The 72,089-nt window shown below is 36.8% G+C and overlaps 2 protein-coding genes and 1 long non-coding RNA gene across 5 annotated transcripts; 2 read left to right on the top strand and 1 right to left on the bottom strand.

The window, feature by feature from the left end:
- Positions 1 to 7,339: 7,339 nt before the first annotated feature.
- Positions 7,340 to 9,886, top strand: LOC119076100 (lactosylceramide 4-alpha-galactosyltransferase-like). 2 transcript variants are annotated; one of them, XM_037182756.1, is made up of 4 exons: positions 7,340 to 7,477; positions 8,590 to 8,867; positions 8,926 to 9,357; positions 9,423 to 9,886. In XM_037182756.1, exons 1-4 carry the CDS (start codon positions 7,454 to 7,456, stop codon positions 9,781 to 9,783), a joined length of 1,095 nt encoding a protein of 364 aa, XP_037038651.1. In that variant the 5' UTR covers positions 7,340 to 7,453; the 3' UTR covers positions 9,784 to 9,886. The 2 variants fall into 2 exon arrangements, with proteins under 2 accessions (XP_037038651.1, XP_037038652.1); XM_037182757.1 differs by having other exon boundaries at positions 7,362 to 7,477; positions 8,546 to 8,867; positions 9,423 to 9,880.
- Positions 9,887 to 34,132: 24,246 nt separating this feature from the next.
- On the top strand, positions 34,133 to 36,136 carry LOC119076083 (proto-oncogene serine/threonine-protein kinase mos). Of its 2 annotated transcripts, XM_037182735.1 has the most exons (6): positions 34,133 to 34,375; positions 34,448 to 34,563; positions 34,620 to 34,732; positions 34,798 to 34,984; positions 35,250 to 35,480; positions 35,532 to 36,124. In XM_037182735.1, exons 1-6 carry the CDS (start codon positions 34,234 to 34,236, stop codon positions 35,985 to 35,987), a joined length of 1,245 nt encoding a protein of 414 aa, XP_037038630.1. In that variant the 5' UTR covers positions 34,133 to 34,233; the 3' UTR covers positions 35,988 to 36,124. The 2 variants fall into 2 exon arrangements, with proteins under 2 accessions (XP_037038630.1, XP_037038629.1); XM_037182734.1 differs by having other exon boundaries at positions 35,250 to 36,136.
- Positions 36,137 to 36,417: 281 nt separating this feature from the next.
- Positions 36,418 to 54,208, bottom strand: LOC119076205. The gene is made up of 3 exons (XR_005087574.1): positions 54,198 to 54,208; positions 46,855 to 46,859; positions 36,418 to 36,591 (listed from the first exon to the last, which is right to left on the bottom strand). It is a non-coding gene; the product is annotated as an uncharacterized LOC119076205 (long non-coding RNA).
- Positions 54,209 to 72,089: the final 17,881 nt, after the last annotated feature.

Raw genomic sequence — 72,089 nt, 5'->3', positions numbered from 1 at the left:
CTTTTACAAAACGTAACGAAAAGGCTAATGAGGGGTCACCGACTAGTTTTCGAAGTAGCAAATTTTTGCGATTTTTTGGGATTTATGGTTTCGTCGAAGCCTAAAATGGCGGCCACTGTTCCCTAGGGAATCAAAAAATCTTCCATATCCGAGTAAATCCCAAAATAAATCCCTATAAATCTCAATAAATCCCAATAAATTTCAATAAAACTGATAAATCTTGAAGAGTGCGGGACCCCTCGCTAATGTAACGATTGCAGGGAATCCTCTTCACAAAATGTAGCGCAGACGCCAATTGATCTGTCGAGATTGTAGTTTCTCTTTTACAAAATGTAACGAAAAGGTGTACTTTCGTAGGATTTTCACCTTTTACAAAGTGTAACGAAAAGGCTAATGGAACGATTCCAGGGAATTTTTATCTTTCCCTTTTGCGAAATAACTAAACTTGAATGAAAGCTAGTACGGGTTATTTAATGCAGCTTTGATGCCTTCTCTCGTCGGTGTCACATAATGCTTCTCTAATCTCTATCTCTAATAAAGAGGCTAGTCAAACTGAAGTCGAACTGTAACTTTTTTCTATTTTTTTTCCTAAAAACATGATTTTTGTAGATTTTTTTGTAGTTGGGTGCAAATAGTCTTTATATGTCTATTTGCACCCGGGTGCAAATAGCATCTACCGGATAATATTCGTGTTTAGATGCTTGTTGCTTTCAAAGTGTTGATCAAAACAGTTTCGCTTGATTCCCTACCGTACATTATTAAACTCCGACTGTGGGTAACGTGGGTAAGTACATCGACATTCGACATGATACGGAATGTAGTGTCGTCATTGTTTTATCGATTTCAAATGATTTCTACTTCAGATCCTAGCTTACAATCCCAAGAACTGAAGATGAATTTTGAAGCTATCACCACCCTATTAACCGCTCTGGCTACTGTTCACCTTCGGCGTCGAGAGGTCACTCTAATACATCAACTGAATGAATATTACGACTTCGATCACAACATTATTCTATTGGATGCTTCGTTGTTCCAACATCGTCAACATGATATCCTTCCCATGCCATCTTTAAACAACATCAATTGCAGCCAGCGTTATACGCCTCAGACAGTTTTCAGTTTTGATACAATAGTATCGCTACCAACGTTGCGTGAAGTTGCAAGCAAAAATCTGTTTTTGATCATTCTCGTGGACAGTTCGAAGTTCGAAAGAAACTTTTCGCAGTTTTTGACGACAATTGAAATGTTTCGAGATTTCACAGCCAACGTAAAAATCGGCGTGTTTTTAGCAAACAACGCTCCATCGATGGACGTCGTAGAGAATTTTTTCCGATTGAGTTGGAGCCGGAAAATTTTGAACATTTTCTGTGCTTTTTACCTAAACGTTGAAGATGACCAGAGATCAGAGCCGCTGCTGAACGTTCTCAAGTACGATCCATTTGGTGGATTCAAGCTGATAAATGTGACGAGAATTGCGTCTGTTCGCAGTTATTTTCACGGCTCGAAGCCAAATTTTCGAAGAGATCCACTAAAAGTTGCCCATACGAAAGAAGTGCCGAATACTCTATTTCAAATACAGTTTTGGGACAATGTCGCTAGAATATTTAATGCTACACCATTATTGGTTACTGTGATTGCAACGAATTTACATACAATTAAAGACGAAATACTGTCACTCGAAACGAGTGTCGAAGGTAAAGTACAAATGTACCCACATCGAACGGTAACAGTATTGATGGCAGTTCCTCATGCCAAATCGTATTCGGATTTCACGTCATTGTTGGTAAATGTAACGTCGGACAGTTTCTTGGGTTATACTATTGCGACGATCTTAATGGCTTCACTTATACTGACCGTAACTGACTACCGACAGAAGAATAAACTGTTGCTTGTCGAGCGCGTTGCCGATGTAATAAACGTTTTGATGAATGACAACGCAGATATCAAGTATCGGCAACTACGTGGGGCCAGCATTTGCGTCATTGTACCATTAACATTTGCCGGTTTAATAGTGGCGAACGTTATCATTTCCATCTTTCAAAGCATTGTCACGCTACCACGCTTTGGAACCCAAATTGACACGATTGAGGATCTTTACTACTCAAAAATACCAATTTTCATCCATGACGTTGCTTATAAAAAAAAAGCAATTGAGTTGCTGGAAGAATTGACACACTTCGGAGGTTGGAGAAACCGAACGCGGCCGATAACTATCTGGCAACAGTTGAAGGAAGTACAGTCTTTCAACAACTCCATAGCATTTATGTTATACAACGAACACGCGGAAATGATACTTGAGGCGCAGAAACGATTAAATCTGAAAGCTTTTCACGTAATTTCCGGCATGCATCTAACCAAAGGCCATTTGTCGTATCGATTACCGAAAAACTTCGTTTACGTTGACTACTTAAACGATTTACTACTTCGTTGGCAGAGTTCCGGACTACATGATAAGTGGTTCCAAATCGGATGTGACATTCGTGTCGACTTTACCGTAAAAACTTATTCTAAAAACCAATCAAAAATTATGATCGATCCCGAATCGTCCACCTTTCCCACTTGGATTTGGTGTGGCTGGACTGCATCTACGGTCGTATTTATTGGTGAAATTGTTTGGAACAAATGCATTCATCGAAAGTGGTCCGAAAATTGAAAGGAAAATTTTGATGCAAATTTGATGTTGGCTCAAAGGTTCTATGATGGGGATGGGCGTAGAATGTGTTACCTAAAATGATAAGGCTTGATTTCCCCTTAAAAATTTCGTCGTAAGAGCTTTTTGAGGGATGTTCATTGGTTAAAAAAACAAGAGAGACGAATTTCAGTCAATAGACATGGACTTACGTCAGATTTCACATATATAGGACTTTTGGCTGTTAATGTGTGTGTTACAGATTTTGAATTACGCTAGAATTTCTAGAATCTCTAGAATTTCGTATTTCGATTAAGTCATTTTTTATGGATGTGAGATATCAAGTTACTTGGCTGAAATACTATTCTTCAATGATATTTGGAGTACCACGGGATCAGACTCAAACCATTAGATTACAGTTTGTTCACCTTTAGAAAACACAACTTTAGATTTATCAAAGTTTTAAAAGTCAGGATGTTGCCAGTCAATTAAGTGCTACCAAGTCTGTGATATTTAGGCGCTAAATTTGAATTCGCGAAGCGATTTTCAAATTTTGTATCACAATATCATAACCTGGTAACAGTTTTTTGACTTGGAACAACAATTACTTTTAAAAGTCATAAAAATGTCAAATATGTTCAGAACTTAAAGAATCCACTGTAATTAATTGAATAATAAAATGATATTGGGAAAAAATATCAGATTTAAAAAAATGAAAAATAAACAGATGTTTAAATTACGAATTACGTTCGTCAGTAATTATAGCCTCCAATCGAAAAGGTGAACATTAGTTAGTTACATAGTCTACAATTTTTGATGGTAAATGCTACTAGAAACATAATAGGAGCCGAGTATCATCATATTTCGTATTTAGGTGCTTGTTGACTTCAAGGCAGTTTCGCCTGGTTCGCAACTGTACACTATAAAACTTCGGCTGTAGGTAAGTTTCCGACCTGATTACAATTGACAAAAGCTTTGCGAGAGCTTTTCATAATTGTCTTTCCTAAACCGCTAGTAACGCCTAACTTTTATTTTAATTTTAACTTTGCCAAGCACGTTGTATCTTATGTTCATCGCTATATCGTGTTTCTTTTTTATGTATCGTCTTGTGTCGCCCATATCAAATGTTAAATATTGTTAACTTAAGCCTAATCGTAACTTCTTTGAATAATAAAATTGAATTGAATTGAATTGAAATACACGCATACCCTTCATCTACCGGAAGTGTGATCTTGATTTCATCGATTTGAAATGACTTCCTTTTTCAGTTCTTGCAGAACTCAAGATGCATTTTGAAGCAATCACCACCACCGTATTAACCGCTCTGGCTACTGTTCATCTTGAGCATCAAGAGGTCAATCTAATACATCAACTAAATGAATTTTACGACTTCGATCACAACATATTCCTATTGGATGCTTCGTTGTTCCAACATAGTCATCATGATATTCCTCCCATGTCACCATTCAACAACATCAGTTGCAGCCAGCGTTACATGCCACAGACTATTTTCAGTTTTGATACAATAGTATCGCTACCAACGTTGCATGAAGTTACAAGCAAAAATCCGTTTTTGATCATTCTCGTGGACGGTTACAAATTCGAAAGATATTTTTCGCAGTTTTTGACGACAATCGAAATGTTTCGAGATCTCAAAGCCAGAGTAAAAATCGGCGTATTTTTGGCAAACAACGTTGCATCTACTGACGTCATAGAGAAATTTTTCCGGTTAAGTTGGAGCCGTAAAATTTTGAATATTTTCTGCGCATTTTACGTGAGCCGTAATCATCGTCAGAGATTGGAGCCCCTTCTCAACGTTTTCAAGTTCGATCTGTTTGGTGGATTTAAGCTAACAAATATACCTAGGACTGCGTCTGCTCGCAGTTATTTTCATGACGCGAAGCCAAATTTTCAAAGAGATCCACTGAGATTTGCCTGGATGCATGAAGTGGGTTATAATTCAGGGCAAATACAGTTTTGGGACAGTGTCGCTAGGATGTTTAATGCTACACCAATATTTTATGCATCGAATTTACATGCAATTAAATACGAAATATCAACACTCGAACTGCCTGTGGAAGGTAAAGTACAAATGTATCCACATCGAACGATAAGGGCATTAATGGCAGTTCCTCATGCCAAACCGTATTCGGATTTCACTTCAATATTGGTAAATATAACGTCGGACAGTTTCTTGGGTTACACTTTTGCGACGATCTTAATGGCTTCACTTATACTGACCGTATCAGGCTATCTACAGAAGAATGAAATTTTGCTTGTCGAGCGCGTTGCCGATGTAATAAACGTTTTGATGAATGACAACGCGCGTATCAAGTATCAGCAACTACGTGGAGCAAGCATATGCGTCATTGTACCATTAACATTCGGTGGTTTAGTCGTGGCGAACGTTATCATTTCCATCTTCCAAAGCAATGTCACCCTACCACGCTTTGCACCCCAAATTGACACGATTGAGAATCTTTACAACTCAAAAATTCCAATTTTCGCTAACAAAGTTTTTTGGTTGGAAAAGGTAGTTGAAGTGCTAGAAGAATTGACACAATTCGGTGGCTGGAGTGACAGAATTAGTCCGATGAGTATGGTTCAATTCCAGAAAGAATTAATGTCATTGAACAACTCCATAGCGTTTACTGTGAACGGCGAACACGCGGAAATGATACTTGAGGCGCAGAAACGATTAAATTTGAAAGTTTATCATGTAATATCCGGGGTGCATCTAAGCAAACACATTCTGTCGTATCAATTACCGAAAAACTTCGTTTACGTTGACTATTTAAATGATGTTCTACTGCGTTGGCTGAGTGCAGGACTATATGAAAAGTGGATCCGAATCGTATATGAAATGAATGTGAACTATGCGGTCAAAATTCATTCTAAAAACCGATCAAAAGTTATGATCGATCCCGAATCGTCCAGCATACCCACTTGGATTTGGTATGGCTGGACTGCATCTGTGATCGTATTCATTGGTGAAATTGTTTGGAACAAATGTCAATTATCGAAAGTAATCCTCAAGTTTAAAATGAAATTTTGATGTTATTGTCGATGAAAGCCATTTTTTTCGTTGGTGAGTGCATCAGTGAATTAATAGTTCGTTTCAGAGTTGGAAGGTGGCGGGACATTTCCACATCGTCAATATCGTCAGTAACGATATTATCGTTTTTTGGACGATACTATCGTCTAAAAAACGATAATATCGTTTTTAGACGATACTATCGTCCAAAAAAACGATATTATCGCCCAAAAAATTTTGATCCAGGACGATAATATCGTCTAAATTGAAAAATTCTAAAATATTGTCTGGACGATAGTATCGTTTTCTGGATCGTTTTTAAACGATAATATTGTTTTTTTGGACGATAATATTGTTTTTTTGGACAATACTATCGTTTTTTTAGATGATACTATCGTCTAAAAAACGATATTATCGTTCAAAAAACGATAATATCGTTTTTTTGTCGATAATATCGTCCTGTATGAAAATATCCGCTGGACGATGTTATCGTTATTTTCTTTTTCTGAACAATTTTATCGTTATTTTGGACGATATTATCGTCCTGGGCGATAATTTTTGGGACGATAATATCGTTTTTAATTTATTTATTTTTTTAAATTTGAGACGATAATATCGTCCAGGACGATAATATCGTTTTTAATTTATTTAAAATAAAAATTCTGGACGATAATATCGTCCTGGGCGATATTATCGTTCTGGATGGTTCTGGATGGTCCAAAAAAACGATATTATCGTAACTGACGATATTAACCGTGTAGTTATGTCGCCTCATCGAGTTGGAATTTTATTGGAGGGATATAATCCACCTAAAAATCTCCAAACTAAGCTAGCTATTTTACTCATGAAGTGCCTCGGAAACGAAAATTACCGTAAATGTCATCCGGCATTATTTGCGTGTATTGCAAGAGTGTCTTTTTATCGGAGAATTTCTTTGTGACGATGAGAATGAGGTAATTTCAAACGTCGAATCAATAAAATGAAATCATCAAAAGACAACAACAATTTCCATATCTAAGCGATGATAAGCAAGACAAACATTATCAGTTGGTCGATAAGAAAAACGCAGACATTAGTGAACCCAAATCGATATCGGAAAAGGCAATATGCATAGACCCATCCTAATATTTGCTTTACAAAAAATGTTTATCAGGCCAATGAGATCTTGTCGAGACTTGCACGTATAATATAATGTTCGATAAGTTGAATGATGTTTTTTTGTGACAAAATCTAAATTTTGTGTTTTATTTTCAACGAAATAATTGCTGTGGGCAGTGGTTATGGAAATTGAGAGAGCTTGTGAACTTAAATGGTTTGGTCCAGATTGGTGTGTTATACGTTCTATGAAGCAACAACGAACAGATCAGATCAACTCAAACATAATCTGCATTCAGTTTACGATGGAAAAAGAGATAGAGAGAGAGAGAGAGACCAGATTTAATTGTTTGTTTTTTTGAACTCACCGGTTCGGTAACGGAGTGGATTAAGTGATCTCATTATTGCTTGATTGTTCCAGTGATCCATCCGTGAAATTTTCTGATTTATTATTCAATCAATTTCTACAAATCTATGGAACGTAACATCGGCCAACAAGCCATTCGAAAACGGACTAACAATATTTTCCCGTATACGAGCAGTTGTTAGTGCGATAAGGTGTAATCACGCTGGTTTGTAACTGATAAAATTGGAAATTTTCGAACAGAAAGTAGAGTGTGTTCGAACGTGAAGCAACGCTGTCGACGTTTTTCCCCTATGCAGTGCCATTTTACAATTGTTTGCTTCAGTTCAAAATGTACAAACGGATGTCGGTAAAAGTGTGTATCTAATTGTTTACTCTCTACCAGAAGACAAATTTGGTTAGTGTGATAAAATGTTGTGCTTAAGAGCAGTTCGGATAGATCTGAAGAAAGTTTTTTCTTTCATAATCCGTGATTGTCGAGAAGATGTTTGATTTTGTATACAGAGAAGTGTTTGTGTATCGGTCATATGCGGCAACAGATCTAAAAAAAACGACGCGGAAAATTTGATTTCCCACTGTTGCATTATTCCGACGAATTTTCGTTCAGTCCAATAAGCAAAATACTTTCAACGAAATCCTTTCAATGTTCTCGTAGTTCGAGTGCCCTTTTTTCCGCAAGTGCATGTTATAAGTGCTGTAAATGGTTATCGTTCGATAAAAAAAAATTTCGTCCAATTCACGCCGTAAGTGCACTGACAATTCAAAAAGGAAAGTGGGAAGGTTTTTTCAACGCAGCGTTAAATCGTCCCATTTGCATATAAAACGTTGATTTTTCGTTCATTTTTCGGTTACTCGTTCACTTAAAATTCATATTATAAAGTGCACTTAGGACGTGAATTTGGCGGTGGTGTCAAACGCTGCCTTTATGCATGCCGCATTCGCTCTTTGGATGGCCAGACCAGTTCTTTGTTCAAAATATTATTTCGATCGCGGTGCACCTGTGCACTTTTTGGGAAGATTACCCAATTTTTTCCCCACATTGAAGGCCTTGATGCACCAGGGCCCTAATGTTTCACACTTTAATGGAAGCTATAATCTTCTGTGACACTGCTGCATTTGCTGAAACTGTCAACTGCTCTATGTCTCGGTACTGAGTCTACTCTCAATGATGACGAGTGTACATAAAGATGTTGCTAATGTGTCTCACATCGTGATATCCCACACGAGCAATTTCCCATTGATCTATGGAATCAGTGTGACTCTATCTGTTCGTCTACCATCCGATCATGATGGTATCTTTGCACTTTGAACACCCCTGCATACTCATTGTTCACTTTGCTGTGTCGCGGAACGAACGGCCAGCGCTCTTTCCACATTTTCCACATTATTCGACTGATTCATTAATTTTGGAATCCGATTCCAGTTGCTTAACATACCAATCCATTCCAAAAACCAATTTCATCGCAGAGAATTTACCGGCCATGTCAAGAGTCCCGGCTTTGGATCCTGAAATCGACTTTCGTCGTTTCAATAGTCTTGCTTCTGGTCTATCTGTTCATCGCTAATTCAGCCCTCGACCGGACTGACCTGAAACCGTGCTATCGCCGTAAAGACAATAACAGCAACAATCTCGTAGAATATTTAGTTGATGTGATGGACAGCGATCGCATGCCGGTACCGGATAACACCATTTTCTTCTACATAACCACATGTTTCGAGTCTGGCCGGATTGAATTGAAACCAAGGTTCGAATCGCTATTCCCTTCAGCGAAAAATGGAAAATTTCATTTAAAATTTCAATAGAGAAGCTTGTGCCATCGAAAGTGCAGCCAAACACAATCCCAACCGGGACATTTTCGTATTATTCATCTCACCGGTTGGTTTTACGGACATTATACCGAGTTCCGTTGAATCCATTCTAAAATATCCGAATGTTCATCTGCGGAACAACGACATGTGGAAATATGCGGCTGGCACACCGTTAGATCAATGGCTCCGATCGGATGCAATGTTTTACTCAAACTATTTGTATGAACACATGTCCGATGTGCTGCGCTTTTTGACGCTGTACAAATTTGGTGGAATCTATGCAGATACGGATGTGGTGGTTAAGAAAAGCTTCGACGGTTTGGGGTTAAATTTTGCAGGAGATGATTGGGGTACTGTCGTTGGCTGCTCCGTATTGGGATTGAGCGTAACAGGACTCGGTCACAAAATTGCTGCTCATTGCTTGAAGTAAGTAATTCGCCTCCTAGGTTGATTTTCCACAGTGATCACTAATTAATCTCTTGATACGGCAGTGAGATCATCCATCATTACGATGGCAAAGAATTCATCGAGAATGGACCGTGGGTTTTCACTCGAACGCTGAATCATCTGTGCCAAACGAGTGATAGAAATTTGTGGTCGATCGACCAGTGTCACGGATTTCGGCTGTTACCGAAAAACACATTTTTCCCGATAGCCTGGATCAATTGGTTGTGGTATTTTAACGCAACATTTACCAAAAGCACACTACAGGCCAGCGAAGATTCAACGTTAATTCATGTTTGGAATGATCGCAGCAGAAATACGAGACTGGAACTGGGTAGCAATACGGCATATGAATTAACTGCTGAACAGAATTGTCCCATTGTTTACAGCACGAGCGACTATTTGTGATTCTAATAAAACATTCCACTAGTGTTATCTCGCTTTTGTTCCATTCGGGAAAGATGAGACAACAAAACATTCCATGAAAATCATAAAGTTCATAGATCGAGAGACATAAAAATTTGGTAAGAGGAGGCCACCTTCCACTACAACAATTCGTTCAACACGCAAAATATCTCGATGGTTCCACCAAACCGAGAGGGGAAACTGCTCCAGAAACTCATAAAGTACAGAGCCCAAAAAGTCGCTATCATTTTTCCAGCTTGACTTTCAGCTCCATTGCTCCATATAAAGTCACAAAGTCATGTAGAGCGTTTTTCAAAGTAATTTCCGATCCAAACAACATCCCCTCCACAATGAGTCATTAAAACGACCCTCACCTTGTTATGATGTTCAGAATCGCGTATCAGTGTGTGAAGGTTGACTCAACCTATCTTAAGAGGAATTTGGTACTCTTACTGCTATAGCTGTACTATAAATGTCTTCGATTGCCCGCAGGTAGTCAGAGTTTCCCATCTGTCTCTCTTTTCAACTAGCAGAGTCTTGAATGAACCTTCATCGTGTACTTCTTGCATTTCTGGCTGACTCATCGGCTTTTTCATTCACTAATATTCCACCATGTCGCGGTTTCTAAGCCAACATGACATTATTGTCACTTGACAGGAACCACAAAAATTGGAGAGTCAATCCTGACTCATACACTAGACGTGCGCTCATCAGGACCTTCCTGGCATATATTTTTTTTTTACTTATTAAAATAAGCAGCTCTACTAGCGTACACGGTGGGTTAGACATTTGCTGTTATATGTGACCTTCCCAAACTAACTGCTTAGTTTTGGATGTCCTCAGGTTGCAAAGATCTATTTTATCAGGCTCCAGCCTGATAGTGCTTTTGTCAACATAAATTAAAGATGCAAGTGACAGAAACAACACGGAGTGATATACGGCTACAAGTTTTCGAACGTTTTGTTTGAATCATTGTTCATCAAACACATGCATGTAAACAAAAAAAACAAAATGAGGTCTCTACAATGCGCGTACCGTTTGTATCGATATAGAAACCAATCGAGGGATGAACCACTCGGAAATAATCACCAAATAATCCAAATAATCAACTTGTCATTTAGCAAATACCATCCGAAATGTCCAGTTTCCATAATATGACGTACAAATGAATAGTGACAAGTTTTTAAGAGTCCAGTAGCCTCAAAAGTGACTCAAACGTCCTCAAAAAAAATCTCAAATAATCACTAGATAATCACCAAATAATCCTCGAAATAATCACGAAATATATTTATATTTTCTTTTTTGCTCCGAGTTTTTCCTCAAAGTCCAATTAAACGTATTACACTACTAGGGTAACCAGTGCTTACAGCGTGTAAAATACGTCAAAAAAGTGAAAAATCAAGTTTCCTGTCCTGAGTTTCGCCTCTTATCAACAAACTTTACACGAAAACAGGACTTTTAGCCTTTTTATCACTTGTAATATATATTTTGAAATATTATTTTGGGATTATTTGGTGATTATTTGGATACAAACAGTCACTAAATAATCACGAAATAACCCAATAACCTTCGAAAAAAGAGTGGTTCACCACTCGATTCCAATACAATCGCTAAACCGAACTGGTGTGCATACGTTATTTTGCACCAGCTGGTCCCATTTGGAATTGTATGTGATCAGGTGGTGCAAAATAACGTATGCACACCAGTTCCGTTTAGCGATTGTATCTTACAAATGTCCATCTATAATTAGAAAATACAGAACTTAGAATTGCATAAAAAGATTTCAATGAACCGCTACAGCTGAAAAGAACATTACAATTTGGAAACCAAGAGCCATGAGGCAAGAGTTCCTTGGAACATTAGAATCAGGCTCAATAAGAGTTCCGACACGGCAATACGTTCTTTAGAACAATTAACAACACGATCAAACATAAACTTCGAGAAGCAACAATCATTATAATGCAATGATACTCGAAGCCGAGGGGTAACCGACTGGCCAAAATGGTGGCAAATCAATTTCTAATTCCTTTCAATTCCGTTCAATTCCTTTCAATTTCTTTCAATTCCCTTTCAATTTCCTTTCAATACCCTTTCAATTTCAAGCATTTTGGAAAAAGAATCGTCAGATTATATCAAGATAAAATTTGGAACAACTTTGTTGTCCTACATTTGTGACTCATTTTGTTAGAATCTTTAATTTTGACTCATACTTTTAGAAGAGATTTTTCAATTTGAATTTAGATTAAACCGTCCAATTGACTGCAGTTTTGTTTAAAATGATTTCACATCGCACATCATTGTTTATTTTACATAAATAGTATTTTTCGAACCAAGCCAGGAAATGACGAAAAACTTTTGTGCATCCGACAACTGAAATACGACATATTTTGCCATGATTTTTCATTAAGAAATGTCAGTTTTTCCCGAACTATATATCGTGCAGGAATAGTTATTTACGTATATGTTGTGGACGGTATATTTTAGGCAATTTCGCGGATTGTAGCGCGAACGAAGTGAGGGCGACAAGCGAAAGTGCCTAAAATAAACCGTCCACAACAGATGCGTATACAACTTTTCATGCTGAGGGCCTAAGTTACGAGAAAAATTCCGTAATTTATGTCCAAGGCATGAAAAAAACTTCATTTCTTTACGATTTATAGTGCGGGAAAGAAATTACATGAATTTTCCATGACTATACGATTGATTAAATGTAATATGGTGAATGTGAAGTGTGTATGTTTTCAAGTAAATTGCTGTGTTTTGTCTAATTCAGTTGTCCGATGCACAAAACGTTGTTCGTACCTCGACATGAAATTTGTTCAGCATTTGTTCAGCACATGTCAGCAAAAGCCAAAGTGTTCAATTTTTTGTTTCGCTCAAGTGATCGACATCGTAAGATTTTAGGCTTTTGAAAAATTGATATTGATTGATATTGTCGGTGATGCATTTTTTGTAAATTTGGTTTGAAACTGGAGCATTTCGCATCGGCAATGCCCCAGCCTAACATTCCCCCGACGAATATTCACTTGTTTGTTGCGGCTCAAACTCTTCCGTATCTGACTCACAAGAATCCTCTGAAGAAGAATCCTTCAGTGTGCATATTTTGAACATAAAAGGACGTTGGACCTGTTCTAAAATGGAACTGATCAACACTGTACACTGTTATTTATTGTGCGGAAGCTTTTAAAATTAAAACAAAAAGGAAATAATGTGGTTTTGCATTCGCTGGTACATATCTTTCCGATAATCACACTTATCAGCATTTACTCTCATTTACTTTCAATTCCTTACAATTCCACATATTTCCAGTCAATTCCTATCAATTCCTATCAATTCCGATCAATTCCTGCCAATTCCGATCAATTCCGGTCAATTCCATCAATTCCAATTATTTACCGGATACTCCGGCAATTCCTTTGAGGGTGTGTAGTCAATTTCCCGAGTCGGTTACCCCTCGCTCGAAGCACATGTTCATAAACAAAGAGAACAATGAAATTGTGCCAGCTTTACACAAATAGCATAAATATTCATATTGAAAATGTTGTTCACGAGTAAAATGATTTTGATTTAGTGTAGGGTGGGTCGTATTTTCATTTTGTTTTTATTTTAAAAGGCCTGGCCCCAGGCTGTACTCAGAATTGACCAAGGAATCCGAAACAGCAAATTTTTTTTTTTAATTCATTTTTTCCTTGCCTCTAGACTGATTTTTGATTTTTGGGGTAGTAGCATGAAATTGCACACAATGTTGACAGATAACTCGGGCAGTTGGGAACAGAAGACATTGCTGCTAACTGTAGCGAATAGCTGAGGAGTCCAGCTATGAAATACCATAAGAACGTTGTTTATCTTCGCCTTCAATCGGGCAGGGTAACTCTGTCAGTGTTCACAACTAAGACTTTTCGACCAAAAATTTCAACTTTATTTGCAAACAAAATCGACAAATCACGACATAATACATCGTGTGAGGTATGTCTGAACAGGTAATCTAATAGAGAATCCATTGCAGAGAAGTTTTATGATTACAAGTTGAAAAAACTCATAGGAGCTTTGTTTTTGAAGCCAAAAGTTGGCAATTTTTTGTTAGAATGAAAAAGTTAAATGAACAAAAAATGCAAATTAAAAGGTTCTAATCTGGTGAAATTGATAGTTTTATACCTATTCACCCTAAATAACAATTTTCTGAGCAAATAAACGTGAATTCGTCGATTTTTGTTCATTTGACTTTTTCATTCTACCAAAAAATTGCCAACTTTTGGCTTCAAAAACAAAGCTCCTATGAGTTTTTTCAACTTGTTATCAAAAAACTTCTCTGCAATGGATTCTCTATTAGATTACCTGTTCAGACATACCTCACACGATGTATTATGTCGTGATTTGTCGATTTTGTTTGCAAATAAAGTTGAAATTTTTGGTCGAAAAGTCTTAGTTGTGAACACTGACAGAGTTACCCTGCCCGATTGAAGGCGAAGATAAACAACGTTCTTATGGTATTTCATAGCTGGACTCCTCAGCTATTCGCTACAGTTAGCAGCAATGTCTTCTGTTCCCAACTGCCCGAGATATCTGTCAACATTGTGTGCAATTTCATGCTACTACCCCAAAAATCAAAAATCAGTCTAGAGGCAAGGAAAAAATGAATTTAATTTTTTTTTTTTTTTGCTGTTTCGGATTCCTTGGTCAATTCTGAGTACAGCCTGGGGCTAGGCCTTTTAAAATAAAAACAAAATGAAAATACGACCCACCCTATTAGTGAATAAATAAAACGTTAAATTATTTCACAAAATTGATCAGAAATGATCAATCCGAAAAACAAATCTAATTGCACAACGAAACACAAAAGAAACATTTTGAGGGAGCGACGTACAAACACGTCCGTTCTCGATGACGACTGACATTATAACGATTATTAACTTGGTCTAGGTCCAGTACGAACTCTTTTTTTTTTTAAACTATTGGCTATTTAGCTTCGAGGTTGCACAGCTTTAATTTAGCTTTATCATACAATGAAAATTACATCGGATCAATCGATTAATAAAACTCTATTCTTTCCAGTTTTTGGCATATATTACTGTGGCGCACGTAATGACACTCAAAAGACTGAAGCGCACCCAAAGAGAGCAGGTTCCAGCGCCACGAAAGATTGTTTGAAAAGGTTGTTCAACCAAGTTATATTTTACCTTCAGCCCTATGCACTCCACAAATGCTTCCTTTTCACAAAAAAGCGTCTGAAAAACACATTTTCGACTTAGGCAATGCCATATGTAGGTTTTAAAGCGTCGCATTCTGATGGATTGACATTAAAAGGCTCGTCATAGGGAAATGACAAGACAGTTTCCCGAAAATGTATGGAAAATTGTATAACAAAAATTCAAAGAAACTCACCACTTACGCTTTTCATTGTATTCGTGCGTAGTCTCTTTAGGTCGCCAAGGCATATTTGAACACTAAAACACTTTTTACTCGTTGTAAAAACATTTTTTTTTGTTTTGTCGCGACAAAAACACAGAAAATATTTCGGCACAACTGTGACACTTCGCTATTATAAGTACTAGAATTAATGTTTGCTGTGTTCGCTTCGGCGGTAAAATATTTTCTTTCAAATAAGTGTCGGACATTTTCCGAAATTTTCCATAGATTTTCGGGAAACTGTCCGGTCATTTCACTATGACGGGCTTTAACATGGACTCTTCGTCTATTATGTTGTCTGAGGTATTTTTGTGTGTGTACACTTTCATCTAAGCAAATTTCAATATTAAAACCGCTGAGTGCACTTCAACAAATCGGGTAAATGCATGATGATGTATTACAAGCTTTGACACATTGTTTGCGAATATTCAATAGTAATCGAACCAGAGACAGTGAAGAGCTACGCCACATATAAATTCCAACATTCCGATGCGAACAAATATGAATAGCAAAAAGCGATAGCATCATCATCATCATCATCGGCATTTACCAATCGTCATATCGATATGAAATCTGTGTTATGCACGACGTATGTACACACACTGGGTTGGTGAATAAATCCTTTAAAAAAAAATCCAACATTATATCCCATCCATTCAATAAGTAGTTCCATTTAACATCTTTCCATGGTACATTAAACCGTTTTATGTTCGCATATTTCAACTGGTGTGCATCTGGTTCGAAGCGAATTCATGCATTGCCATTTTACATCTAGTAATGGCATCGATGATAAAATATTGTATGTGATGTGTGTGTGTGTGTATTCGATGGATTCACTCTCTACATATCTATCTACAAGTGTACAAGATAAAAATGCAAGAAGGAATAAAGAAAAAAAAAATGGATTTATATGAAGTCTGTTCAAATAGGATAAGACATTTTGCGCCTTTTGAAATTCATTCAATTTATATTGCACATATTCGTTCGTATACACTCATATGGTGATATGTCGACAGTCGAATTTGTTACATTCGGAATCATAAGTAATAATGTGAGCTATATGCATCGCCTTCGGGCGCTTTACTCTTGTATGTGAACACATCAATGAATGTGAGATTTTAAGTCGTCGTCATTAAGGACGTTTGCTAGTCAAACTTTTTCGTTGACAAATATTTGCGCTTTAGAGATTAGTTTTTGATTTTGATGAGAATCGGTTTTTTAATGAATTGTTTTCGGTAGAAGCGTTGTCATAAATCTCATGAAATTTAGGAGAAGTGAAAGATGTTTGTCCTGAGTGGCTAGCTTTAACGCAGCAGGCATACAGGCTTTCTGCTAATCTTTATTTCCTTGATGAAACTTTGTTTTCTGCAACAGGGTTTCTACAAGGTGATCCGTTAGGGCCCCCTGGTTTCTGTATTGGTATTATGAAGATGACTCATTCTCTTTTGTTCAGGTTAAATGACTGGTATTTAGATGATGGTTCTATAGGGGACGTGCTGTCAGTGGTTTTAGAAGATATAAAGAAAGTATCAGCTTTTTGCGGTTTGTCGGGGATCTTTTGTGAACGCTAGTGAGGAGGAAAAGGCTAATATGTATGGCGAAATTTCTTATTTATTTATCAGGGATTAGACAGGTTGATGAATCTTCTCTTGAGATTCTAGGCTCACCTATTTTTGAGCTAGGTTTAGAAAGGATGTTTTCGTCGAAGGTTGAGACTATCAAGATGATGTGTGATCGCCTGAAATTAATGGATGTGCACCCGGCTCTGTGTATCTTTAGGAAGTCCTTGCGTAGCGGTAGGTTCAACTATTTGTTGCGTTCTGCTAAAGCGTATCTTTTAGTAGATAGTTTGACGAAAAAATTCAATTTAAAACTTTTTTCTCGAGGTAATCACAACGGTTTTCCCAACTACTAATGACTATTTTCTTGTCTGCTTTGTGAAAACATTATTTTTTTCCAATCCAATTTTGATGACAGTTCAGTGGAGAAAATGTCTATTTTCTCACCTCTTGTTTTGACAGGGGAGAAAATAGAAATTCAATTTCATTAGTCCCGCTATTCACTCGTCTGGAAATAATTGTGCTTCCACCGCATAAAGTCTTCGTTTATTATCTTTTTCTGCGTATGGATATTCGTTCACAGGTGAATGATCTGCTTCTGGTTCTTTTTTAAGTTTACCAGGTTTACTCCACCTCCACTTAGATTATCTTCAAGGCCGTTTGAAATGTCATCCACGTTTAAAACGAGCCGTCAGAACAGTCGGAGCGTTTGCTGCGACTGAGCCCCGTACAAACCCGTACATCTATTGCGCACGTGACCCTACTTCGTCCGTCGCCCTACTCTTACCGTAAGCCTATTGCGCCCGTAAACGTCGTAAAATTCTTATGCAATGTGTACGTCTTAAAAATTGCGCATAGCGCAATTACGAAGCCCCGTACGACGTTCCTTTCAAAAGTAACACAAACTACACTTCCCACTGATCAGTGATTTTGAAATTATCATTTTCACCTATTTATATTGATTTTACAAAAATCCAAAATGGCGGCCGACGGCCATTTTGTTAGGAGGTGGAAAGTACAACGGCTGCTTTACATTCGTTAGTACCTTTCAAACAAAAAAAAAATCATGAAATTCGGTTAAATTTTACTCGAGATATTAACAAAAAACACCACCTTCACTGTACGGCCGAGTAGCCACATATAAGCTCACTCCAAGAGACCTAGCTCACGCTCCGGTAAACCGAATTTCATAAACTTTTTTTTCCCTGATTGGTACGGTCAATACCTATCTAATAAATCAAAATCCATCTAAATCCGTTCAAATTTGACTAACCTACAAGCAAAAACGGATTGCCGCCCTGTACCTAGTTCACACCAAGGGGTGTAACTCACGAGTCGGTCATCCAATTTCCATAAACTTTTTTTTTGTGGATAGGTATTGTAAATACCTTTCATTTGATGTATCACTTACAAGTGTAGCCTTTAAATGGCCAGAGAAATCTTTGGAAAACGTTAAAGCACTTATGGGGCCCCAGCTCTGGAGGGGTCGACCCAAAATCGCCCATCTTCGAACTTAGCCTCACTATTTTGACTATCTTTCAGGGAAAAAAAAAATTTTTGAAATCGGATTTGATTTACTCAAGATATCGACGGGACAGACGGACAGACGGACAGACGGACAGAAGGACAGACGGACAGACAAAATTTTTATTGCGGATTCGTTATCTATGAACATAGGCAAACACTTTGCCCTTACCGTCTGCTTCGAATTCCATCAATTACACACGGCATCGTAATCCTATAAGCCCCTTTGTACTTCGTACGGGGCTAAAAAATCTCATTCAAATGAATGAATGAACGAAACATTTACGAAACGGTAACTTGAAGATGATCTATACGGCCACATCTTGTACGGATAAGAACGGGCACCACAAACAAAACTATAGTTTCAAACTATTACTTGCAGCAGATCAACAATTTCTAACTCAACCTGTAAGGTCTCGAAATATTCAAATATTTTCGACCAAATAACGTCACTTTTCCGCACTAGTGCGTCAATATTAAAACTATTTACGCATATCTTCAGTCGTACTGCAGAACATACAGCGTTTTTTGAGTGATCTTGAGTTTTTAAAGGTATTACAATTCATAGATTTAAACTTCTTAAGGACAAAATAACTAAAAATACATTTCCAATAGCCTCACTCACATCCAATTCGCACCACAAATTAACTAGCTACAAAAGCACTTTGTAAAACATTACCAGTTCCGTTTTACCTGATTCACCTGAACATTGAACTTCCGAGAACGCTGATTATTACACCGATTTCCTATTGTATTTCCCTGTACTTTTCCGCATAAGCAAAACTTCATCACTTTTACTCAGTTCTTTCTGAAAAATAATTGCTTCCCATTTCACCTACAACCTTAAACCATGCAGCTTGAAAAGTTGACGACAATCCAACTTTTTCATCGATGAAAAATATTATTTTCGAAGCTTAAAACAGACATTCATCGGGCACAGAAAAAAAAATCGAATAAATTTAATGAAAAGTATGTCATAAAATCCAGAAAACGATATATCTCTCTCGTCGCTCTTTCTCTCACACTAGCTATTGTAGCTAAACGTTCTAATGAAAATCGTACACGACGAGGATATAAAAAAAAATCAAAAACTTTAACCATTTTCCAAATTGAAGCTTTTATCAATTTTCCAAATAATATTTCATAATCAAAAGTTGTAAATTATAGTCGACAAAAAAGAAGTAATCTGAAACTTTATTCGTGAAATCCATTAGTTATATATTTTCAAACCGAACAGATATATTTTCCCCATTCCACCAGAGACTTTCTTGTATTGTACCCGCCAGAGAATGAAGAAGTTTCCATCGGTTTGCTGTCTTCCGATATTTTGTGGATACACTGAGGCAAATTTGTATGTTCGTGATTGTGAATCACTCGAATATATGCATCTCTGCCTTTACGTTAAAACTATCACTTAAGGCAACAAGTTTTCTAACATTGAGTGATTAAACAGACGAAGTACAAGATTTTGTGCATCAAACTTTAAGCAATATTTTAAACAAAAGAAGTATCAGATTTAATGACTTCAAACGCTCACAGTTTACAAAAGGTTATCAGAACAACTGCAACTTTTTAATCGAAATGTTTTTTGTCAATAGGTTTCTTTCAAGGCCGTTCAAAATGTCAATAGTTATCCACAGAGAAGCCAACACAACCTCACTTTGAAGTTTTAACGAACAAAGTTTAAGTTGCGCTTATGTTTCCTTCTGGTTGTTTTCGGCCTGTCAAAATTAGTTTTTACCGTACGATGGAAGAAACCTATTGACATCCAAAAAAGACGTCTGTAATTCAGTGCTGTCAGGCATGTGTATGACAACACTGAATTACGGATGTCCTTTATGAATGTCTCCTCATGTTAGCAGTCATTTCATGCCTTGTGGCCACATTTTGGTGTTTTTCTCGTGATTAGTTAGTTCCCTTGACTGAAAAGTTGTGCACGTTTCTGTTAAGGACGGTAGATTTTAGACACTTTCGCATGTTGCCCTCACTTCGCTAGCGACACCTCGCGAAATTGCCTAGACTCTACTGTCCACAACTGATACGTTAAAAATTATTGTCAAATCCTGATTGGATTCGACCCAGTGACCTCTCGATCACGAGCAGGTCTTTCATCCACGGTAACTGAGCTGATGAAAATATAACGACCCATTCGTATAATATATCTTTCTACCGATAACCTAAACGTCCCAGACACCTTCAGTGTATACCTCAGTGTCCTGAAGCTACATAAACAATTACAGAGTTTTTCAACATCACATCGTACACACATTTCAATATTTGTGTGGGTACCATGCCGCTGGCACCGATTTTATGTGTTCATCCTGTCCACTCTGCTTCCATTTTGCCAATGCGAATAGCTGTTTGTGTTCGATATTTTCGATATGAGGGATATCACTCTCGAACAATGTACATGACATTTTTATTTTTCAATTTTTCTTATATTTGGTACTTTCTTACACCAATGGTATTTCTATTAGATGGGTTGGGCATCGAATTCTTTTGTTGTTTATATTGGTAAATAAAAAAAAATCGTTTTTTGTTCTGGCATTGAAAATAAAGACATTTCTGAAATGTTTTAATGTTAACTTTACAACAGTAAATTGAGCGAAATACTTGGCAGCAGTTAGAGTAATGCAAGTTTGAGAACATCTCTTCAATATGCATAACAACTTTATTTTAGTTGGAATTTTGGAATAGTTTACAAAGTCGCTTATACTTGATAAATATAGCTTCAGTGGCGGTTCTGTTTACATGTTTTCAAACATTTAATCGATCCAAGATATATCCATGACTTATTAAGGACGGGTATGTCATCTGTTATTGACAGCGATTAGCTGCGGATAATGCGGTCTTATAGCGTGATATGCCTACAACCAGTTCAGTAGAAAATCCTGGAACTACAATTTACCTTTTCCTTAATCAGAAAATGTTACGAGCTTGCATCATTATCCTCATTATCCTCATTATAAAACAGTAAGCTAGAATTTCATAGAAAATTTAAAAACTAGGCCCCATCATTTCAGTGGGTCGCATCCCCTGACTGATGAGGCCTTCTTTTATTTTATTAATCGAAAATTCGTTTTGAAGTTGCAAGATACATATTCCCGTACAAATGTACCTGCATACTCAAAGGCAATGTTAACAAGACCAGATTCTGTATGCCTTCCATTATGTGTGTGAGAATCCACACCACTACTCCTAGCATGAACACGGTAACGAGTAATTTCGCGCCGCGCGAGATTACACATATTATAGTGGAATTTCGCGCCCATACATTTTACAATGGCTAACTTGATTTATAGAACTTTTACGAGTACCTGGCGATAAATTGGCGGTAGATTCAGTTGAGTATCAGGCACATAAATTTTAAAGATGCGAATTTTATTCTAACACCCTAGAGCTTTGTATCAGGGATACCGGTATCCTTAGAAAGTGTGGATTTTCCTTTTACAAAACGTTAGGATACCGGTATCCCAACTGAGATACACGTATTTTGTATCAAGGATACCGGTATCCCGACATAGAAAGTGTGGATTTTCCTTTTACAAAACGTTAGGATACCGGTAGCCCAACTGAGATACACGTATTTTGTATCAAGGATACCGGTATCTCGACATAGAACGTGTGGATTTTCCTTTTACAAAACGTTAGGATACCGGTAGCCCAACTGAGATACACGTATTTTGTATCAAGGATACCGGTATCCCGACATATAACGTGTGGATTTTCCTTTTACAAAACGTTAGGATACCGGTATCCCAACTGAGATACACGTATTATGTATCAAGGATACCGGTAGCCCGACATAGAACGTGTGGATTTTCCTTTTACAAAACGTTAGGATACCGGTATCCCAACTGAGATACACGTATTTTGTATCAAGGATACCGGTATCCAGACATAGAAAGTGTGAATTTTCCTTTTACAAAACGTTAGGATACCGGTATCCCAACTGAGATACACGTATTATGTATCAAGGATACCGGTATCCCGACATAGAAAGTGTGGATTTTCCTTTTACAAAACGTTAGGATACCGGTAGCCCAACTGAGATACACGTATTTTGTATCAAGGATACCGGTATCTCGACATAGAACGTGTGGATTTTCCTTTAACAAAACGTTAGGATACCGGTAGCCCAACTGAGATACACGTATTTTGTATCAAGGATACCGGTATCCAGCCATAGAAAGTGTGGATTTTCCTTTTACAAAACGTTAGGATACCGGTATCCCAACTGAGATACACGTATTTTGTATCAAGGATACCGGTATCCCGACATAGAACGTGTGGATTTTCCTTTTACAAAACGTTAGGATACCGGTAGCCCAACTGAGATACACGTATTTTGTATCAAGGATACCGGTATCCAGACATAGAAAGTGTGGATTTTCCTTTTACAAAACGTTAGGATACCGGTATCCCAACTGAGATGCACGTATTATGTATCAAGGATACCGGTATCCCGACATAGAACGTGTGGATTTTCCTTTTACAAAACGTTAGGATACCGGTAGCCCAACTGAGATACACGTATTTTGTATCAAGGATACCGGTATCCAGACATAGAAAGTGTGGATTTTCCTTTTACAAAACGTTAGGATACCGGTATCCCAACTGAGATACACATATTTTGCATCAAGGATACCGGTATCCTTACTCAGAAAAAGTGGATTTTCCTTTTACAAAATGTTAGGATGCCTGCATGGCAAATGAGACGTTGTGAGATTCCTACCAGCAAGAAATTCCTTATGGCCGCGAAATTACACTAATAAAGTAGGCGCGAGTACTTTAATAGTGTAATTTCGCGCCCATACGGCGCGAAATTACTACTAGCCATGAACACTGAATTGACAAGTGTCAATTTGGAGGCTTTAGTGATAAGTGCTACCGCTTAGGATTGTTTGTATCGTAAAGTATGACATTTGACTTTTGACATTACTGTCAAAAGTGTACAAAATCTCCATACTCACGAATTATACGAACTGTAATGGTTTACTACCCCTTAGGGCTTTAATTAACTCATATACGAAGAAATGTAAATGTTAGCGAAACGAGTGTAGCGAAGCGGAACGAGTGTAATGATTTTCACGCGAGGATATGTACGAGCGCATACATTTAAACAAGTGCATTTGAAGCACTTGTCTGTATCATTTTTGATATATCGTTTGATACAGTTGAAAAAATATAACATTGAATTTTGGTCATCCAGTCACTGGTTCACTTAGGGCCTAAGTCTTAGGCCAACGAAGCATATTCAAATAATTCATTTACTTCGAAAGAAGAATTCACCCCGTAAGTGCGGTCGAAATTCAAAATGGAAAGTGCGGAAGTCTTTCTAACGTAGCGTCATTTTCATACAAAGAAGCGTTGAAATAACTATTTCGGTTCACTTTTCCATCGAATCATTCACTTAAAATTCAAATTTTAGGCACACTTATGGCGTGAATTTTGAATTTTCGAAGTAGTGAACTAAACCAAAGTTCTGACAGAACAGGTTAAGACAACCACGAAGGCGGGTGACACCAAATTTTATAAACAGATAGTGTGAGAAATCAACTTGAACAAAATATTTTTCTCGAAAATTCAGAATTTGGTTTTTGTTAAGTTCCATTTTACATATAAACTTCACAGCCATTGGCGCAATTGTGTGTCACCGCCCTCGTGATCAACTCAGCGTTGTCTTAACCTGTTCTTTCAGAACCTTGAACTAAACGACCGCTCACAAAAGTATTTACCGTCCCAGTTAGTTAATGACGGTAAGGTAGAGTAAGTAATAGAACATTAAGTCCTTTTTTAGTAGAGAATTGCTAATATGACGACTGGGTCGTTTCGACGGACCCTCTATTCGTCGAAACGACCCAGTCGTCATATTAGCATGTCTCTGTTGTTTAGAGATTTTTATTTTGCCGATAGGGAGGTTTGTAGCCAGAGCCGAAGGCGAGGCAAAATAACAAGTACTTCAGAAATCGGGGTAGGGTAATCTCGCACACCACACAGATTCATGGTGTGCGAGATTCACCTCTAAGTGGTGAATCTCGCACAGTCATGACTTTTCGTTACATGTCGTAAAAGGACGCATACTATGATCGCGTGTGCGAGATTCCCCGACACCCAGAAATCTGATGCAACACAAACACATTTTTTTCCAAAATTACTGTGTCTGAAATAGTCTCTTCTTGAAGTGTTCTCCCAAATTCTAAAGTGTTCTCGTAGCATTGCTAGGATGCTACGTAAGATTTCGGACCCATGCACCGGACGCTGATGTGATAAAATATGTATTTTTGCATTTCAGTTTTATTATTGCAGCATGCAGCCCAACTGTAGTTGGCTAATTCGCCAAGAAATGTAATTTTCCCTTTTCCCCGCATTACAAAACCGAAAGCAAATCTTCCAATTGATTAAAATACAATTTAAGCGAAACATTTCCAAATCCAATTTATTCTCGCAAATTTCTCCCGCATTTAATTTGCCAATTCAGCGCAAATTTTCCATTTAAATCAATAACATTACCAAACCGATATTGTGTTAAACATAGACACAGTGGAGGAAGATGTTGTCGACGAATGTGAGAGCAAAAGAAAGCGGTTTACTAATTGAAAACAGTTGCTTTGATTAACGTCCTTAAACCCAAACGGTACACATAACATATATATATCTGTCTTTCAATTTTGAATGTACATTTTGGGACCAGAAAAAAAAACAAACCAACGAAGAATTGAATTAATGTTATTGTAACCATGGTGCCCATGGCAAATATAAAAGTATGCTAACCACAACTATGGGAAGGTATTTGAATCGATTTATCATTGTCGTAATTAATAGAGAAAATGCTCAGCTCGCCGAGGAAATGGTACACACGAGAAAGAGTGTGAAACGGAAGGGAAGACAAGTTGGAATTTATCTTTGGTCGGGTGCATAATAGATTTCCATTTTGGTTTGCATTTTTCATACGCGTCTGAGAACATTTACTTTGTCACCGTCTATCGACTAAATCCGTAAGCATGTTCTGTGGGATGAAGAAAATCTCAGAAAAATATAATTGCAAGCAAAGCAAAATGGTACATTTGTTTCCCAACAGAAAAACCAACAGCTTTATACACATTTAATTACTGCTTTCTTCTATAAAATGTGTTTTTCATCTTCTTTAATTTAAAGTTTCTATTCGTTGAGCAATCAGTTACACCATCTTATTCACTTGTCAGGAAAACACTGCAATAATAAGGAGATTGGAAAGTCTCTACCATTATCAAAATATTTAATAATTGCTTGCATACCCAGGGCCGTATTGAAACTGCAACGGAAGGTGTAGACGTAGACCAATACCCTCTCTAGCAAACAAACTTTGTTTTGACGCTGTCAAAATACCACCTCATTTCTTTGTTTGTAGCATCATACACTGTCGACTAATTTTTAATTTATATTTGTAAAATGCAAAGGCTACGTTGCATTTTTACCACCTTAATAAATGTAGAGACTCTCTACTAGAGAGGGTATTGCGTAGACACGATTCAAATTTTTCCAAATCAAAAATCAATACTCAAAAAAGTGTTATTCGCATCGCGTAAGTCTCCAGTGTCTCCGACATCATTTAAAACTATTTTGTAATTTACCAACGCACTTCTAGCAATAAACTAGGTTGTGCAAATGTCACAATAAGTGACTATTCTCATGTAACAGGACCGTGTATGCTTGCGAGCGGCATAATGTGTACGATTTCCGTCTGAGTGATAAACAGCTGGATAAAATCATGCCGCCATTATTCTGATTTCCCATTATTCCCTTACTGATAAGTGCTGACGAATAAACCGTCATTTTCCTACCATTCGACATATAGCTTGGTCTGAGGCGTGATCGGGTTGTTAAAAGCAATTCTATGATGGAATATTGTAGAATGGACTAAGACAAATATTTTGGACGATGGATTCCAGTTTACTAGTGACAGATATTTACTAGTAAATATGTCATAACTACGAAAAAAAACAGATGACGCAATTGTAGAGTTATATAGCTCAAAATGTTTGCAATTGAATTCTGTTTAATCGAGGGGCTGCGTTATTGAGTTGTGTAGCCCAAAATGATCGCACAGGTCAGATCAAGTCCAAGGTTATTCGAAATGTCAAAAATCATCCACGACAGTAACCTGAAAATATGAGTGTTCACGTTCGGAAATAGAAACAAATGTTTGAACGGGTTTCTTGTAAAATAATGAGCTTAAGCACAATTATTAAACAATTATTTTAAAACATTTTCTTAATTAATTTGGTTAAAATACGGGTTGGAATGAAATAATTATAATTTCACATTTTATACATTTTTTGTCAGAGAGACGATAATATCAACGTTCTTTCAGCCTTGGATAATATGGCGACTATGGGTCGTTTTAACGAATAGAGGGAATATGTCGAATGATTTTGAATTTAGTCGAGAGAAAATGTATTGAATTCTCTCTTTCTCTCTCTCTCTCATGAACCAGCTGTCATTCGACATATTTTCTCTATCCGACGAAACGACGTCAAAGAATTCCTGACAAAATACAAAATTAAATGGCAGCCCAATAATGCCATTTTTTCACCGAATTAAGGTTAGGGTATCCTCTATGGATGTCGGTGTAGCTGTCAGTGTTCATATTTATAGTTACTCGGACAGATCTATTCCGCATATATATATCCATATTTTGAACAAAGATGACACCACAAGTTAAAATAGCGACTAAAAATAGTTAAAAATGATGGGGAATATGTGTTAATTCGGAAAATTTTCCTTTCACAACTACTCCCAGGGGGTTAATGAGGACTCAATAATGAGAATAATTTCGGAAATTTTCATCAACTTTTCGCGAATTTTCATGCCTCTCGTTGCTGGTCAGTCATCAAGTCTTGTTTATTTTCCTAGCGTTCATAGTCGAATGTAACATAAAAACGCCCCATCTCCGATATCCCATTGTTCGTGGTCAGTTACGGTCCTGACTAGTCTGACTCCATTTTACTACTGGTGCACTTTCTGTTTAGTTTCTTATCAATATCAACCACACAATGACAATTACCTTTTTTTCTATCATTTTACTATTCATGATTGGAATTTGCCGTTTTCAATTCTTCCCGGTTTTCTGTAACTATATCTCTTCTCTATAAATTACATTGCGGAATTTACTTTTTTCTTCTTCTCTTCGTCGTCGTCAAAAGACGTGTGCATTGAGTGAAAGAAAACTTTCTGAAACCGCTAATGCTATTTCCGTTTAAGTTTAAAGTTTTCTTTTATTTTATTATTTTCGCTTCGGCTTTTTTTTTGTCTCTCCTCCCCAACTCCTTTTTTTAATTTTGTACTAAGTTTTCATTATAAAAAATTTTTGAAGTGGAAAGATTTCAATCTAGCGCATTAATGCTGGTTCGCATTGTACCAAAAGCGGAAAATTGGAAAAAGACATGATAAAAGCGGTGTGATGGTTCTCTCTCCCTTTCTCTCTCTCTCTCTGTTTTCATTTTTTTTTATTTTATATAATGATGCACCGTAATCTAACTATACGTGTCTATGTGCTATGAACTAAATGATTCAAAGGAAGGAGTTTTGTAAGAATAAACGTAATTGAAAAAAAAATATATTTTGTCCAATTCGCACGGAGCGTCGCACACATTTATGCTCTTCATTCAGTAGCGCAACAACAACAACAACACCAACAATGCATTAAAGGTATACTCTACTGATTCAGTGCACTCTGTGTACAACATTTTACAGGACATTACTAAAACATCAAGAAACATGGGTGTTATGTGTGTTCAAATTCACATAAATACACAGAGAGAGGTTTTCGTGTCATATAAACTATTGGGAAATTTAATTAACGTTATCTATGGGACATTTTCTGTCCAACTGCCAGTGTTCAACATAATAGATTACATTTCGGACCAAAACTTTATGATGTTTAGAATTTGCATATACAACAGTTATTTAGAGAATTTAATATTATATTGACGATTATTAGTATTGAGTGTGGCGATGGACTGCATTATATACCATGCCTCGAAGTCAGAAGCTTATATCGTTCATTCATTGTTAATTGTGTGTTCCTCTGGTTACTGGCTGGCGGAGGACTCGTGTCTAAATTACAGCATGTATAAATACATGTATACGAGTGACGGCATGTTGGAGAAATGCACCAGCAGATTTTAATTAAATTGATTCAACTTATCAATGAATATATATTTCATGGCAGAGGAGAAATTATATTTTATCCATTGAACCGAACCAGTATTCGTGATTATTGTCTACACACTGAATTTGGCATTGTTCTGTGTGGTATTTTCACGTTAAATAGTCGAATCTTGGTTACCCAGACGCCGTTACTTGCTATAGCGTCATCGAGCGATGCAAAATTTCAGATAACGTCGTTCGTTTTGTATTCCAACAAAAATCTCGTCGAGAAAAGTGTGACGCAGTCTTTGAAGTACAACTTCTAAAGTGAATGATATCGCTTTTGATTTTGCGTAACGAAACTGAAAGCGTCTACTCTAGCGATATTATTCATTTTAAAATTATACTACAAAGACTGCGTCACACTTTTCTCGTAGAGATTTTGGTGGGATATCACTCGTTTTGGATGTTTTAGGTTATGGTAGCTAATCTCGAACATATAGGATATGAGACTACAGTCAACTGTCTACTATCTAATCTATAAGAGAAAGACGTAGAGATGTTGTCTCGGCCGAAGCCGGATAGTGAATGATTTATTGAGAACAAATGCACGGTACATAAAGGCGGTTTACTATACTTGATCGCGTTCATTTGATCGGTCGATGCGTTGGCGAGTTGATGTTCTGACGAGTTACCACAAGGTAAAAAATTTGAAGAAAATCGAAAATTTGACGAAAATTGAAAATTTGACGAAAATCAAAAATTTGACAAAAATGAAAATTTGGCGAAAACTAGCAACACCGAAAGTGTTTTTCAGTTGCCCAACACATCCCGAAAGTGACCAAATATTTCCAGCTGCCCAATATACCCTGAAACCATAATATTCAAAATCTTTGAATTTTGAAATTTCTACCAAATTACAACCAACTTCACACCAATCATCACAACACTCTCATCACAAAATGGCTGTACATTTTTATATGAGATAATTGTTCTGAAAATTAATTAATTGATTCTTCAAAATTCTGATTTTTTCTGGGATGAATGAAACTTAAGTTCCAATGGCCTGACTAAGGTTACTGCAAAGTTTCATGGAGATTGGCTGCGGATTCTCCGAGATCGACCATCGATAGATAGACCGAAACATACAGAGTAAGTTGAAAGATTTTGATTGTTTGGAGAATGCCATTTTTTATGTATTTGTACTGAAAATGACGACTTGAAAAACGCAATATCTCTGGTTCCCGAGCACTTTGGTAAGCGTGTGATAGCTCACTTTCTTTGTATTTCAATCGAGAATATTTTAAAAATAATTTAGTTACGATATTGGGCATTTTGGCGAAAGTAGTAGTTATCGCCTATAAAAAAATTTCTTCGTTCTTTTTTTGTGGGTTTAGACTGCGTCAAGTCCTCCGGTATCACTCCGGGCATGATAGTTTCAACATTGATATCTAAACGGAACGCATTTAGTAGAAATCATGGAATTTTGTAATATGTCCACTATATGGAGCTTTTTCCAGTTGGTTAGTACTCGATATCACATGTTATCATCATACAAGTTCCATAAACTATGAAACTTGAAGAAAACTTTTTAGCTCCTTTGTTAAAATGTGATGCTGCAGGAGTTCTTTCTGTCGGTGATTTTTCACTGTTAAAGCATCAGCATCGTAAAACTTATTACAGCTGCAGAGAGACAGAGGAATTCTTTTCTTGCTTCGCTAAATCTACCCACTTTTGGGTGGTTTGTTAAAACGTGGAGAGATATGGAGCCGTAGTCGCCGAAACCACTAACTGTCATAACCTGATCTTTCAGAACCTTGGCAATTCCACCCTTCATGGACGATAGAAACCGAATCTATTACTTGATATTTTCAACAGACTGAAATCGAATCTTTTACTTTATTTTGGATATATTACAGAACGTGATTCTTATTGATAACAGATGATATTGACATACGTAAAATGCTTAATTTTTGCTTCTGCAGCTCAGTATCATAATGTGCAAAATCTCGCACTAGTGCGATAAAACTATATGAAAATCCTTAATGACACTGTTTGGTTCGGACCGAGTTTCGTAAAAAGAGATTTAGAAAGATATAAAAATAAAATAAATTTCGTTGTCACAAAAGATGAAATTCATATTTTCGACAGTGTACCATAATAATACACAGATGGTGCTACAGGTTAGCATTGTGTGCCGCAGATTGTATAATATTTAAACGCAATTAAAGGACGTGACGACACCTTTTTCGCTGGTATTCTGGTTATTGCATTTATAATTTAAAATAAAAGGAAGAAGAAGAAACGAATTATGTTGCAAATGTTTAAAATGTGGACGAACCGTACGTACCATCAATTCTGTTTAAAAACTTTTCCGCAAAAGGTTTTTTTTTCACCAACCATTTGAAAGTCACAGTACATTTAAAAGTTGCTTGGGATAAAGTTTTTCTTCATTAATCCGAATGATTTCATTTTTTTTTTCTTCTTCTTCCACTAACATTCTGTAAACATCCAACACATCAACATTCACACATTATATTGTATAATATACGAATGGTGCACACTACATGTGTTTACTGTTTACAGGACGTAGAACTATATGTTAAGGACTATATATGCATGTATGGTCGTTGGCTACAGAAAAAAGCTATAAAAAATAAATCAAATTTGTACTAATGCGCTAGTATTTCTCTCTCTCCAACAAAAAAAAAAAATTCTTTTTATTTGCGGGATGATAAATTTCGTTGGATTGTAAGTAAAATGAAATAAAAGGATCTAGAAATAAGCTCTGGGTTTTCTACTTTTATATTATGAGAATATAATGCATAATCACTCACACTTAAGACATTCTGAGAAAATGGGAACAAAACGGAATGATAATTATGATTTAGAGCGCTTTATACTACCTACTGTATATCTACTGGCTTTGTTGTCAGTAGATTTTAAATAGATTTATTGCAATTGATCACGTTGATGGAAGAAAACTTAATTATTTGTTTGGAAAAGATTAAATTTTATTTTTAGTTTGAAGAATGGTGCACGTTAATCGGAGCTATTCATTATGTTAGGGTTGGGAAGCCGAAGCAACTATGTGCTATATCTGACAGGCTTAACAAACCAATTACATCGTTTCATAAAAGAAGTCTGATTTCTGGGAACAACCATAGGGAGGTGAGACTATTAAATCGTATAATATAAAGAGCCCAAGCATGGAGACGCGTAATAGGCTGACAAACAGAGAGATATGAAAAGAGAAAAATACTTAATCGTCTGCTGATGTACGGCTAACAAATATATTCCCTGCTATTGCATTAAGAGCGACAATTTGCAAATTTGTAGCCTGCATTTAGGCGGAAAATTTTCGTCTTTTTGATGATTTCTCTGAACCAAAATCTTTTTTAGGAAGAAGTAAAACCATTCAAGTACGCAAAAATGTGTTACTTTTAAAGGAAAAATTGGTTTGTGAGTCATAACTTAATCCACTTGAAGAAACCTGTGTGAATTACACAAATTTCCACAATTTTCAAAGGTTTCTCCAAGTGGGATAACATTTTTCCTTAATAGAAACAGAGAAATCAACAAAAAAACAAATATTTTTTGCCTAAATGTAGGCTACAAATTTGGAAAAGGCCCATTGCTCTTAAGAGGCACCGCAATTCCGGCCACAAATGTGTTAGCTTTCAACATAAAATGCATTTGGTTGTAGTCGTTTGACCAGCTCTGAGAAAAGTGAGCAGTTTAAAGAAATTTTCATAAACTGCTCACGTTTCTCAGAGCTGGTCAAGCTGCTACAACCAAATGTATTTTCTGTTGAAAGCTACCACATTCGTGGTCGGAATTGCGGTTGTTTTTTTTTAAGGATTCTGGTGGAAAGATATCATCAAAAGTAAACTAAAATCCAGTATTTAAAAATCGCCCTAATGTATGCTTTTCAGCAAAGCACCGTTGCCTCTTAAGAGCAATCTACACATGGCTAAATTGTAGCCTACATTTCGGGGCAAAATTATTATTATTTTGATGATAATTTCGGACTTGCATCCTTTTTCGAAAAAGTGCGACCATCGTTTGGTGTTAAAATGTGTTAGTTTTCAGCAAAAGTTTAAATGTTTGTGGTGATGTAATTTCAGTCCGAAAAATTTTTTCACGAAAATGGACACATATTTTGAGTTTTCTCTGATTTAGGTCGCATCACCACAAACATTTAAACTTTTGCTGAAAACTAACACATTTTAACACCAAACGATGGTCGCACTTTTTCGAAAAAGGATGCAAGTCCGAAATTATCATCAAAATAATAATAATTTTGCCCCGAAATGTAGGCTACAATTTAGCCTAGTGTAGATTCGTCTTAAGAGGCATCGATGCTTTGCTGGAAAGCATACAATCCGGTGTTTTTTAAATACTGGATTTTGGTTTACTTTTGATGATATCTTTCCACCAGAATCCTTTTCCAAAAACATAGGAACGCAATACGGACCACTATAGTGTTAGCTTTAAATAGTTTTGGTTGTAGTCGCTTAACCAGCTCTGAGAAAACACAGCAGTTACTGACTTTTCTCAGAGCTGGTCCAACGAAGTGCAGTCGAAATGGTGATGCAATGCTATTTATATATCAACATGTAGATTAAAACAAATGAAAGAAAATACTTAGCATCGACCTCTTCAAAATGTTTTTATCAAAAGAAGTAACAGACCGTATAAGGTGAATTGTTTTCCAAAACTTTGTCGTCAGTTGTCTTATTTATGTTTTAAGGAATCGCTTCGTCTACATTCAATGAAAAATAGAATTTCCCAAATTCTATAATGCAATTGTTTACATGCTACAGCTTTTGTTAGTTTAACATTATTTACAAAACACCATCCAAAAACAGAAGCAGTGAGAATATGCCTATTAATCGCCATATTTCGTCTAAATAGCAGCATCGCAGCAATAGCAAATATTTCAATGGAAATTTTTGCACTGTCGTCGTTCATTTATGAATGGAAAGCAATGCTTGAGACTATGATGGGATGTATAGGTTTTAGTTAGTTCTGTTGTAGTCCGAAAGAAGTGAAGTCGACCAGCTAAAGTCATCCGTTCACAACAGATACGAACACAACTTTTCATGCAAACAGACCAAAGTACGACAAAAATTCCGTAATTCTGTCCCGTGGCATGAAAAAATCTTGAATCATTTGGCTTGGTGTTGCTATCCGAGCCGAAGGCGAGGTTTGCATGTATATTCTCGAAAAAAACACTCTTTCCCCGACCTACGTTTAAAACATTTAATGCCAAGGGCGAAGGTTGATTTTTCCTTATTCGCGGGATGAAAGTTGCAGTTTTCACCACGTAATTTAAGAAATAGTTATTTGTGTATCTGTTTTGGACGATTGTTTTTAGGCCATTTCGCGAAAGTGCCTAAAATCAATCGTCCAGAACAGATACACAAAAAATGTTTCATGTAAGGGATCGAAAACCAGAGAAAAATGTCAAAACTCCCTCATTTTCGGATCCGACACATGAAAATGTAAATTTCGTCTCACTCACAAAGGCGCTGTCATTTTCTTAATTCATTCATAGTCGACAAGATAGTCGAGTAACTGATAAATCCAGATGAAATGTGGCGAAAAGTAAATGACAATGTCACAGTCAGTCACATCTATAAATGAACAGAAAGTTTCGTTTCGCAAAAAACAACTACAAACGTAACGGCAAAACTGTGTAACCCGGAATGTTTCCATCGGGTACATTGTTTTAAAGTGACATAAATGCAGAGACCATTTTCGTCGTTCAGAGCATCAGTCGGTAGTGTTAATTGTGTAAATATTTTGATTAAGTGAGAAATTTCACAAAATGCTGAAAGTGCCAACCACAGACATTCGCATTGAATCGCCGAGACAGAGTGAATATGTGAATATTGTTTCAAACGAAAAGGAAAACCATTCTATGTTGGGCCATGGTAGTTATGGTCGTGTTTACAAGGCCATTTACAGAGGTTGTTGTTGTTTTGTACATTGAGTCACAAGGACCGTTTCGGTTACACAAATTTCTTTTATTTAACGTTCAGATCAACCAGTTGCTGTGAAGATTATTCGAAAAATGAACGAAGAATCGGTAGCGTCAGTCAAGCGGGAATCAAATATTCTGGACTGGAATCACGAGAATATTATAAAAATCTTAAAGGTTCGTTGCAATCGGTTCGTATAGCTCAACCAAACCGATAACAAGTTACCATTTAGGTCTCATCGCTTGACGACTGTTTCACAATTATAATGGAACGTTTTCCCGGAAGCTGTCTACAAACTTGTCTGAATCAAATCATGGATCAAATACCAGCATGGCACCGTCTAAAGTAAACCAATTTGAGTTGCTCAATTTATCGTTACCGGTAACAAAGCACAGCGATATAATCCACAGAATATCGATGGACATCATAAATGGTCTACGCTTTTGTCATGCAAAACATTTGGTGCATTTGGATGTGAAGCCTCAAAATGTGTTCGTCGCTGTTGTTGGTGATGCGCCTGAAGCGGATTACGTGTGCAAACTATTCGATTTCGGATGTTCGACGTTCATAGATCAGCAAAATTGCAGCACCAATCAGGTAAGAAAAGCTCGCTATGATTGAACTTCAAAGAGCTTTTGTAAGCTGTTCGAAGCTTTTGTGAGCTTTGAAATTTTCTGATTAGAATTCAAAAGAGAAGAGTTGCCCCATTATCTCCCTGTGTCGGTTTAACGCATATACAATAAGTGGATCGACTCATTTCACCGTGTCTATTTTACCAGTAACGATGGCATTACTACCCATTTAATGAACGAATTGTCTGCATCAATTCATCCACCTCTTTTCAACAAAATAATATTTTCAGCGCGGTACCATTCGTTACATGTCGCCCGAGATTCTGCAAGGTTTTCCCATTGGCTTACACGACGACATATATTCGTTCGGCATCACAATGTGGCAATTGAAAAGTAACACCGATCCATATCACAACATACCGTCGAACGAATTTGTTGCTTATCACGTCGTCAAAGACAATCTACGTCCGGATTCGAAACATTTCGCAAAGGAGAATGAAAATGTGAAAACAATGCAGCTGGTTGGTGTGAACACAAATGCTTTTGACGGAAATGAGCGTTCCGATTTTCAGCTGAAAGCAATTATGCCATTGAGGAGACCGTTAACACCGATAACACCTAACGATAAACGAATACCAATGGAAATGGAATTTCTATCAACCGGTCACGTTCGGCGACACATTAAAGCTAAACCATCTGTGTCGAGTAGTGCTGTTAAAAAATTGGATTTCAATGCGATGTCCACTGTGAATCGTATGCCTTTCTCATCACGAGCAATCAATAAAAATGTATCGGTAAAGGAGCTTAAATTATGTACCAGCAGCGAAGACACTGTCGACCACAATAATGTTGCTGCAGCAACTCTGTTCAAAGATTCCTATCAACATTTGTCGATTGAAAGGCGAATGAAAATAGAAAATTCGTACGAAAATATCTACAAACAATGTTGGCAACAAGACACTGCAAAACGTCCATCATCGCAGGCTATTCTAGGATTGATACAATCGACTTTCCAACTATTCGATTAAAAGATTTTAGTTTTTTTTTCTGTGCCCATGTCTTCGTTTATTCAATTTGTTTTTGTTTTAAATTGTAAGATAAATCAACCAATTTAAGTTTAAGTCAGCAAAATGTTTTCAATTGAATCGAATTACACTGAACTGTTACCAGTTACAAATCTTTTATTGAAACAATCATTCACAAATTCGTAGAAAGGCTAGCTGATAAATGAAAATGCATTTTACATACATGTTTTAAGCCCTACTTTCAACGCCCTCAGCAAGTGAAATCCATTACATAACTCGGGATAAAAACTGGAGTCTCGGCTTCGCCTCAGATCAATAAAATTCACGCGAAAACTCTACTTTTCATCTTTTTATCGCTAGTCATGTAAAATACTACTGATTCGGTAGCAGTACAATTAGGGTTTTTCACAACGCAGGCGAATTGGACTTTGCATTTCGAGGGTGTTGTTTGTAACCAGATCGTAGCGCGGGCCACAAGTTACCCAAGAAAGAGCAATTTCCAACTTTTCTTCCCGAGATAAACACAAAGATTTTCACAACAAAGGCTTCCGATGTATCAGCGGAGGGGAGAAATGACTATTTTATCGACTGCGTTGTGAAAAGTTGACTAACTAGTGTTGAAATTGCGCGACCTCGTCGCTTATTTCACACGTCATTTAGGAAAAACGTTGTTCCTAACCTATGCTAAAATCCTTTTTTAGCAAGTTCGGTTTTAGCAGTCACCTCCGGCTCTGGAAACCTCTCATTCGCTAAAAAAGCATTTTAGCATGCGTTAGGAAAATAACTATTTCATTTCTGAAATTCCGCAAAATTTCGTTAAATTTCACAAATGATAGACCCAGCTGGAAACTACAAGCATTAAAATTCAAAACTATGACTTAATGGAGTTTAGGAATGCTGGGAGCACTGAAACGTTAAATATGGTTTGAAAGTTAGTGTCGTGGTTTTGAATGTGCTAATGTCAACCAAATTTGCGATTAGGTTAAATGTTCATCACACTTAATGACATACAGCTTGTAAACCAAATGCTTGTGCAGAATCAGCAACAGCTGAACCTCACCAGCTGATCAAAAAACACACTCTACTTGACACTGCCTGTGTTTTAGAAAATTTTTCTTGATTTTCTAAATTTTTCTTGATTTTCTAAAATTTTCTTGATTTTCTTTAATTTTCTAAAAATTTCTTTAATTTTCTAAATTTTCTAAAATTTTCTAAAATTTCTAAATTTTCTTGAATTTTTGTAAAAATGACAGACCAAAGGAAATTCCAATAAAAATGAATGATTCTGCGTGAATCTAGATTCGAAAACAAGTGTTGGCCGACCTAGGAGTTCTGGGGCCGAAAACAAGTTTACCGCTTAACTCATAGAAACTAAAAAACGATGTTGGAAATTTTATTTCATTCATTAGCAACTTGTGCAAATTCATCGAATGTAGATCGTATAGTTTTAAATCATCGGCTACACCAAAAAACATTTCTTGCTCTTGAGTAACATAAACGACGTTTTCAGTTACTTAAAAATTTCGAAATTCTCGTACTATCGTAGAATACCGGCCGAAAATGGTTTTTCATATATATTTTTTCCGACGAGATCGAGCGTGCAAAGATTGTTGTTGAAATGGTTGCCGAGTGATTACTTTGTGTTGTTGTGGTTTCGTCTCATTTCATTTCGTCTCGGCTTTGCCTCGTTAGGATAAGCTTACGACGTGTACCGAAAAATTAAACTTTTCGGAACAAGTGACGAAAAGTAGGACTTTCCGTTGCATTTATTGCGAAAAACGTTGTATACAACTCGATGATAAATGCTTTTTCAGGCACACGATGCGTATTGTCACACTCGGCCTACGGCCTCGAGTGACAATCTACACATCTAGTGCCTAAAAAAGCATTTATCACTCGGTTGTATAAATAACTATTTCCATACAACCTTTTACAGTGCGTGTGAATAATTCGCAACGGATAAAACTGAAAATTCATTAAGCAATTTTGGGATTTTTCTCAATATAGCAACTTTAAATCGACTTTAAAATTTGAAAGGAAATTGGTTTAAAAACAGTTTAGAAAGATTGCGTGTCTGCGTCTAAAATATCTTTGAAATATATCTATACTAACTTAGTTAGCAGTGAATAGTTGCTTCGAGCAAAATGAATCGTTTTAAAACAATTTGAGTTGCTCGCAAACAACTTCCAAGAAAGTAAAATGGTCTTTCATATCTAAGCATGATGAATTGTAAATGAGTCCTAAGTTAAAATATTTGATAAGAACTTTAGCTCAAAGCCAAATTGACAGTTTATGCCACAAAGCTTATTAAAAAACGGTTCGTTCTTTTCATCAGTTCCAGTCAGGAAGCTAACACTAGCAGCCCATTTAATCAGCCTACAGTTTAAAAAAGAGGTTCGATACTTAGAATTGTACCACTAGAAATAACCGGTTTTCAAGTAAAAATAACGTGCTCCGGTTTCCGAAAAACCTGTTATCGATAATCTAACCGGCATTGCATTCCCTAAACGAGAATCGGGAATAAAACATGCGATCTTTCACACATGTGACAAAGAGTTTTGATCGAAGTTTTCAATTTTAATACACGCTTGAACTCGCACTGCTTGATATTTTTGGTAAACTGCAGCGCATTTACCTTCTGGCAATAACATATTTGCTTATAGTTTAGACTGTTGTTGATATTTAATATGGCTGAAGATAATGGACGCAATTACTGGAAATCAAACATTCAATCTCATTTAGGGCCAGTCCATGACGAGTTTAGACCCAAAAATGATGCCTGTTGCGTATTATCTATGTTTGTTGGTCAAAGAATAATTTCAAAGATCATAATAGTCATTCTCTATGTATTGTTGATAATTTGAAGCGCAATTACAAATAATGCTGTTTTCATGAATTTTCTTACAATTTTCTAAATTTTCTAAAATTTTCTAAATTTTCTAAAATTTTCTAAATTTTCTTAAATTTTCTAAATTTTCTCAAAAACTTTTCTAAAACACAGGCAGTGCACTTGTATAATATACAATCAAAACACATTCTAAACAACGAGTTTACTACAGTCATACGTGTTACGTGCGCACATAGATGACCTTGACGTGTGTATTGCACTGTATGTATAGCTTGCCTTTGAATGGTTTTCGATACAAAGGTAGCATCTTTGTCGAACAGGTGGAGATGTTAAGCTGTTGCTGATTCTGCATAAGCCTTTGGTTTAATTAATTGTAGTTTTTGCCGAGACATTCTTCATATCGATTTTGTACAATAAGCAACGCACTTCGAGCATGAGGAGATACTAGTAAAAATAGTACTGAAACTTGAAAGTGACAAACGTAGACTGTAAAAAACCAATCCATACAAAATAGCACTCTATTTGGTAGCTGTCGACTATGATCACGTTTGCTTGACATGCATTGCCATGAAATGATGGATCATTTTTGTGCAAAAGTAGATTCAACCATAGGACTGTGCCTAGCGTTAGCGCTTGGGCGTCAAAAAGCCTTGAAACGTTGCTAGTAGCAATGCTATGGTTTAACTACAGAAAAAAAAATAAAAATTTGCAACAGCTAGTGATCGCCATCTTAAGAAAGAATTTGTAAAGTTTTTTCGAAGGAAATAATTTCAAAAGCTGTCGCAAATTTCCTATGTTCCTTAAAAGGCCCGTCATTGGGAAATGACAGGACAGTTTCCCGAAAATGTATGTAAAATTTTATCACAAAAATTCACCGAAAAAATTCAAAGAAACTCACCTCTTATGCTTTCCATTGTATTCGGGCATAGTCTCGTTAGGTCGCCAAGGCATATTTGAACACTAAAACACTTTTTACTCGTTGCAAAAACAAAAAGTTTTTTTTTGTTTTGTCGCGACAAAAACACACAAAATATTTCGACACAACTGTGACACTCCGCTACTATAAGAGTAGATAGATAGATAATGTTTATTGGTTCCAAGTAATATTACAGTTTGTATAATACAACTTAGACATAATTAGGCCGCATGGGTGGGCCCTTTTTATAACCAAAATTATTTTTATGCAGAAAACAAGTTTCGCTGAATATTAAATTGAAATTTGAACAATAAAATTTTTTTTTTTTTTCTAACTATCGATCAACGCGTCAATAAATTTTTTGGAAAACGAATGTATCACAACTATACTAAGTTTACTTATTAGGTCCTGGTCCGGAAATGCTGTTCCAAAATGTTTGAGTCGATGCCACGCTAGTGTAGGACATTCCATCAACAGATGTGCGGGAGTTTCTGGTTTTTCATCGCATTTCCTGCAGGTCGTCGATGTCGCCAACCCCATAGTGTGCATGTGCTTTTGCAATTTGCAGTGTCCCGAGATTGTACCAATCAGTTTCCTTAAAGCTGTTTTAGAGCAATTTAGGAAATACTTAGTCCTTTTCATGGACGGTCCATTTATGAAAATCTTTGTTTGTCTACAGTTGTGAAGGCTCTTCCATCTGTTTTCATGATTTTTAGAGTATGTCTCTCTAATTATCGTCCTTTGTATTCTGTATGGTAAACCGAAGGCCGGTTCTGGTCCTATAAGTGGCATGGCACTACCCTTACGAGCAAGTGCGTCTGCCTCTTCATTCCCATCCACGCCCTGGTGTCCTGGTACCCACACAAGGTTAACATTGTTAGAGTATCCCACTCTTTTCACTCTCTGTGCACATTCTATCACGAGCTTAGAAGATAAGCAGTGAGACTGTAAAGCTTTCAAACAAGCTTGACTGTCTGTGCATATGTTCACATTTCTACCTTGATACTGCGCCTCATACAGATCAGCACAAGCGTCTATTATGCCGTATGTCTCGGCTTGAGTTATTGATGAGTACCTGCCCAAGGAGCAGGATTTATGTATGGATGGATTATTAGAAAATATTCCAGCACCAGTTCCGACGGCAGTCTTAGATCCATCTGTAAAAACAGTCACGTCACTAGGATCAAATAGACTGACATTGCTTTCCCATTCTTCTCTACTTGGGATAGTGACTTGGAAATTCTTATCAAAGAAATATTGTGGTGCACATTGGTCAGTGCTCATCATTAGCTCTGGAATTGCTTCCGATTTTTCGTTTAATATGTTGGCATGACCTGTTGCTGCTTCATGCCAGCAGTTTCCGTTTTTCAGTCTCAGGGACGTTGTCAGCGCTTCACGTTCAATAAATAAATCTATTGGTAACACAGACAACATCACTTCTAAAGCTTTCGTTGGAGTAGTCTTCATCGCTCCGGTGATTCCCAATAGAGCCATCCGTTGAACGTGCTCTAGTACATCTTTCACTGCTTTGATTTTAACTCTATGGTGCCAAACATGACATCCATAGCAAAGTATGGGTGCTTCATACAGCCAATGTATCACTTTCGGTTGCAGACCCCAGTTCTTACCGAATGCGCTTTTACATTGCCAAAATATTCTTGTTGCTTTCACAACTCTTTCTTGAATGTGCTTTTTCCAGTTTAGCTTTTTATCTAGATAAAAACCTAGGAATTTAGCCTCATCAGCGAGTTTCAGCCGTGTTCCATTTAGTTTAGGAAGAGTAACTTTATTCAACTTCCTCTTATTGATAAACAGAACTAGGCTAGTTACTATAAGAGTAGTAGAATGAATGTTTGCTGTGTTCACTTCGGCGATAAAATATTTTCATTCAAAAAAGCGTCGGACATATTATAAAAATCATGAAACAGTTGACAAAGGGTAGCGTATACAGTTAATAATGCTCATCGACCATTTTTTAAAGCTTTACGAGAGCTCAGCGGACATTCTCTCAACGATGGGAGAGCATTTATTAAAAATTTAGCCTCTCGTAAGACTGCGCTGAGCGTAAATAAATGTTCGTTTCTCTTTAGTAAGCTAAGAAGACTTGGCGAAGTCTAATTATGCCACCTCTTTGAATAAAAATATCGGCTGAGTTCTAAAAATTCTCTGCTGAGCTCTAATAATTCTTCGCTGAGCTTTAACAAACCTCCGCTGAGCTCTAATAATTCTCCGCTAGACTTCAGGAAGTGTCCGTTAGGCCTAAGCAAGTTGCAGGAAGGCTTAATGGAGCGAATCGGACACTCAGCGGAGATCTGCCAAAGCTAAGTGGAGTCTTTTATTAAATCATAGCAACAATTATTAGGTATCCGCTGATGCTTATTGAGTGTTCGCTTAGCTTCATTGCCTTACTACAACGTGCTAAGGTCTGACGGACTCTTACTGAAGCCTAGCGGAGAATTATTAGAACTCATTAGAGGCTTGTCAAAGCTCAGCGGAGAATTATTAGAGCTCAGCGGAGGTTTTTTAAACCTCAGCGGAGAATTATTCGACCTCAGTCGATATTTTTGTTTGAAGAGGTGGCATAATTAGACTCAGCGAAGTCTTGTTAGCTTACTAAAGAAGTGGGAGAGGTTACAATTTTAATAAATGTCTACCATCGTTGAAGTGTCGGACACTTTTTTGAATGAAAATATTTTACCGCCGAAGTGAACACGGCAAACATTCATTCTAGTCCTTGTAATAGCGGAGTGTCACAGTTGTGTCGAAATATTTTCTGTGTTTTATCGCGACAAAACAAAAAAAAACTTTTTGTTTTTTCATCGAGTAAAAAGTGTTTTAGTGTTTAAATATGCCTTGGGGACATAAAGAAACGGTGCACGAATACAATGGAAAGCATCATGGGTGAGTTTCTTTGAATTTTTCGGTGAATTTTTGTGATAAAATTTTCCATACATTTTCGAAAAACTGTCCTGTCATTTCCCAATGACGGGCCTTAAACTCAAGCTAACCCAAATTGTGACGCAATCTTGTTCGGAAATTTTTCAGCTGGTCCGCTGATTCCTTATATATTTTAATACGGCTTTACCACTACCACAAGCGCTTATGACTATTAAAATCATTACGTATAGGACAGTGAGATATCAGGGCTTTCTTAGAGAATTTTATCTCTGAAAAATTCTGAAAAAAAAAATCCGAAAAAAAATCTCTAAAAGTAGCCGTGATACCAGCTGTAAAACAGCTGAAGCAAATCATGTCACAAGTTTGTTTGGGTTTAAGGCCAGGTATGCAATGTAAGGCGCCTTAACCTGACCTTTACTGTAATTTTGTGAAAACTTCTGTGAAAACCAATTTTCTGAAAAATCAGCCTCTACTGTTCTTCGAATTTGCAAATTCCCATACAGTGTATGCCACTATACGGTAGTCCTGACTGCATTATTTTCAGCTCAACTTGAATGGAATACTTCCCGCGAATGAATTAGCACAACGCATAAAAACCTGTCCCGACTCCTGACCCCATAATATGTATATTTCGACGGAACAAAAACATTTTCTTTGGAACACAAAAACTCGCCTAATGATTAATTGATATTTTTATTATGAATTGTTATATACAGTGTGCTCTCTCGTCTTCAGTATACTCTAATGTACCAGGCGAAGTTCTTGATATTTTCGTTTTTTTTTGTTATAAACAAACTAAACGAACAGAGAGTGCCCGAGGCAAAATAAGCTTTTTACGTTGCATGAGAAAAATGTGGTTTTGTCATGATGGGTAATTAATTAATCCGATAATGAGATTTTTTCCCTACTTACTGCGATTGGTAATTTGTGAATTGCTGTTCGGACTTTTGTGTGTTGAACAAAAGGGTATACACCGTTACCCGTCCACTTTTGTATAGGAATTTTTTTTCCCTATTAATTAACTCGGAATGTGTTTTGGAAATAAATTCATTAAGCCGCAATTTCATTCCAGACGAACGCTATCCAATGGATACTGTTACTGAATGAACATTTTTGCGCAAAATAATATCAGAATTATTTTCCAATTCATTTGTTCGGGCACTCTTCAGTTCAATCAATTCACAATATTTCTAATTATGGCCCGGTAAATTGCTTAACTCGACGATGCTTTCATACGCTTTTTTCTATCTCTCGATGCATACTATTGCTTCGAATTAAATACAACGTGCAAAAAAGCTAATGACTGTATTCACACTGACCGAGCTTTAGTGCTTTGCCTTTTGTTTGTTTTTGTGGTTTCACAGGGAACGTACACATCGCAGAACAAACTATCATTTCTATGAACACTGTTAGTAGAGTTCCCTCATATACAATATGACTTTTGTGCAGATGTACACCTAGTACTAGCATGTCCAAAATGAACATTAAACATAGATGGAAATAGATGATTTTCATTCATTTTATAACAAGGTTTCGCTGTGGATATGTAGACGGAAGGTATTACCACGAATGTAATTTATACTTGTCTCTGTGTGTATACGGTCCAGCTGGTTGGTTTTGTGAATTCTAACTTTGTGCATTTTTAAAAAGGAATTTTTTTGGTTGCCGAAGAACGACAAGCACAACGATAATTTGTGCTGAGTAATTCGCACAGATGGAATCTAATTACAAAGGAACTTGTTTACTGTTTGAAACGAGCGGAAAAAGGGCATCCGAAAACAGCATTGTGAGAGGAGACACATTAAACTCGCATCATCATATCAGTTTCATGTAGTTTCTGTATGAATGTGAGCGAAGAAGCGGAGACTTAAAAGGGACGACTGATTAAACGGAAATTGTATTTTGAATTTCATTGCATTGAGGGATCCTTTTGAAAATCCACCTCTCAAAATCGGACCCATTTCGTCTTTGCCAGTAGCCCTCAAAACAGTCTCGAGCCACACCTGGTTGCTGGTGGTAGGTGTCAACTGCCATTCGCATGCTTAAAAATCTAATTGTGCCAACGTGGAGGCACAAGTGCTAGTGCCATATAACAACACGTTACAGATTGCGACCAGGCCTTGAGTTATAGACCATCCAATGAACGTTGTATAACCGAAGCAGCCTGCTCTCAAGATGGAAATTAGTTTCAAGTAGACGTTAAGTCAAAAATCTGCACTGTCCCGTATCCCCAATCTTTATCCTAGGTACTGGATCTGCAGAGGACGGTATTATAGGTTGAAAGTAAATTCGGAGATTATCTGTTAGAACTCACAAGAATGTTTTGTTCTTTAGAGACAAATGCTGGGTTGTGCGTCATATAATTTTTCAATGAATTTTGGGTCATAATTCCTCTATGTAGTCCATCTTCATGTGCTAGACTATTCAATTCGGCTGTGCATGATGATACAATAAGCTCTATTTCAAATGCTAGACCCTTTATTATTATTAATCGTATGGTTTACATTGCTGGGAGGTTAACATGTAACAGGTCCAACAATAACAGTGATGATGTTAATTTTTTGTCCGATCCGTTTTTGCGGCCATCATCGTTCACACCATGTTCTTTTATCCGCCATATTTTTGAATGTGTCATGTGTCCAGAACAGCGCCATCTATGGATAACTAGTGGGTATGCCAGCGTTTTTTTTTTGTTATCTTTTTTTTTCTTTTTCTACACGCTTTATGAATTGGTTATAACGTGGTAGGGTTTGGCACACCATACAAATCTGAAGTGTGCTAGTTTCCTCACTAAGGTGAACACGATGCCAAAGCAAAGGATTTTTTAGACAACGTGTAGAGAGAACTCGCATAAAAAAATTACTTTCGAAAGTTTCGTAAAAGGGCACATCATGTCAAATCAATCTGAACAGTGCTAGTTAGCAGAGATTTGTTCGTCGAAATGATTCTGCAACTTTGCCAGAACTTCGAAAGAGCCTATTGAACCCTTCAAATTTGGGTCCCAGCTGCCTTCGTCACTGCCTTCGTCACTGTCTTAACCTGTTATTTCGGAACCTAAATAAATGTTTCAAACTGACCTTATAGTTTCAAGCACGGCAGAGTAAAATAAACCAGGCAGGAGCGGTTCATTTTCGAAACGTCAAATAAGGGACCTAATACATGGGATGAAAATGAACTCAAATGAACACTGACACAAAATGCAAAATTTTATTCGCAAAATATCAAGGGCTACTAGATTATTCAGGTCCCTAGTCAAACAAGCGCTCCTGCCTGGTTAACTTTACTCTGTCATGGTTTCAAGCTTAAATTCAAAAACTAGAAGACAACCCTATCCCATCCGAATGTAAATGTTTTCCTTTAATTTCAAGTGCAACCGAAAAAAACGTTGTTCATACAAATTGTGTATTTAGCGTGAATGGCCCCTACAAATAATAACCGAAAACTTTCTTCCATTCGTAACGCATAATAAGCATTTTGTACACTATCCCAACCGACCCAAATTTTTGAATGGCTTCGAAACCAAACAAATAAAACAAAAATAATTTTCGACGAAAATTTGGACTTTCAAAACCCGAAAACATAAATTTGGATTGAGTTGTGAGTAGAAAATAAAAAAATATTGTAATCGTGTGTCGGTCGGTGTGTCGCCCCCACATCATATAATATATTCAAATAATATCCTTTTCCGTAAAATACACACACACACACAGCATGCAAGGTAGAGATGGTTAATGTTAACGTTTAAGGGAAACTATATCTGAGCACCAAAACAGAAACTAAAACAAAACTTTGGAATGAATGTTGTAACGGATAAGTTAGACCAAACAACTGCTGGAGCACCTATTCAAGTTATTTTGGGGTTGTTTTACAAATCAAATTTAATTCTGGTTAAAATCTACGGTTAAATACGTATATTTGTGAAAGCTTACTTACCGCAACACTTTGCTCCTTTCCATCATAACTGTTGTGTATCTGACATAATTTTCAGACATCCATTGTGGATTCGGTTTGATTGAAGTTGATCTGAAATTTGTTGGGGAAATGTTCGTTTAATGAAAATTTATTGTTCCTGTTTCGAATCAATTCTACTTTTGAAACTGAACGAATAATTAGCAAATTCAGTAAATATTTGAGTCTGGGGCAAGTCTATTTGTTCAATTATACACAGAGTAGTACCAGATGAATATTGATTTCTCAAAATGTCCAACACAATCTTAAATTGGAAACTTTTTCTGACCCAATGTTAGGATAGGATTGGTTGAGAAGGTCCGGTTGTGCATACCTATGTTTTAGAGACATTTTACAATTGTAAATCGTATGATTGATCTATTAAAACATGGGTATCGCTAGTAGTTTATATTTTAGAATCAATTGTGACTTTTATATGAGAATATTCAGAATCTTGGTTTTTTCTTAAAGACGGACTTAAAGCTGACTAATGTTAACTAACACCGAGACTAACACCGGAGCCTAATCATTAACGAATTATGAAAAACCCCATGACACGGCAGTCGAACCCGTGACATATATGGCGTGAGTGCATGGCCCTACTAAAACGACTCACCCAATGATTCTTTAATCAACAAATATTTTCTCTTAAATAGGTCAAAGTACTAGATTAAAACTATCACGATCAACCAAAACACCGTGTCGCATTTGTGTCTTTGCGTTGAAATAGCTTTGAGCTTATTTATATTCCACTGATTCCACTTTTCCAATGGAATCCAAAAAAAATGGACAAAGCTTTTGGAAGCTCTCTGAAAGATTGATGGGCTGTCATGGCGTCATGTAGTTGACGCACGTTTTTTCGTGCTCAAGTTTTTGCTTTAATTCGACTATTTTGCGCTCGTTTGTTGATGATTTCTCGTTTTTAAATTTCGATAGAAAGTGTTTCTAATGTTTTCTAACTGTTTTTGTATCAAATAAGTGTCAAAAATCATCAATTCTGACATATTTGACTCTGTAGTTGACAGTGAGTTGTGGCCCGGAGGCATTTTTGCTCGTGATTTTGTAAAACGCTGAAAATCCAACGAATTTTTTATTTTTTTTTGAATTTTTAGACCCGTACGAAGTACTGGGGTCTTATAGGTTTACGCATACGTTTGTAACACGTCGAATTGGACTCCCTGAGTAAGGGGAAACCTATTGTGGTTGTCTAGAGATGCCAAATCCGCGAAGAAAAAAAATATCCGTCTGTCCGTCTGTCCGTCTGTCTGTCTGCACGATAACTTGAGTAAAACGCATCCGATTTTGAAAATTCTTTTTTTTACCGTTTGGTAATGTCAAAAGACAGGCTAAGTTCGAAGATGAGTGATTTTGGATCGACCCCTCCCGAGCTGTGGCCCAATAAGTGCTTTACGGTTTTTCGAAGATATCTCCGGACATTTAAACGTTAAACTTGTAAGTGATACGTCAAATAAATGGTATTTACAATACCGATCGACAAAAAAAAAGTTTATGGAAATCGGATGACCGACTCGTGAGTTAGACCCCTTGGTGTGGAACAGGCACAGGGCGGCAAGCAGTTTTTGCTTGTAGGTCGGCCACATTTGAACATATTTCGTCTGTTTTAGCTTTATTAGATAGGTATTGACCGTACCAATCAGGGAAAAAAAAGTTTATGAAATTATGTTCTCCGGAGCGTGAGCTAGGTCTCTTGGAGTGAGCTCTTATCTGGCTACTCGGCCGTACAGTGAACGTGGAGTATTTTGTCAATATCTCGAGTAAATTTTGACCGAATTTCATGATTTTTTTTTTGTTTGAAAGGTATTAACGAATGTAAAGCGTCGGTACTATTTTCGGTTTCCTAACAAAATGGCTGCCGGCGGCCATATTGGATTTTATTAAAAGTGATATAAAGTGGGAAAAATGATGCTTAGAGAGTTTCTGTTAACATGGAAATAATGTGTTAAGTGTAAGGGGTTTCAGGGATTCCATATATGGACATCTATATATACCTATATACAGCTATATTGAGCTATATACAGGCATATAGAGCTATATAATAGCATATTCCTCTGTGAAATGTTTATTTACAGTGAAATATAGGTAAATATAGCGGTATATAGCTGTTTAAATAGGAATTTATGAAATTTGACTTCGTACAGGGCTGTCTATATTGCCTCCGGCAATTTAATTGTATATGATAACAAGGCAAAGAGTGGATAATGTAAGTGATTTAAAAGGAAGAATAGTTTTTCAGCAGAGAAGAAAATGAAGTAAGAGAAATGAAGAGTTTCACATTAAAGGCTTTTGATACGAATAGGTGTTTCGTACGGGTCGGCGTTAGCTATGTTTTAAGAAGTAATTGAATAGCACTGTAACTTAGCTGTAAATATTGTAAACATTTTATTCATCCAGTTTTTTGGCGGTGACAATAAATTCATTCATTCATTATTTTCTATTCCACTGGTTCCACTTTTCCAATGGAATCCAAAAAAAGCACAAAGCATTTGAAAACCCTCTACAGCGCACAAACGATGAGATACGTGTTTTGGTTTAACCCGACAGAAAGTGAGAATTGTCAAGAGTAGGTTCTAAATCTAGCGTTTCAGATACTAAGAAACATTAAGATAATGTGAAATTTTTGTAACTGTTTAAACAGGAACGTTCTCTCTTTAGTTGCAATTAAGTCGTATTGCTTACTCCAACTTTTTACTTTCACAGCGGTCCCTTATCATGATTTTCGATAAAAAAAAAAAAAAACAAAAATCGAACCCACAAAGGGCCATTAAAATCTACTGGCATGTTGGCAAGAAAAGTGTGCTTGCTGTACCACAACATCTAAAGCCACTTAATTTAAAACCGAAATGGTGTTACCTACATCAATGAACTCTCCCTTTTTTCCTCATTCAAGTGAAACCCCAACTCCCCCATCCAATTTCTGGAACAATTAATCATAACTTTAATCACATATAATACAACGACGATGATATATTGTGTTTAATTTAATCGTATCGTATTTAACCGCCTTTGAATAAAATATTATTGTACACCTATCCATCACAGAAAATCGTACGCTTTCCGTCATTAGTATACGTAGCCCATGTAGCATATTTTATGCGATGATACGAGTGTACGAATTTAAGTTTTGTTTCAATTCATTGCACACCTTTGTTGGGAAAGATAAAGTGAAACATTTTTTAGAATGGGAGAATGGAGGAACAAGAATGATGTCGGAAATATATTTTTAATTCATAAAGGAATCCGTCTGTTGGCGACAAAGACGCCTAAGATGAACATTGATCTGCAGTTGGTTAAAACTAGTGAAGTAGTAGATTTAGTATCAACATCTAGATAACAGTTGAAACAACAGACGTGTTGTATGATTATGCCATTATGCGCTTGCCGCTTTTGTAAACAGTAAATTAGTCGGATTAATCTACTCAACGTAAAATCTCAATGTTCTTTCAACGCTACAGCATTTACGTCAATGTCAAAGGCAAAACTTACTTCGACTACGAAAAACTGTGTTTAGACTTTAGCACGATAGAGGAAAACGAACCAGGCAGGAGCAGAGGGCAGGGGAACTTAAACCGTTACAATCTTTTATGTATTCGTTTCATGCATTAGTATTAGTTCAAAGGCCTACATATGACTTTAGGTAAGTCTTTTCAACCCTGTCGACCCATTACACTTGTCATTTGTAATCCAACACTTCCTCGATAAATTATTACTCAATACGGAGGCCGGGAGGACTTCAAGCTCCACTTATTTTGCAGTAGCTTACCTATAAAATTTATTTTATTTTCTTCTCACATAGGCCACATGGGAATAACATTTTTTTGACGATTGGTCGAGTGACATTTCTAGCAAGAAAATTTCCGCACTTTCTCTCCAATTGGGAAAAAATATAACTTGAACTGTCACTTTGTTTACATTTTCAGAAATGGTAAGGTGAGTTGACGTTGTATTAAAACGGTTAATCGCACATCGCATAATGAAAAATGTTGTGTCCACCGCTGGAAGAAAATAGAAAAATTATATCTCAAGCGAAACATCACCCTTCGATAAACAAATTACTATTATTGCATAGGCGCGATTTTCCCCAAAAATGTTATTGTCTAAGCACACAGCTCTGCTACTAGCATGAACACTGAATTGACAAGTGTCAAATTCGGAGGCTTTAGTGATACGAGCTACCGCTTAAGATTGTTTGTATTGAATGTTTTAACTCATACAACGAAATGAAGTCATCTATCTGTATAACAGAAACGCAGTGCCTACTGTGATTTCATCAGCCTCCAAATATTTTCTATGTTCGTGCTAGCAGCAGTGCTGTGCTAAGCACTTATAAACAGACGTTACTTGAAATTGATATGGGAATCTCCTGACAGCCTACCGAAATCGGACGCATTTTCTATTGGAATTTTTTATATGTACCTAGAATGGACTAGAATGGCCCAAAAGCACATAAAATTACCTTTCAAATGATACCCCACACGACCATGTACGTTTTGTGTACCTCGAGAAATTTCAGTAAGAACAGTGTAAGTCTTCGGTTGAAAACTTTAACTGCACATAGTTCAGTGTGGATTCTATTCGGCTCAATAGTACATGTGACACCCCACACGACCCTGTAAGGCTCATGTAACTGGAGAAATTTTTGTAAGAAAATTGCAATTTTTCGGTATTTGCTCACCTTTCTCCACCAGCCACACAAGCTTCGAAGAATTTTTTTGAAAGTGGATTTGGCGTCTATGGTCGAAGTCCTTTCTAGGTACATATAAAAAATTCCAATAGAAAATGCGTCCGATTTCGGTAGGCTGTCTTTCAAAAGAATCCCTCCCTACCTCTAATTTCCCCTTTTCGCTTATGCCATGCCATAAGATAGCGTATTGACATATGAGGAATCGTCTTGGCAATCCTCAATGCTTTCCTTCATGTGTCAATAAGCTACTGTTACTCCATATTGTCATCAAGCTTTAAAAGAAACTGCTAGACAGAGCTCGTCGCTTTTTTTTTTCTTCGATAACTAAACCTCCAGCAACTAAACACATGTCGAAATAGCAGACACACTTCTTCATTAACAGCCAATCATTTCTGCCACTAACAGTGGCTTACTGTCAATTTGCGAATTATAAGGAAAATGCAATTTCATTGGTTTATATTCTTTTCTAGTTGACTGTCGATGGCAATAGAAGTTTGTTGGGGAAATATCGTTTTTCTTATAATTCGCTAAGTGTACACGTCCCCTTTCTGAATTAAGCTATTCATGTGTGAGATGCCCCCCGTGTTACATTGTAGTTCAAAAATACTACATGAGAACATGGCTTCAATGGAAAACAAACGATAAACCTGTAGGAAGTTAGTCATACCTTTTTTGCATGTACATATCTCCAGCTAATCATAAACAAACTCATTATCACTATAAGGGTATTTCCAGTGGTATTTTTAAATCAAACTTTCAATCGCCAGCGGCCAAACAATGTCCATGGTATGGTATAGTTTACAAACATCGTTTGCACGAAACGTTTTAACTACAAAGAAAAGTTCCACGTTTTCCAAAATAATATCTGATTACGTGATGGAAGTATTGAGTATACCTTCTCGTTGTTTAATTTGCACGAAATAAATTGTTTGGAATTTCTTCCCACAACAAACATTAACTTAGATTTTGTTTGCTCCATGTCTATACTGAGAGAGTACAAAATCCATGTGTGTTGCGAAAGACAAATATAGAAAGTCGGGGGATGTAGACTGTTTTCAATGTTACCTCTGCATCGCATCTGTTGTGCTCATAATTCAAAAAAAAAAAAGAATCGTCGAAGTACACAATTATTTTCTACTAGTTTACTCTTGAACACCAGAATGAACATGATTACTCACATATGCGAATTGAATTTTCACAGGGTGTTGCGCGAAAACATTAAGCGCAAACACACGGACGGATAAATTTATTTATCTCTACAGTACGTACACAGTGCAACAATTTTCTTCGTTTTTTCGCTTCTGGTGTCGTGTGTTTGCTTTACTTTAATTTTCATAGCTCGAATTTACGACACTGCAATGGTGTGCCACGACGAGAAAGAAAGAAATTATCTCGGAAATTCCGTTTCACAGAAAAACAAAAATTATTTAAATTGTCCCAGTTTGGCACATCGGCCACACAAAACACCCTACAACTGTTGTTCAAATGTTCAAATTGGCAAAATCCCTTTGGCGAGTGTTAGAATTCTCGTTACACGGGAACGCTGTTATATTAAATTTCCGTAACGTTGGGAAATCCTTCTTGATTTAAAAGCTCTTTTCTGTCATTCGGTGTATTTGTACACCAACGTTATTTAGGTATCAAATGTATATCATCACCGAAATGTTGAACAGCATTTTTGACAGCATTTTTGAAAGCATTTCAATATATATAATTTTTGGGAGTTGTGTGGAATAAATTTTAAAACTATTTATCAACTTAAACGGGGGATATTTTTCATTGTGATGCAGGTGAATGTTGTACATAATATACGTCGATCGGTTAATTATTATTGGATGTCGGGATTTGGAAGCACACCAGGCAAATAGCATGTGTTTAGTGTTCCGTACTATGCTATATGCTAGCCTACATGTCCGAATAATTTGTTTTTCGTTTTTGATGTATTCAACGCACTTCAAGCATAAGTGGCACTCTAAAACTTGACAGTGTTTCACCCAACTGTTAAACACTGTAAAAAACCATTTCATATAAAATAGTACTCTATTTGACGGCTGTCAACTAAGATCACTTTTGCTTGAAGTGCGTTGATGTACTTCGTTTTGTTAGTAAGCAGAGTTAGTTAAATTTGGCTCAACTGTTTCTTAGGTTAGTTCCCAGTCTTTTTCTTGAATCGGGTCGGGGCCGAAAAAGGAGGTATTGCAGAAATTGCACAAAAAAAAAACGGGAAAATTTATTACTAATGTTGAGTTGTACTACCTCCTTTTTACATTTGTGACAAGGGGTAGTAAAGACGCGTGCGGGACTGATGATCCATTGATCAAGAGTGTATTCTTCATTACGTTAGCTCATGTGGTTTGACTCGATTCAGCTTTCTTACTTCGTCAGTTATGTCTAGAAGGAGGATGGCTTCTACATTCGTGTGGTTATAGTCTTTTTTCGTGTCCGAGGGCAATTTCCCGATTTACCTCGGAAACCTATTTAATTTCTAGGTCTCAGGTTTAGTTTAGAATTAATATCCAACCAGCCAGTACATTTTTCTCGTTTTATGTATCAATTGTTTAGATTTTGGTTTCACATGGTCGTTCCAGTTCAATTTGTTGTCCAAATGTAAGTAAGACGTTACTTTTTCTGAAGGTGTATCTGGTTTTAGTTGCATGATGACTTGCACAATCTTGAATCATTTTGGTATGTATTTTAACTTTAGACAAGCGTTGCAGAGGAATGTAACCATAATGATAGCCTGTTTTGACAGTTATTTGAAGACTCCTGGATGGCCTTTTTCCTGTTCAGTCTGTCAATTTCCTTTGCAACTTCAAATGGTTTGATTTTTTTGAATTTTTTGTCTAGACGGTAGGTTATTGTGGTATCCATATTTGAATTTATATCGTGTGGTTGAAACACTTCTGCGAGATGTTTGGCGAAATATTCCGTTTTTTCGTTATCCTTCCTTAACCATTTTCCACTGGCGTCTTTGATAGGGGTATGCATGTTCACTGAAAAATATCATCAATCGATGATAAAATTTCGAAATAATCGATACTATATCAATTGAATGTTTTATCGATAATCGATAAATATCGACTGATAATCAACAAATATCCACTGAAAATCGAATTATCAGTCTATATTTGCCGATTATCAGTTGATATTTATCGATTTTCAGTCGATATTTATCGATTATCGATAAAACATTCGATTGATATTGATTTTCTGAAAATATCGATAATCGATTCCAGGGATATAATCGATATTTTATCAATCGAATGAATTATCGAACATGCCTAGATAGGGGGGATTTGTTCTGACAGTCGCTTGTATTTTCTTGTTGCTTTCCATAGTGAGTAATCATTTTCTTTACATTGAAAATAATGTGTGGATCTGTCTTGACCGGCTGTTTTTAGACATTTTTGTTTACACAACACGTGGAAACGCCTAAAACCAGATTTCCAAAACAGATACTCAAATTATACTGTAAAGCTGCCAATTTATGTAATAGTACCGTCACTTAATGGACAAAACCTGAAAAAGTTGAACAAATTCCGACTTTTGACAAAAATATTGAAGCGGGAATGGAACCCATGAACTTGAGGATATCATCGCATTCTACGCAACCGCTACACGTTCTCTTTGTTTGAGCGTTTTAATACAATAAAGATCCCCTGACATTCCAAAAAAAACTTCTGATGACCTTTTGCGTCTTTCGCTCTAATAGTTATTTACATAACAAGCACATTATTATATATCTGTGGTTGATGGTAGATTTTAGCCCGAACGAAGTGAATGTGATGATTATAGATCATCTACAAGGCAGTTTGAAGTGCCATCCACGTTAAGAAATGAATGAATGAACGAAACATTTAAGGCCATTGGGAAATGACAGGACAGTTTCCCGAAAATGTATGTAAAATTTTATCACAAAAATTCACCGAAAAAATTCAAAGAAACTCACCTCTTATGCTTTCGATTGTATTCGGGCATAGTCTCTTTAGGTCGCCAAGGCATATTTGAACACTAAAACCCTTTTTACTCGATGCAAAAACAAAGTTTTTTTTGTTTTGTCGCGACAAAAACACAGAAAATATTTCGACACAACTGTGACACTCCGCTACTATAAGTACTAGAATCAATGTTTGCTGTGTTCACTTCGGCAGTAAAATATTTTCATTCAAAAAAGTGTCGGACATTTAAAAACAATCATCAAACGGTTGACAAAGGGTAGCGTATACATTTAATAATGCTCATCGACCATTTTTTAAAGCTTTACGAGAGCTCAGCGGACATTCTCTCAACGATGGGAGAGCATTTATTAAAAATTTAGCCTCTCGTAAGACTGCGCTGAGGGTTAATTAATTGTTCGTTCCTCTTTAGTAAGCTAAGAAGACTTCGCGAAGTCTAATTATGCCACCTCTTTGAATAAAAATATCGGCTGAGTTCTAATAATTCTCCGCTTAGCTCTAATAATTCTCCGCTTAGCTCTAATAATTCTCCGCTAGGCTTAAGGAAGTGTCTGTTAGGCCTAAACAAGTTGCAGTAAGGCTTAATGGAGCGAATCGGACACTCAGCGGAGATCTGCCAATGCTAAGTGATATCTTATTAAATCATAGCAACAATTATTAGGTATCCGCTGATGCTTATTGAGTGTTCGCTTAGCTTCATTGCCTTACTACAACGTGCTAAGGTCTGACGGACTCTTACTGAAGCCTAGCGAAGAATTATTATAACTCAGCGGAGGTTTGTTAAAGCTCAGCGGATAATCATTCGACCTCAGCCGATATATTTGTTTAAAGAGGTGGCATAATTAGACTCAGCGAAGTCTTGTTAGCTTACTAAAGAAGTGGGAGAGGTTACAATTTTAATAAATGTCTACCATCGTTGAAGTGTCGGACACTTTTTTGAATGAAAATATTTTACCGCCGAAGTGAACACAGCAAACATTCATTCTAGTCCTTATAATAGCGGAGTGTCACAGTTGTGTCGAAATATTTTGTGTGTTTTATCGCGACAAAACAAAAAAAAACTTTTTGTTTTTGCATCGAGTAAAAAGTGTTTTAGTGTTTAAATATGCCTTGGGGACATAAAGAGACGGTGCACGAATACAATGAAAAGCATAAGAGGTGAGTTTCTTAGAGTCTTTTCGGTGAATTTTTGTGATAAAATTCTCCATACATTTTCGGGAAACTGTCCTGTCATTTCCCAATGACGGGCCTTAATGAAACGTAAGTGAGGTTATGTCTGAAAGTACCGTATCTTGAAGATGATCTAAAGTAGGCTCGCTTACGATATCATGAAATCAAAATTCACCCAATGATTCGAATAGTGTTCTAAGTGCAAGCTATTTCTGAAGAACACCTCCGAATGCTTGATTACTTGAATACTTTCTGTCAGTAATTCAAAATCCACACAGACAAAGACTACATGCCAAATATAAATGAACTGAACTTTTTACGATTTTATTTCACCGAATAACAACATATAATACAAATCATAATGGAAATACACAATGGTGCAAAAAAGTCTTATGTGAAACATTGGTCACGGAATGTACCGTCCAGCATAAATATGCTACAGTTACATCAAATGACCTTGTTGTTGCCAAAAACTCTTAAAATATTTATAGCCCTCTGGGTTATAGGTTCACTCGGATGATGTTCTCTATATTTTTTTTATTACCGCACGATGCAGTCCAATTGTTGTCCGGCAGTACAGGGACATAAAAAATTTCTTTCTTTTTATCTATTCGTCATAATATGATCAGACTTGAAACTGCATCATTCTGTCTTGTTGTTTCTTGTGAAGAAGCATTGGATAAACTTAAATGTTGTTTGTTACTATGTTGGCTTCCGGTATACAACAAACCGGACACTGTTTATCAATTACTGCACAATGGATTTACGTAATATAATACACCCTGACAAACTTGTATACTATAGTTTCACAAATATGTTCAAGATGCAACAGCAGCATTATAGTCTTGTCCAATTCGGATTATAATTATTATACAACCAAGATCGTGCAAGGTTTTGTATAAGAATAGGAGAAACCTAAACATTTACATTGGACTCTATACTCTCTCACATATTTCATGGTTCATGGCAACGCACTTCAAGCAAAAGTGATCATAGTCGACAGTTGCCAAATAAATTTGTATGAAATGGTTTTTTACAGTATTTTACAGTCTACGTGATACACTGTCAAGTTTCAGTATCCTATTAAGAGTATTACTCATGCTTGAAGTGCGTTGGTTTCATGCAAAATTTCGTTTGGCCAGCATTTTGTATACAAAGTTTGTCATTACATGAACAATATAGAAGCTAATAGATCTGTGTCAAATCACGGTTTCTTCTCTCAAAATAGTGTCAAATGAGTTGTCAATTTCACAAAGCTAACCTCAAACAATGACAGCTCCCATATTTGTGTAACATTGTGGTTAGCTTTGTGAAAATGACAGCTCATTTGACATCTCAAACGACATTGACAATGATATATATCATAACCGTTGACATCTTGGCTAAATTTCATTCCATACGGAAATATTGATTGTATGGCTAAATTCAAAAGCAGCTCAAACTTCGTAAAACGCAAGAAAAGGAAAAGGGCAGCTAAAGAACTTGACAGTTGTGGGCTACTGCTTCTACCACGGCAGAGTAAAAGTAAACCTGGCAGTAGCGGTTCATTATTGAAACGTCAAATGAGGGACCTAATACACTGTATGAAAATGAACTCAACTGAACACTGACATAAGTTGAAAAATTTAATTCGCAAAAACGGCTACTAGATTATTCAGGTATTCCTAGTCAAACAAGCGCTTCTGCCTGGGTTACTTTTACTCTGCCGTGCTTCTACCCGTTAACAGCTAAAAAAAAACAATGAAAACAACTCTCTCTTTCCTTTGTTGTAGCGTAAAGCTTAATCCTCACCCATTTTCCTACAACAAAGGAAGAGAAAAGAGAGAGAGCAGCTTTCATTGTTTTTATTAAGAGTTGAAAACAGTAAAGCTTAATGCGCACTACACACTGTTGAATTGTTTTTTTTTGTAACGGGGAGCAAACGAAGTCACACGCGGATTTAAGATTAAAATTCCTAATGACGTGAGAGGGTGGAAAGCCGCCATTAAGCGATGGAAAAATCAAAACAGAAACTGAAGGTAATGCAGACCCTCAGCGGATCAGAGAAATCACAGATCCGCACTTTCATGTGAACTTATTCTTGTAATGTTGCAATCGTCAATTTCTTGTGACCAATGTTGTTGCACCTGCTGAGTTTGGATCTGAGAGCACGTACACCAATCATTCGAGGAGAGAGATAGAAAGTGAACTTCGACAGTTGCCACTTAACGAAAAACTAAACTGGTATCATGCAATTTGAAGAGCGTCTGCAAATTGATGTCAAACCTATTGTTTCTTGGTACTTTTATTTGCCGCCAAGACATTGTTTTGTGACTACACATGTTTTACAGTTGATACTCTCTATAGCACACACCCAAACCACATAAAATCCAGATCTGTTTTTCCGAATGCTAAAGAGTTTCAACATCACACGACACACATACACATGCAAACGAGTTAAATATCAAAACCTATTGATGAAATTAAAGTACTCCGTAATTTACCCTTAATTTGATTTCCGGTTTCAATAAGATTCAATTTAATTTGCGATTGTATACCTACACTAATATCCCAACGAAGAGCACTTACGTTAACCAAACGCGCAAACATTTGTATTGTGTGGTTTATTGATTACTTTCTGCTGTAGTGTTGGGGTGATTTGTTTGGAAAACGTTCGAGTGATTTATCATCCAATATTGGGTAGATTAAGTTCTCTCAATTCTCACGATTGATATTTATTATTCTTTAACAGCGATGAACAGCGAAAGAAGAAGAAAAAATTATGTATCGAAGCCGTATAAACGCGCTGCCTGTGAGAAAAAAAAGTGCTTCCGAAACACACCCAATAAATACCCGTTTATGTTTAGCTTTTGATATAACTTTTATGGTTTTTATTGCATGCCGTTTTTTTCCTTCATCTTCTGGGTACTCAGATTCTCCCAGACATGGTGTATGAGATGTGTACACAAGTCTGTTCTGTTGTTTGATTGTGTTTCTTATCAGCTTATGTCTATACACTTCCCTTTAATGTTTTTTTCTCTTCTCTTGTAGGGGGAAACGATAAATCTGTAGGCTTTGTTTTATGGATTGTTATAGAAGCCGTTACAGTTAAAACAGTCTGAAAATATGAAAACAAAGGAAAATCGTCGAGATTAGTTCAATGAATGTGAAATGACTTATTTGCATGAATCAGAACATCAGCAAAAAAAGGGCTGATCCTTGCATAGAATCAAAGTGAAAAGAGTCGTTGAGTATTCGGGTAGTCATGATAGAATCCCAATCGTTTTGTTGTAGGCCAGCGCCAGGCATACTGAAGGAGTGATTTTCGGATTGAGTATGTGAGTTAATTGCATCTTCAAAATGATCCAAAACAATCCCATCTGAAAACTGCTCAAGATTTGTTAGACAAGAGCTTTTGAACCATAAAAGGGATTCTTTTGAAAAGCCGCCTACCAAAATCGGACCCATTTCGCCTGGGATTGATACATACATGGTTTGAAAGGTCTTTGCCAGTAGACCTCAAAACAGGCCTCACACGGTCTCTAGCCACACCTGGTTGCTGGTTGAACATCTCCGAAGTTGGTAAAATGGTGATTTTTATCCGAATTTTTTGGCCGTCATAAACGATCGTCCCGGGCGAGAGTGGGCTCGTTGGAAAGCTGAGTTCAAGTAGTTTCGGGTCATGCCTAGTTTAATTTAATTCATTGATATATGTTTGCAGAAATCTCCAAGAAAAATTTTCAAAATCTGTGTGAACTTTAGACAGGTCTGGGCTGGTACTGATGACGCTTAATGGGAACCTAACATGCTAGTTGTAACATACATCGTAAAACTCGCCAGCAATCACCAGCACTGCAAATGGGGTATCAATGGAAAGCTTAGACAATGTATGTTACGACTAGCATGTTAGGTTCCCATTAAGCGTCATCAGTACCAGCCCAGACCTGTCTAAAGTTCATACAGATTTTGAAAATTTTTCTTGCAGATTTTTGCAAACATATATCAATGAATTAAATTAAACTAGGCATGACCCGAAACTACTTGAACTCAGCTTTCCAACGAACCCACTCTCGCCCGGGACGATCGTTTATAACGGCCAAAAAATTCGGATAAAAATCACCATTTTACCAACTTCGGAGATGTTCAACCAGCAACCAGGTGTGGCTAGAGACCGTGTGAGGCCTGTTTTGAGGTCTACTGGCAAAGACCTTTCAAACCATGTATATATCAATCCCAGGCGAAATGGGTCCGATTTTGGTAGGCGGCTTTTCAAAAGAATCCCTCTAAAGGACTGGTAAAGCAAACTATATTTGCAAACACAATGCCCGTACGACTTTGCTTTGCATTCTAAAATCACCAATAATATTGCGCAAAACAATAGTAGGTTACAGCGGTGCATCATGTAAACTAGGGCTAGATATAACAAAACGACGAATTATGCACTCGCTTCGGCTCTGCTACCGCAATCGCACTTCAGTTGCAGCCATTTACATGAACATTTCTGTACTATATTTTAACGTGTCGTTAAAAACAACAACGAAAAAACGACAAAATTTTGAAATCTTCATGACCGGTTGCTAGACGTTGAATAACTTATGTCAGATGTTATGTCTTGATGAAGAAAAAAAAGCAAATTCATTTATGGGAAAATTGAAAAATTGATCATTGGTAATTGATTATTTACCACTCATCACGGCCAATTATAGGCACCAGCCTACCTACAAAGAACATACTTTCAAAAGAAAATCCTTTAAAATTTTAAAAGAAAATCCCCAAATCCATAGAAAAGTCTACAGAAACTCCGCAAAATCATAGAAAATTCATTAAAAAGCTCAAGAAAATCAGATAAAACAGAAAATTATTAAAAATTGATGAAGAAATACTTTGAAAATTCATCCAGAATCAGTAAAAAACCCTTGGATAACGATAGGTAGTAAAATCCTCAAAGAATTGTCTTCTTCAAAATCTTTCTCAACGAAATGTGCAAATATCTGCCAACAGTACTAGATTACATTAGAAAGTAATTCAACACATGATACATAATACCTGGAGGAATTATGACCCGAAATTCATTGAAAAATTAGAGAACGTCAGATTTTTTTAACGCTAAATGCCACACACTAACGCTAACGCTAAATCCGTACGGTAATGGCAAATGCCGACGATAAAGGCAACATTAATGAGTTAGTTGACGCCATGTTGCTTTTAAATTTAACATCTGTGAGGCCAGCAATATCAGGCACTTTTTCATCTCTGAATATATCAATTATTAATTCTAAGGTCCATTAATTTGAGATTCGTCATTTATTTGCAAGAAATTTGCAAAAATTAAAAATTTATTTATGAAATATGGATACATGGTCGGCCATTTTTGATTCCAATTCGAATTGATTTTATTCCATCTTGCACTGCATTTGATTCTTTAGTCTTACATCAAAATGGCCGACCATGTATCCATATTTCATAAATAAATTTTTAATTTTTGCATTTAGCGTTAAAAAAATCTGACGTTGTCTATTATATCACACACACCACTAACACGAAAACGTCAACTATGCTTTGCTTTTGATGTTATGAGTCCCTTTATTTTTGACATTAAGAGTCCCTATTTACTGTCTGTACACGAAGCTGTCACACACACATTTAAATATCTGATTTTTCATTTTAATTTGTCAGTTTGTTCTATTGAGAGGGCCCTTGACATGAGGTAACAATTTTGGGATTAAAGTAAACTCACTCGTGTGTTCTTGGAGCAATAGACTTTGGTAACTGTGTTTTCCACAAGTGCAGAGTTTCCACATACGAGCCGAAGAAGTGACATGCAACTACACGAATTATACGAAAAGACAGGTGACAGTTGGAAAGTTGGATCAATAAACACACTATTGAGTTTGAGAGAATCATAAAATGGTTCCCGATTTAATTGAATTACTAAGCAGCATCCAATGTATTCGTAAAATTACCCCAAGATTTTCTTCATTTAATTGGATCATTTTCGCAGGGGGCACACTGCTATGTAATAGTCAACTTTCGCAAGAGGCAGTCAATAAAGTTTTTTTTACAAAGTCCTGCCGGACGTTTCGAACATTTATTCTGAGAGTTCTACGAGGAATTTTGGAAATTTTACTTATTTTACTTTTCAGTAATCCACACACATTCGTTTCAACCTTGTTAATGGATCCTTGCATCATAGAAAATATACTGTGACAAGTGCAATAGAAACAAATATTTGCGGGTCAGCACATATTCGTTTCTAATTAAGAATGCCGTTTCTGTATTACCTATTTTAAAACAGCGGAGCTCTATACGTTGTACCGATAAGACAATGAATTTAGCATGCTGGCTACAAATTAAAAAGGGAACAAAAATTGCATTAATAAAACTAATCACGAAACGAGAAATACGAACCATCCGCAGATAGCAAAGTACGCCCACATATCAAAATGATTTAAGTTATTCTGCACAGGTCCCTTCAACGAACCGGAGGGAGAGAAAAATTTCGTTCCTGTTGCATTTTTCTAGATTTTCACAGACTACGACACCAAACATATAAATTCGTTGATTCATTTTCCGGTTCCTTTGTGTGCACTGTGTACAACTGGATTTGTACATAAATAATTGCACGAAAACAAACAAAAAATTTGCTTTGTGTTTGGCTATGGGTACAAGAGGTACACACATTTTGTGGTTGTTGTTCCATATATTAAATACTCAGTAACAGAATAACCACCAGAATAACACACACACACACATGTATGTGCGACATGGAGCTTTTGATATCTAAATCAAATAATGTAATCTCTAGAGCTTATACTCAAAGCTAGAGCAATAGGAATTGACGGTAATAAATTTTGATTAAGTTGTTTGCAGAAAACATCACCACATAGACAAATCATTTCAGTAGATTTTACGATGAATATATCGTTCGAGATTCGTATTCGGCTTTTGGTATTGTATATAAATGGTTCCTGGTGGATGGTACCTACTCGATCACATCGATATTACGAAACACTCGTTTCACCACATCCGCTTTATTAAATCTGAGATATATTCGTCGGAGTAAAATTATATGTAGGCTCGATTTCCACTTACAAAATACCAATTCGTTTTGCCTTCGTTTAGCTGAACCGCGCCTCTGTTCTATTGTTTAAAGAGTAAACGGAGTGCTTTTTTCGTAGGTAGAAAACAAGACTAACGTGTGAGTTCAAAGAAATTCCATAAATATCAACTAGTGGGTGTGTTTCATTGCATCTAGTGTATCTATAGTATCTAGAGAAGTAAATAAGTGATCAAAGAACGTTGACAACAATATGCCAGAGCGTAATATCTATTTTCTACCATCTTGTTTTGACATGGGACAAAACAGAAGTATCTCACCCGAACTGTCAACTTTGTTTTGAAAAATTAATGTTTTTGTTTCGTTGAAAAAACGGTTAATCACTCCTCACACACCTCTTAAAGTGTTTTGTTTGCAGGGAGTATAAAATATCGCACCGCTCGCTCTGGCCCAAAATTTTGTTTGTTGAAATTACATATTTTCTAGTAATTGCTGTTGAAAATGTTATCATTAGCAACGGCAAAAATAAACGGTACCTTGCCGTCTTAAATAGCAAAGTATTCGAATTATTGAAGCAGGCGCGCCGAGTTTGATTTTGGTCGTATGGGGCAAAATCAACTATTCAAAAACTCAGTTGATAGCGTAGTAAGTCGATAGGATATTAGCGCTTTACGAATCTTAATAACTATTACTTAATTGTACCTACCCTTCCTTTTCTGTAGAACTTAATGAATTAAAATACTCGCAGGATAAGTAAAGTGTATGTAAAGTATGTAAAAACGCGAGCGGAGCGAGCGAATAAATTTTTTTCAATATTCCTCCTAACCCAATCGTATGTTTTGCAGATGTGAAGATTTTCACCTTGCTGGGTGTGTTCTAACCAGTTGAGTTACCCTGCACTTATGCAAAAATGAATTTTGTATTAGAAAAGGAATTCTTGACTTTCATTTATGTGGCTCGAGGTAAAAAAGAAATATCAACCAAAGCGAAGGCCAGAGATTAGAAAAAAAAGTAGGTGGAACGAAGGTTTTTCAAAATGTCTTAGTTCCTTTCCACTAATTAGTTCATCCTTAGTTCATTACTCCATATGGTAATCTAATCTCCAGACTTCACAGATTATTTTTTAATAAAAGTCATCGTAATGTCAGAACCTGGGAATACATACTAAGATAAATAAAAATTGATTTGAGGTGACGAACTCAAAAGATATTTGTTAGAATCGATCATTTTTGTAAAATAATCTGTGAAGTCTGGAGATTAGTTTACCATATGGACCCAACTTTTTATGTACACTGAGCCGACCGTAAAAAATCAATATATGTGACGAAAACCGAAAACGAAGAAAATGTTCAAAAATCGATCTGGCGGCAGCGCTAAATTATTGATTTTTTTTTCTTCCATAAAAAAATCAGACGGACCAGCTGAGTGGATTTTCGGCTGAGCTTTAAAAGAACTAAGACATTTTGTAAAAACCGGTACACCCTAATACGCAAATTCTAGCACACAAAAAGTTCTCTTCTAACTCATCAACTTTGCAGAGGTCTTAACCTGTTCTTTCAGAACCTTGATTGATTGCGTGTCTTAATGCGGATTTAATAGTCACATGATTGCGCGTCGTAGTGGTAAAACCGTGTAAGCAGTGCAATTACATAAGTAAACTGGAAAATCAGCTAAAGCAAACTTAGACACAAATTTGGTTGACTGTAGCACCTCAATCTTATATCAACCATGAAAATGCCGAGAAATACCTTCAGATTGATAATTCGTGCTACTGAACGTCTTACAATGAGGACATTTTCTGCATGATGCAATAATAATTTCAAAATCAGATTTTCGGTTTTCTCGTATGGGGCATTCAATGCCGGGCATTGCCCTATGCGAATTCGTTCGTATGGGGCATCTGCCCCATTCGCCGTACAGAACTCGGCGCGCCTGTTATTGAAGTAAAAGAAATGTGAGAGAATGTTAATGTTTTAGCGAGTGTTACTCGATAGAATGTGGCGGATGATGAAATGATGTGAAAGTTTACTTCTATTTCATTTATAATTCACTAGACTTGTACATGCAAAAAAGTATGACCTACTTCATCTCTTCGCCCTTGTCGTCATGTTCTGATATAGTGTTTTTTTGAACTGCATTATTAAATGCAAATCATCGCAAGATACTTATCACATTACCCTACCTTACAGTTCGAAGCAGTGGCAGAAACAATTTTCATTCGGTAACCCAATCACCTTCGTAAGCATTTTCCATCATTTCTCCCACAGAAACGTAAGTTTCGTCCACTGTGATAAGCAAATTGTCCTTAGATGTCCTTAGAAGTCGAAAGTCGAAATGTCAACGTCTTAAGGCCAGGTTATGGTCCGATATATCGCACATATGTCAGGATGCATAATCTGGCCTTAAGGCCAGGTTATGGTCCGATATATCGCACATATGTCAGGATGCATAATCTGGCCTTAAGGCCAGGTTATGGTCCGATATATCGCACATATGTCAGGATGCATAATCTGGCCTTAAGGCCAGGTTATGGTCCGATATATCGCACATATGTCAGGATGCATAATCTGGCCTTAAGGCCAGGTTATGGTCCGATATATCGCACATATGTCAGGATGCATAAGGGGTCATACATAAAGTGCGCACGCGGCTAGATGGGCATTTTTTATACCCCCTCCCCCCCCTGCACGCTATTGCACGTTTTTTGAAACCCCCCTACCGAAAGTGCGCACAAAATTTGATTATTATTTACTTAAAATTGAAAAACCTCGACCAGCAAAAAAAATGTGTTTCTAGTACAAATGGTAAACAAATTTAGGGGTACACACTAGACATGTGAGGGTCAATTTTCAGGAACAAAGCCTCTTTCATACTAATGGGTCATTAAACGTCAATTAGTGTTGTTCAAGTGTGGTTTTTTAATGGATCCTAAGTTCAATAAAACAGTCAAATTGCTCGAATCAGAGTACAAAAACGTTCTCGACTGTGTGATCTAATCCCTTATGAACATATACCGGATACTATTACGAAAGTTTCACGTGATTTAACAAAAATTAAATCGATTAAAACAAAGGTCGAAATAAAAGACCTCGTGGACCGATGTGAAAAGTTGAAATTGTCAATGATTGGCATTATTGAATATTTAAAAGAAAAATTGGAAAAAATTTTAAACGTAAAATTGGATGTTAAATGTATTCAGTAACTTTTTAACTCTGTAAAGTTTTGAATGTTTAAAAAATGAGTTCTGTGAATAGAGGTGAACTGTACAAAGATTTACTATCGGCGTATTCAAAGGCGCACTCTAACACAAAAACAAATCAAACAATTCAAGAAAATGTGAATGAGATTTGGAACAATCTCAAAAATCATGTTGATCTGACAAACCTCATTGAGGAGGAAATTCATAAACTGAACAATATTAAATCAATAAGACAAGCGAATTTATTAAAGTTTTGGGTACGAGCAAGTGAAAAGGAAAATTGTGGAACGGTAGCACCATCGATTGCTGTCTGTTCTCCAAAAGATTTGGAATGCTCTTCTGCCCCTGTCGTATCGAATCAGGAATTGTCGGCTACCGAAAGACCGACTGAAGCGACTGACAGAATTTTGCCAACGGCCCTGACACCAGCCCAAAGTAAGACCAAAAACGAAATTCTCATTTTGGATTCCGAAATAGCAACCCTCAAACAGCGAAAAAATTGTGGACTGTTAACCGACGAGATGACCGCTGAATTGAAATTGAAGAAAAAACAAATGGAAAAACTCAGAGTCCTTTTTAAGAAACAAGAAAAGGAAATGCTGCGTCACAGGAAACGCCGACTGCAGAATAAAAAAAAATTTGAAAAAGTTTGCGAAGAAAATCCGGACCTGAGAAAAAAGTTAAATATCCGAAGCACCGCTGGACGACCGCGAATCGAAGTGGACCAGCCATATCTTCTACAAGCTATAATTGATTTAGCATTACAAGGATCCGCTGCACACGAACGACGTCGCGATGAAACGATTCGAACAGTAAAAAGTCTTGACGATTTGGTTGAAAAGCTGCGAGAGGAATATGGTATAACTTTGTCACGAACTGCTGCTTATCTAAGACTATTGCCTAGAAGAGTGAACAGCGTCGAAGGAAAACGTCACGTAAAAACCGTTCCAGTAAAGCTAATCAAAGCATCCAACGATTCGCACAGAAAACATATTGACTCACAATTCGCTGCAACGACAATAAACTACCTTCATCAGCTAGCTTCCGTACTGGGACCAAGTGAAACCGTCTATATTAGCCAGGACGATAAGGCCAAAGTTCCACTTGGACTGCCAGCGGTAAATAAGCAATCACCGATGCTGATGCATATGCAGTATAGGTATTTTTTTTACAGTATAATTGCTTCAACTGTTGTCGTCTAATGAAAAAATTAACACTTTTGGTTATAGGGTCAAATTGCCCGACCACGACTTTGTCATTGCTAAACGTCATAAGCTTACTCCATCGGTGTATGGATTCTGTGAAATAAAATCGAACGGCGGAGGCGACCAATCCGATGTAGGCTACTCTGGGCCGACATTCGCAGCTATAAGGTAATTCTATCTAAGTTGTTGTTTAAAGGCTCGCAATAACCGCCAGACATAAAATATAATGTATTTTCGTCTAAAATCTAATTTTACTTTGCCAGATCTTCGAAACATTCATCATCTACAGCCCTATCGCATGCTCGTGACATTGAGCGTATATACGAAAAAACTGAATTCATTCAATTCACTCATTCGTCCACGTCAGATGGAGTGCAAAAACCGAAACCAGTTTTCATTTCTGTGGTTGATGGTAAAAATTGAGAATAACAAATTCTAACCTTTTTTTAACAAATGTATTTGATATAGGCGGACCAGATGAAAACCCCAGGTACGATAAGGTCGTACAAATGTACATACACCATTTTCTTCGATGCGATTTGGACGCAATTTTTATTGCATGCAATGCTCCCGGCCGAAGTGCATTTAATCGAGTAGAGCGTAGAATGGCGCCTCTAAGCAGAGCGTTATGTGGAATAATTCTACCGCATGAGCATTATGGAACACATTTAAATAGCCAAGGACAGACTGTCGACACTGAATTGGAAAACACAAATTTTTCATTTGCTGGAAAAGCATTGGCCGAAGTTTGGTCCGACACAATTATAGACGGATATGTAACTGTATCAGAGTAAGGCCGCTCATAGGAAATGTTTATTTAAAAAATGACTCAAAGCTTTAATTGTCAATTCTGTAGGTATGTTGAACCGGATGATTCAGTAATTGCAATCGCTTCGACACTTTCCAAGGATGCTGCCTGGCGGGACCGACATGTCATATACTCGCAATATCTACTACAAATATTAAAGTGTTCCGATGAACAATGTTGCTCCAAACGACGTAGTTCGATTTTCAAATTTCTACCAACATCAGGTTTGCCTGCTCCAACACCGATACAACAGTCACGTGATGGACTGAAGATTCCAAATCTCAAGGATATCGAATCGTTTGCATCTCTATTTGTCTCTCTTGCTCTCGGCGAGACGAATAAAATGGAAATGCTCTCCAAAACGGTCATACCTTACGACTATTTTTGTCCATCGGTTCAAACCAAATTAGCTGATCGGATTTGTGTTTGCGGGAAATATTACAGTTCAGTGGCATCATTAAAAGAGCACTTAAAAAACAATACAAACTGCAAGAAAGTTGCGAAGTCCATTAAGGCAAAGAAAATACTCGGACAGCGTGAAAATGAAAAATTAGTGCTGGTCGCGTATGATGATGAAGAAGATGTTGAGTGGGCCTACGATATGGACGTAGAGTTTGACAGAGACGAAGTGTTCGAAGAGCCAAATCAAGAAGAGAGTGCACACTATCCAATCAATGTTATATTAAATCCCATTTGGGAAGACTGTTAAAAATTAATAAAACTAAAATAAATATTTTGATGAAATAGTGCGCACGCTTTTCAGAACTCCCCCGCTCCCCCCTGCACTCTTTCGCACGGTTTTTGAAACCCCCACCTCCCCCCTTTGGTGCGTGCGCACTTTATGTATGACCCCTAATCTGGCCTTAAGGCCAGGTTATGGTCCGATATATCGCACATATGTCAGGATGCATAATCTGGCCTTAATCAAATTGAGTTGACAAACGGACGGAAGAAGACATCGCTATGCAAAGAAGCGAAATGACCGCACTTGCATAATTATTGCTTTGATTAGTCTACTTCAACTTATTACTATTCATTGTTTCGCTTAGTTGACAACTTCACACTTATTTTCATAAAAAGGGGTTGTTTTGCAACTTGTTGCATAAATAGCTAACCATTACGGTTATTATGCGAATTTTCAATTCTTTTCCATGTTACGGCAATCAAAGTGAGTTGTTGTTTATTTTCATTTCATTTTTTTATACTTTGTAAGCTCCTTTCTCTTATCGCTTTTCCCATAAAACATATAAGTAATATCGCACTTTCGATACACACTACACACTCACACATCCATAAATATATTATTCATGTTATTGTGGTAAACATCCCAGCGGCAATAAGGGTTACTCAATGTTCATATATCATTGGAAGATATATAAAAGCGAGGATGTAATGTATTATAACCGTACGTGACCAGTTTTAGTTAAGCGGGAACGTGATGACTAAAACTCTAGTTTGATGTAGATCGTTGAAATGGCAAATATATTTAGCCAGTTAACTGGTGAGGAAAAGTTTCTGTTATTGCTATCTGGGGCGTTGGTTTGACTATTATTATTAATAACAATGCCGGCTGTGTGCTGTGCACTGAATGATATCACTCTCTCTCAGACGATAGCTATGATTTTAATTGAATTTACTCAATTTGAGTGTTTACCGACCTCGGCCGTAAAGTATACCATTTCCATCATTTATTCCATTGACAAGTAATGTACTATTGACATCCACCAATTTATTCACCGAAATATTCGTCCAATTATTCCATTTTCTGGAAAATGTAAACCAATTTCTGAACTGAATATAATCCACCACCGCCACCGACGTGTGTCGTGTATAAACAAAGAAAATGAAAACATTTTACGTTTGATCATCAAAATGATTAAACAATAAATTGCAAATCAAATAATGTGTTGGACACACAATACGGTATTACTCAGATGTACGGGTGCTGGAAGGTAAACCGACATATTTTCACTTTGTTGGTGAAAACAGAAATTTTCCCATGAAAGTTATTGGATGGTGCTGCGTTTCACTGTAAAACACAGAGAGAATTGTTCAACTGTAAACTGATCCATTCAACAAACCGCATTGTTTCGACGGCACATTGTGACAATTTGCGGTTCATAAACAGATAATAATTCGATCCATTTGAATAAATTTGGTTTTAACGAACGGTAAAATGGAATTAAAAATATTGACGAAAATGGTCGCTTCCCAACATATTTTACAGAATTTCGATTGTGAAATTCTATACGACAAATAGCATTAAAATTCATCGAATTTATTTTGATACAGCGAGCCCATTGCTTTCTACTTTCCTTCTTTTCCTGGACGAAAATGGAATCCTCCATCAGCATCTTCACACCGCAAATTTTGTCGAGAAGTAAAGGTTCCACTTAGAAGAACCTTTTTACCATTCGATTTCTATGATTGTTGATAAATTGGAAATTTGGTCAAAGGTTTTGTTGCTAAGCTTCACCACTTTTCTATTCTTTTTTATTGTTGCATAAATAACTATTGTAGTGTTGTTGGTTTGACTAAACACCAAGGTAAATATAGTGAGGAGGTAATGCCATTCAGACACGCGGCCTATTACATAAGGTCGATGCCAATGACATCTTTTTTTTAAAATGGTTAACTACGATTTACTTGTATTTCACAAAAATATTTTCGCCATCTCACAACAGATGGCCCGACTTTCTTTTCCATTTTTTGCTTTCAACGAAGGGATGAGATGGCGTTTGTATCGAATTTTCGTGCCACCGCACGGTTATAATATGGCATTACCTCCTCTTTATATTTGATTAACTATATGGAAAATTTATAAAGAAATAAAGGGCATGTAACTGAATTGATCTCTATTTAACAAGAAATGATCGAAAAAAGAACTGATCGCTGAAAATGAAGGATCGCCGAAAACTGTAAAGATTTGGCGTTTTGTAGAAGGATTCATCAATCTTTCTTCTGTCATTTCGTTCAAGGAATTATCCAAGGTAAATTTCGTGTGAAGGTAATGCCATATATAACCGAATTAGATGTGCGGTGGCACGAAAGTTCGATACAAACGCCATTTTATCGCTTCGATGAAAGCAAAAAATGGAATAGAAAATGGAATGGAATAGAATGGATCTGTTGTGAGAGAGTGAAAATATTTTTGTGAAATACAAGGAATCGTACTCAACCATTTTAAAAGAAAGATGTCATTGGCATCGAACTTATGTGCTAGGCCGCGCGTCTGAATGATATTACCTTATCACTATATTTACCTTGGAATTACCACTCTTCCTCCTAACATTTTGTAGAAGGATCATCACTCTTCCTCCTAAAATTTCTTCACATTTTGTAGAAGGAAGCATACTCGACAAATTTATCCTTTTTATCGATCAAATTCTTGTTTTCTAGCTAAGATTCTTATTATTTGT

Source organism: Bradysia coprophila, unplaced genomic scaffold, assembly GCF_014529535.1.
Source record: "Bradysia coprophila strain Holo2 unplaced genomic scaffold, BU_Bcop_v1 contig_232, whole genome shotgun sequence".
Taxonomy (NCBI): Eukaryota; Metazoa; Arthropoda; class Insecta; order Diptera; family Sciaridae; genus Bradysia; species Bradysia coprophila.
The sequence above is the reverse complement of the archived record's forward strand: the minus strand, read 5'-3'. Positions and strand labels throughout refer to the sequence as shown.

What these genes read in the sequence shown, in the direction of transcription:
- LOC119076100 (XM_037182756.1), top strand. Translation starts at nt 7,454, where the DNA reads ATGTACAAACGGATGTCGGTAAAA. An exon ending in ACAAACGGATGTCGGTAAAA is followed by an intron (nt 7,478 to 8,589) that starts GTGTGTATCTAA and finishes ATTTCATCGCAG; the next exon opens with AGAATTTACCGGCCATGTCA. An exon ending in ATTGCTGCTCATTGCTTGAA is followed by an intron (nt 9,358 to 9,422) that starts GTAAGTAATTCG and finishes TTGATACGGCAG; the next exon opens with TGAGATCATCCATCATTACG.
- LOC119076083 (XM_037182734.1), top strand. Translation starts at nt 34,234, where the DNA reads ATGCTGAAAGTGCCAACCACAGACATTCGCATTGAATCGCCGAGACAG. An exon ending in TTACAAGGCCATTTACAGAG is followed by an intron (nt 34,376 to 34,447) that starts GTTGTTGTTGTT and finishes TTTAACGTTCAG; the next exon opens with ATCAACCAGTTGCTGTGAAG. An exon ending in ATATTATAAAAATCTTAAAG is followed by an intron (nt 34,564 to 34,619) that starts GTTCGTTGCAAT and finishes GTTACCATTTAG; the next exon opens with GTCTCATCGCTTGACGACTG.